Raw genomic sequence first — 72,089 nt, 5'->3', positions numbered from 1 at the left:
ATGCAACCACCAGATTTACCATCACAGATTTCATCTTGTAATATTGGCACATTAATTGGTGGAAGAGCAGCCATGCTATTGCGGTATCCAAACACACAGTACATGCCCCACGGATTGCTGAATTCCTTTCCAATATTGTCCATCTTGCCAGTGGCTATGTCACAGCGTAATATCTTGTTTGCTATCTTCCATTTTAGCTCCACCCCAAGATAAATCCAACGCCCACTCTCTAAACCAAGTGGTTGCACAAACCACCTCTCGCAAAACTTTGCCTGCCATGCATTGCGTAGCTTCATTGAGTGGGAAAATTGGAATGCCTCATCACCCATCCCTACAATATCCTTCCATCCTTTCTGGTGCTTGAGCTCCCAATAGTGATCACCAATTGTCACAAGCTGGTGCATTGCCAAACCATTCTTATCAATGGTTATGCACATGAGCATACCATTGTTATAGACATCAATGGTGTGGCGTTCCCATTCCTCAAAGTTGGACTCTTGTACCTTCGAGGGCATCTTAGTGCTTCCTGTTACACCTCTAGTAACATCAAACCATAGTAAATCCTCCTGACAGTCCCAATATAGGACACCACTTGCATAGACCACCTTATTGGATCTTACTTGTTTGATGTTTTTATTAATGAATGTATCTGACATGACCCATCGACCAGTGTCCGAGGAGAATGTGACAAAGCAAAACTTGGTTAATGTATCATTGGAGGATGCAAATAGTTGTGCCTGGACTATCATGAACTTCTGTTTGGCTGGAGGGTCATCTAATGGATCAAACACAAGTCCTACAACTCCAACTCTAACTCCATTATTGACTAGATGTTGAGGTGCTCCTAGGATTGGTTGGGCTTGCTGTGTTGCTGGATTAGCGATAAAGAAGATCGGTGGTGGAGTGAGAGGTCCTTTATGGAGTGGAGTGTAGCAAATGCAGAGAAGGCCATTAGATGAGGCAAGGAGATGGAAATGGCCTTTATCAATGGGGCAACCAAGGAAATCAAGTCCCGATGAGGGAATACCAACTATATTAGGTGTTGATGAAATCACATCAAGGCAGTACCTAGAAGATTCTTCATCAGGGCGACCGATGTGGATAAGTGCAGGGCATGATGGGCAGAGTGTTGCCTGTATAGAAGCAAACTTGGTGTTGGCTGTGAGCTGTGTGCGATAATACTTAGACATGGTCTTTAAACTTGTGACCAACTTGAAAGGTAGGCGTGGAAAGATATTGCAGCATATGACCTCTTCTGGTATGTCTTCGTTGACCATCAATCTTGATGCTTTCATAGCCATGCTGAGAATAATAATATTAGTTAGTTTCATAACAATTTCAATTAGCTGGAAACCAAAGTGCATTTGTTGTTTCTTGCTAGCTTGAATCCAGAATCCAACATAGTTATAATATTTACAATCAATTGTACTTTCTACCTTATGTAGCCAAAAATAGTACATTTGATAAGTTATTCTACAACTGCCCAATGTTTGTTTCAGACTTTCAGTAAGAATAAAATATGTCACTCAATGAATATGACTAGACTGTTATCCAAAAGCCTATCACCAATCCTATTTCCGAACTTGCTCTTGACTAAATTCGTTGCTAAAAAAATGATCTTTCCAATAGTTCTTTAATACAATTGTACAATTGCAATTAACAAGTACATATTTGGTATAATCCTACCATAACTTCTCATATACAAGCTACAACAACAAGTTACAAAACAAAAAAAAAATTAGGGAATACCTTGTTGTTGCTTGCTAACCTGGATCGATCCCCTGTCAAGGGTATCACCACGAGATCGATCCCCACTAATTGTGTTTTACCAGGCTCCCTTCCTTGCAAACTTGTGATGTCACAAATCGCGTCTACTTTCCTTGCTGAATTACAATTCTCTTACCAAATTTGGTTGGCCGTTGTGCGCCGCTACGCCACCCACCTATTGTTGCCAGCAGATATACTTCCACTGCCCTGCTGTTTCCTAGATCCCTCCTTGTGAAGTCGCGCCACTTCAACTCGCACTTTTGTTTCTTGAAGATTCACCCTTGTTATTGCCAGATCCAACGGGTCGCCGAGTGTCGGTTGTAGTACCGCTGCCGTGGAGATGTGGATCTACCCTAGACACTCTACGCCTCCCTATCTCCCTCCCTTGTGGAGTCGCGTTATCGCAACTCTCGCCTGAGTTCCTCGCCGAGTTGTCGTCACGAGATCTTGCCGGCAACAGAGGGCAAGCCGCCTAGCGCCGCCACTCAAATCACTTGACCCAAACCCTAGTGCTTAGTCTCCTTCGTCGTCAGTTATGATTGCTCATTTAGTTAGTCACGGAGTCAGGTGCCTTGCAAATGTATTGAATGGGGTTTCTTGGGCCAAATCTTTATGGTGTGTTGTGGCCCACCTGGCCCATCCTTATATTCATGAGTGGGTTTGTGAAATATTATTGGCGAGTAATGGATTTGGAGCACATACGTGCTGAATTAGAGCGCTGCGTATCTGGGAAAGAGATTGTAATAAAAATTTTAAACCTAGAGTAGAAAGAGCAGAACAAAGTTTTCATATTTCTTTGGTGATGGTGGTCAGCACGCAATAAGATAAATGCAGGTGACAAGATGGCCACAGAAGCCGAGATAAGCAGTTTTGTAACCTTCTACCTGATGAAGTTTGTGGAGCTGGCTAATGAGAACATCACAAGGAGGGGTACGACAAGCTCTACATGGCAGCCTCCGCCTACAGACTACTACAAGATCAATGTGGATGCCTTTTTTTTGTATCATTAGAACAGGGGGGAGGGGGGCTGGGTTTCGTTGCTCGTGAATCTGATGGTAATTTTCTGGAGGGAGGAGAAGGAAACATTCCAAGAGCTTCTAATGCTCTGCAAGCAGAGACTCTGGGTGTTCTTAGAAGCCTATGATGAGTTGCTGAGTTAGAAATGACGAGAATTATATTGGAATGATGTTGCCCTTGTGGAAAAGGCCATCACGTCAATTAAACTTGACCGACCCAAATGGTTGCTTATTTAGATAGATATGGGAATTCATAATCTCTCATTTTGTACATTGTGCTGTCACTTGAGCTAGGATAGGAGGGTGGATGAATGTCTTTAGGTAGTGAACATGCGAGCATTGAAGGATTAAATATTTAACGCAGTGAAAAGTCTAAATCTGCATAGCGTGGCATGTATTATGCCTAGCTCTCCTAACCGGTTTACTACGGTGTGTAATATTGTACCCGCGGCTTCACCAAACATCTCTCAGTGCCATGACTGGTTTAAGCATGTCCTTGCCAGTCACAGTATCCTCTGATGAACACTTGAATAAGATTGATACCTTTACACATGAGTCTAGGTCATGGAAGTTCCCCTTTGAATGCACAATATGAAATCATTTAAAAACAAAGTTGGCCAAGACAAGGTTTGATACACCACAAAGTCATGAACACCGAAGCACTATCATTGATAGCATGTCCATATTTTAGGGCATTTGTCTAGACTCAGGTCATCCTGGTCTATATAAATATTATTCTCAATTATTGGTTAGTATTTAACTACCAAAACAATAAAATACACCACCATTATGTGGTCTCTCCTCTATTGTAGTTAAGCATATTCAGAATGCAATAAATCTGATAGTTGAAAGTAGGGAAAATTCCTTGTAAGGCTCTGAAACAAATGAAGGTCCCTTCTATGGCCCTGGAAAACTGAAACACCCTTTTGTGACCTTTTAATTTTTGTTCCCTTCTATGGCCCTACCATTATCTCTCTAGTTAAGTCCCAGTTAAGTGGCTGAGAAAAGACCAAAATACCCCTGGCGCACCAGCATGTCATTCACAGTACACCACTCAGCCCTCTCCATCTCTCACTGACGAGTGGGGTCCTCTCGTCATCTTGTTCCTTCATTCTCCCTGCACGACACGACTGCACAAGTAGGGGATCGAACTGGGGCTTGGACAGGGTCGCTGGCGAGACGCTGCGCCATGCTCGCCACCCGCGACCCCGCCTGCCACCGCCCGCAGCAGCGCCGCCCGCCGCCATCTGCAGCACCGCCCCGCCGCCTAGCTCGATGCCCGCGGCCTCATCCCGCCACCGGCCCGCCCGCTGCAGCCACGCTCGCCGCCCCAGCGCGCCTCCACCGCCCGCAGCCCCGCCCATCGCCACCATCCGCCCTCTGCCGCACCCCTGGGGAGGGCCTCCTCCGCGCGCTTCCGCCTGGGGGACGGTGTCCTCCACACGCCGCCGCCTAGGGAGATGGCGCCGCCGCCTTGGGGGAGATGGGGGAGACGGGCACAGGAGAGCGATGGGCCAAGGGGTAGTTCAGTCCAAAAAATGTTGCTGCTCACCTCAAACCTCAAACCCTAACAGATTGGGCTAACAAATTCAACGGTAGGGCCATAGAAGGGAACAAAAATTAAAAGAAGGCCATAAAAGGGCGTTTCAGTTTTCCAGGGCCATAGAAGGAACCTTCATTTGTTTCAGGGCCTTAGAGGGAATTTTCTCTTGAAAGTAGCCAAGCAATTTTTATTCTTACATACTCTAGAATCGCAATGGTACATAATGGAAAGCATCACATATGTTCCCATCAAAAGGAAAATACATTATTCCAGAAATCTCCAAATCCATTTGCAACCAATAGAAACATATAAGAAGTAACATAAACTATTCTTATTTATTATCTTCATTTGCACATATGCAACCACGGGATTTACCATTACAAATTCCGTCTTGTAATATTGGCACATTAATTGGTGGAAGAGCAGCCATGCTATTGCGGTATCCAAACACACGGTACACGCCCCACGGATTTCCCAATTCCTTTCCAATATTATGCACCTTGCCAGTGGCTATGTCATAGCATAATATCTTGCTTGCTATCATCCATTTCGGCTGCACCCCAAGATAAATCCAACGCCCACTCTCTAAACCAAGTGGTTGCACAACCCACCTCTCGCAGAACTTTGCCTGCCACCCATTGCGTAGCTTCATTGAGTGGCAGAATTGGAATGCCTCACCACTCATCTCTACAATATCCTTCCATCCTTTTTGGTGCTTGAGCTCCCAATAGTGATCACCAATTGTCACAAGCTGGTGCATTGCCAAACCATTCTTATCAATGGTTGTGCACATGAGCATACCATTGTTAGAGACATCAATGGTGTGGCATTCCCATCCCACAAAGTTGAACTGTTGTACCTTCCAAGGCATCTTAGTGCTTCCCATTACACCTCTAGTAACATCAAACCATAGTAAATCCTCGTGGATGTCCCAATATATGACACCACTTGCATAGACCACCTTACTGGGTCTCAGTTGTTTGATATTTTTATTATCAAATGTATCTGACATGACCCATCGACCAGTGTCTGAGGAGAATGTGACAAAGCAAAACTTGGTCAATGTGTCATTTGAGGATGCAAATGGTTGTGCCTGGACTATCATGAACTTCTGTTTGGCTATAGGAACATCTAATGGATCAAACACAAGTCCTACAACTCCTTTCTTGACTAGATGTTGAGGTGCTCCTGGGATTGGTTGGGCTTGTTGTGTTGCTGGATTTGCAATAAAGACAATAGATGGTGGAGTGAGAGGGCCTATATGTAATGAAGTGTAGCAGACGCACAGAAGGCCATTAGATGAGGCAAGGAGATGGAAACAACCTTTATCAATGGGGCAACCAAGGAAATCAAGTCCCGATGAGGGAACACCAACTATATTAGGTGTTGATGAAATCACATCAAGGCAGTACCTAGAAGATTCTTCATTAGAGCGACCGATATGGATAAGTGCAGGGCATGATGGGCAGAGTGTCGCTTGTATAGAGGCAAACTTGGTGTTGCCTGTGAGCTGTGTGTGATAATACTTAGACATGGTCTTCAAACTTGTGACCAACTTGAAAGGTAGGCGTGGAATGATATTGCAGCATATGACCTCTTCTGGTATGTCTTCGTTGACCATCAATCTTGATGCTTTCATAGCCGTGCTGAGAATAATAACATTAGTTAGTTTCATAAGAATTTCAATTAGTAGGAAACCAAAGTGCATGTGTTGTTTCTTGCTAGCTTGAATCCAGAATCCAAGATAGTTATTATGTACTTTCTACCTTATGTAACCAAAAATAGTACATTTGATAAGTTATTCTATAACTGCCCAATGTTTGTTTCAGACTTTCAGTAAGAATAAAATATGTCACTCAATGAATATGACTAGACAGTTATCCAAAAGCCTATCACCAATCCTATTTCTAAAATTGCTCTTGACCAAATTCGTTGCTAAAAAATGATCTTTCCAATAGTTCTTTAATACAATAGTACAATTGCACTTAACAAGTACATATTTGATACAATCCTACCATAGCCTCCCATATAGAAGCTAGAATAACAAGTTACAAAACAAAAGGTTAGAGAATACCTTGTTGTTGCTTGCTAGCTTGGATCGATCCCCTATCAAGGGTGTCACCATGAAATCGATCCTCACTGTCTGCGTTTACCACGCTCCCTTCCTTGAAGAGTTTGTGATGTCACAAACCGTGTCTATTTTCCTTGATGAATTACAATCATCTTACCAAATTCGGTTGGCCGTTGTGCACCACCACGCCGTCCACCTGTCGTCGCCAGCAGATATACCTCCACCGCCCTGCTCTTTCCTAGCACCCTCCTTGTGAACTCATGCCACTTCAACTCGCACTTTTGTTTCTTGAAGATTCACCATCGCTGTTGCCAGATCCAGCCGGTCGCCGAGTGTTGGTTGTTGCAACACCGCTATGGTGATGTGGATCTACTCTAGCCACCCTGCGCCTCCCTATCTCTCTTGCGGATTCATGTTGTCGCAACTCTCGCCTGAGTTCCTCGCCAAGTCGCCATCACAAGATCTTGCTGGCAACAGAGGGTAAGCTGCCTAGCGCCGCCACTCAAATCGCTTTACGAAACCCTAGTGCTTAGTCTCCCTCATTGTCAGTTATGATTGCTGGTTTGGTTAGTCACGGAGTCAGGTGCCTTGCAAATGTATCGAATGGGGTTCTTGGGCCAGACTTATGGTGTGTTATGGCCCACTTGGCCCATCCTTAGATTCATGAGTGGGTTTGTGAAATATTATTGTTTTCCCATGATGTGAATGAGAAATGTAGCTATGACAGTTATAAATGAGCATAGATAGTTTTTATTATACACCATAGCATAACCTAGTATCAACATTCTTATTAAGAATGATCGTGTGTACAGTCAACAACATTGAAATGTATCTTTGTTATAGAAATGTGCTTTTAGCTTTAAATTTCATAGATAATGAAATGTTTTGTTTCATTTATAGGGGTGACGACATGAAAGGGAGGCCCAGGCTGCCTATGTTAGACGCAGTCCATAGGTGTGCAAAATTTACCATGTAAATAGAAAAATTTGCCTCAATATTTTTCACCCTTTAAATTTTTTAATGGCTTTGGTTTCATTAGGATGGCCTTTTATTTCAGTGATCTACCTCAAAATTTTGTCATTGTGATTTTTTTGTGATGGGATGTGATCTAATCATCAAGACCTTTCCAATGTTCTTCCTAATATAATTAAAAAATGTAAGTGTTGAATAATAAGAGGAAAAATACTAACGATGGATGAAACACTACAGCCGGTGTACTTTCCCAATCCTAGATTTTCTTATGGTTCAACCAAGAAATATTTAAGTGATGCAACATTTTTTTTTCACTACGACAGGTTCGTTTCCAACTATTTTCTTTCTTCACCATTTATTTTACCAACTCACAACCTTTTCTTACTCAACATTTCTATTGTCTAGTCCCAGCTTTTCATGGTTCAGCGCAACCCCATCTTTTTGTATAAAAAGTTAATTCCATGTATGTTCCTTTTTCAACAAATTTTCAAACTCAATATTTTTGTTCTGCAATATCTTCAAAATTTTACTACCACTATTATTTGAGTAATGCAACATATATTTTTCACTATAGAAGATTCATTCCAACTATTTTATTTCCTTTCTTCATCAGTTTTGCTTGCCGTCTCGCGACATTTCTTTACTTTTTTAGATTAAAGGACAACCCAGTCTTGAACATTCACAAATGAATGTCTACTACCACAAAGAAATACATTTGGCTACAAAACCAGAAGCTTACATGAGTACTTAGACTCCAAACCTCCAATCCAGAAACACAAAAGACAAGAAAGGAAGACATAAAAAAACAAAAGACTAAGCTTTGAACTTCTTCTAGATCCTTCAATCTTGCTTTGGTCCTCATGTCTATAAGAATCGCTCATCAATTGTCTTCTTAGAAACTCTTGATGTAAGAATCGTCAACATTCCTATGTCTTCCGGTCACCTTGAGATCTAGAAACCGTACTGAGTCGATCTCTACCACGACAACAGATCAGCCACTGCCAGTGCTTGAAGTCGACTATGGTGTCGCAAATAAGGACTCTAAGAAGACACCTCAAGAGGAGAGCAACATTTGATGCTGCCGTCGCCTGAACCAGTGAGTCGGTTCTTTGGTTTTCACCTGGATCTGTCTCTGCAGGTTGAGGTTTTTGCTGGGATGGGCTCCAGATGACGCCCCCAACAGGGAGAACGACGCCCTCGGACATCGTCGCCATCGCCGCCAGCAGGAATGTCGGCAAGGCTTTCGCCTAGAGAATCTCATCCACTGCACGCACACAATCGGCCACCATTATGGCCCGCGACGTGGCCATACCGCCTCCGGACGCCGCTGCAGACCGCGCCGTCCCCCGCCTTCACACGCACTAGACGTCGCCGCAGGGACACCTGGGCTGCGAAAAGCCGCCCATCCTGCCACGCCAGCGCCAGCACCGGTGCCACCACGTCCACCTCCGCTTCGTGCACCCCAGGGCCTAGTCGCCCACGCGCACGCAAGCCACCATGCCCGCGCATAGGACCCGCTCAACGCCGGCCCGCGCGAGGGAGCAGCCTGCCGGTGCACTTGCCAACGGATCCAAGCATGGGGACACCAGATCCACGCTTGCCGGCTCCGGATCCGTGCTCGCCGGCGCCGGATCTGGCCACCATGCCGCGCCGCCATGACCCCTCAAAATACCACCGCGCACAGGCGTTGGAGGGCCTCAACGGCCGATTTGCCCCGCCGTCGCCTTCCTTGCCGGCCGCCGGACTTCCGGGGGCCCGCTCGGGCGACGGCGTGGGAGGAGGGAGGCGGGGGCGGCGGGGGCTGGGAATGGTAGTAGGTGAGGGCCCTCTCGATCGCCTAGCAGGGGCGACGCGACGCCTAGCGGGGGCAAGGGGAAGGATACTTAACATTTCGATAGTAAGGTCCTAGCTTTTTGTGTTTCAGCCAAACTTTTTTCTTTCTAATAAAAGTTGATTTTAAGTATTTTCCATTTTTGACAATTTGGCTTATTGAACTTGCTAACCATATATATTCTAATAAAAGTTAATATGGCCTTTTATTTCAATGATCTACCTCAAATTATGGTCTCAACCCAAAAAATTAGATTGCCACCTCCTCCTGCTCAACTCAATCACCAGATATATTAGGGGTGCGGATATATTAGGGGTGCGGTGCAAATAGGTGCTCCTAAGGATATCCACAGTCTCTCTTTTTAGTTCAAAAGTTTGTACTAATTTTCTAAAGTGGGAGCACATTTTGAAAAACTAGTAATACAAATTTTTGAACTAAAGTGTCACACCCGGTTTTATGGACAAAACAGAATACATATCTATATGTATGCTAGGATCAAATTTCATACATATAGAGACATTATAAGTGAATAATTAGTAATAGTATCACAAAAAAGAGAAAATAAAATAACTAAAAGACTATCAGAGTTATATAGCTTATCTTGGAAACGAAGGCTTTAAACTTCACAGGCAGTCGACTGGGTGTTGCGTACGCCTAGAACTCAGCAACATCTTCAGTAGACTTCACCACAACTTTCTCCTTCTGTGCAGCAGTAAGCAAGGGTGAGTACACTTATGGTTGGTATTCAGCAAGGCCACAAGAAATAACCAAAAAATGATTTAATTTCATCTTTAAGTAAAATTAATCATGCAAGGGTCCAAACCGCTCTTAATCGTGAGCACGGCTGATAAATCAGTTTTACACTCTGCAGAGGTTGTACACTTTCACCACAATTCGCGTAAAAGTTCCAAAGAACTTTAAACCCAACCACGCATGTGCTGATCAGGCATAATACCACACTTCCGAGGTGTGATTGCATAGGGACGCTATGAGGCCTTTACAAAGATTCCCTAACATGTGACAACCCACTAAGATTTCAAGTCAAAGCGGTCATAACCCTCGCTAATGAGGCGGTACCTTAGCCAAGGACCATAAACAAAATCAAAGCCTCAAGAGGACCGAGCTATACCCCGTTGATGCATCCCCTCTTGCCCTTTCGGTAAGACTGTCACAAGCTAGAGTTTCTAATTAATTAGCCAAGACCAGAACCATATAATATTGTGGTTGTACTATTTTTTTGGGTGGTTCTCCATGTTCCAATTAACTCATCATAATAGTATTGTAATAAGCAAAGATAGAAGGATGGTTAGGCTCACTTGTCTTGCTCCAACCAAAAAGTTACTCGTACTGCTCTTCAGCTTTTGCTCACTTGGCACTCTTGATCTTCAATCTTGGAAGAACGATCCTTCTACTCAAAGCAATCATCGGGCAACCATACAAACCAAACAAAAAGATACAACTAAGAACAATACACTAAAATAAAAGAAAAGCTTTAAAAGAGCATACTAATGGATAAGGCTCGTTGCTATGGTTAGCAGAGCGCAAGAAACACGAAAAACGGAGCTAGGATGTGGAAACTATGGGATAAATGGTGAGTTAGGGATTTAGTCGCGATTAACCAAAGGGTTAAGGACTTGCAGAAAAGATTTGTAAGACACAACAAAGTGTGCTCACAGAGGATAACAAAGTGATAAGGCTACTGCACACGTTTTGAGGATCACGTGAGCGCAAGAATTGATGAAAACGGTGCTAAAACGAAGAAGTTATGACTAAAACATGGTTCTAGGGGCTTATTTGTAATAGTTTTGAACGAACAGGGACTCTAGGTGAAGAAACCGAAGACTAAAACATAATTAAACCTTAATCGAAGGGGCTAGCAGCCTAAACTACAACACAGGGACGGCGGGTTCTATTTTACAAAAGCAAAGAGGCTAAAACAGAAAAGAAAAGGGCTAGTTCGTAATTAGTTTTGAACTGCGGTGGACTGCGGGTTGATTCGCACTAAACCAAGGGGCTCTTGTGCAAAGTAGCCTGGGCTGACCGGTATGGGTTGGGTTGACCTCGGGTCAGATCTAATCGGGACCCTCGGATCCAGATCGGACGGCTCTGATCTGTTTGGGTGGAGCGGCGGCGGCGCTGGTGATGGACGGTGGCGGCGCTCGGCGGCGAGTGGTGGAGGGCTCGCCGGCACATCGCGAAAACGCAATTCTGGCCGCGGTTTCGATTCGAGTCCGGGAGATAGAGGGCAATGCGGCGAACCTATCTAGGTGCTCGGGAAGGCGAGTTAGGGGCCGGGACGGGTCGCGCAATGGCAAGCGGCGGAGCGGGTCGCCAGAGCTTGCTCCGACGAGCGAATCCGCTTAGGACAAAGGAAGGTAGAGAGGGGAAAGGGTATGGCGAGGTCGCTCACCACCAAGCGAAGCTCCGGGGACGCGCGGACGTCGAGGAATGGCGGCGGAGCGGCGGTTCGACGGCGGCACCAAGCTCCAAGGAAGACGACGGCTATGGGGGCTAGGGTTCGCGAGGTGCAGAGGCGGCGGCAGCTTGGATGACGGGTAAAGGGGGTCGCGGGTCCCTTTTATAGGGTGTAGGGGCTGACCTAGGCGTGCGGGCCAAGGGGCGCGGGCGCCGGTGCGGCCGGGGTCGAGCTCAGGCTCGAACCAAAGCTTGGCACCGCGAGGAAGGCAGATCTGATGGGCGGGCCCTGCCTGTCGGCGAGAGAGGGGAGAGGCAGAGCGGGTTGGCGCGCGAGCTGGGCCGGCCTGTCGGGCCGAGCGGCTGGGTTGCAGGGGAAAAAGAAGAAAGAAGGGAGAGAAGAGAGGGGTTTTGGGCTGGGCTATATTGAGGGATAGAGAGAGAGAAAGGTTTTGCATTTTCTTTTGAAATAGATCCAAATAAGTTCAATTCAAATTTAAATTCAAGAGAATTTAAACTCGAGTTGAACAACAAACAATAAAATAATGCAATGCGGCATGAATGCAAAACAAACCGAACATCCTTATTTAATTTAGAAAAACAACTAATTTATTTTCTTTTATACTAATTTTCCTGTGAAGAAAATAAATATTGGAAAAAATTTTAAAATTATGAGAAAATTATTGCTTTATTTTTAATTTTAATCACATTCTGAAATTTAAAAATTTCAGAATGTGACATAAAGAGCAGCAATGAATACCCCAAGGGGCACACATTTGCACCTCTAGGACATATATTGCTGCCTACAACCCTATCACCCGGGCCCTGGATCCCCTCCTGGTGCCTGACGGGATGTACGGCAATTTCTTCTTCCTCTCCTCTGGAGGTCCTGGATCTTGTAAATGCACGCCGCCATCTTCTGTTCAAACCACAACGGGACCGGCATATTCTTGCCTTGTCGGAGCCGGGAATGGTATAGCCTCTGCCATTGAAAAAAGGTACTCTGATATGCTAGCTACTGTGCGAATGGGTCCACCTACTGGCCACACAACGGAAAGTCCTACATGCTGGCGCTGAACACCACGAAGCTCCAACTATGTCCGGCATCGCGCAGTTGAAGGGGCAAGACAACACCTGTATGATTGGGAAAACCTTTGATGGGAAGCTCTATATCGTTTCTATAACTGAATTCACATTGTTTGCTTGGTCCCGAAGAGAAAATTCTAAAAGTGTGGAGGAGTGGGTGCGTGACAGTGTGATCCCGTTCGATGCAGAGGTTCTTCAGGCTACCAATGGCTCATAGGACGATCACTGTGCGCTTAAAGTGTTGGATAATCTGGATGGCACTGTGACCTATTGACTTTTGAGATCACAGGTTACTTCTGCCTCCAAACAAGGAAGCTGGAGAAGCTCTTTAGGCCTCGTTCGGTTGCGTGAGGAACGGTTCCCGGGCAGGATTGAGTAGATCCTGCCGGTTCACTCAATCCTTCCCTGGATAGGAACCATTCCTTGCCTCTGGATAGGAACCATTCCGTGCCTGTTTTAAATCATTCGGTTGGACAGGATCTAATACAGGTAGCTGTTTCATTGAGTATATAACACATATAGGCTTCCATCCATCCATCCATCATACAGGCTTTCATCCATCAGTAAATACCATAGTAAACAAGAAAAATGCAGTAACTACTAGTACTGAAGCAATTCATAAGTATAGAGCTCTTCACACTTAAATTACAAGAAGATATTATCTGAAACTTACACAACAGAGATAGATCACTCAATCAAGGAGCTAGACAGAGAGATCTCTAAAGGAGGAAGAGGAGCAAGAGAAATGTATATAGCGCATGAGCAAACTCTCAAACATCTCAAACTTAGGTCTTGAAGCTTGCATGCCATCCACTGTCTCAAACTTAGGTCTCAACCTGCATGAACAAACCAAAACCATGCAGAATATATTAATGTAGAGCAGATGACTCATCATATTATAATAATCTAGAGCAAATGTGTCCAACCTCCATGAATATGCAGTGAAATCAAGTAAAGTAATAGGTGAAGTAGTGAACATATAAAAAAACTCTCTTAGATCAACCTCAATAAATATGCAGATGAAGTACATATTTTGGAACTAAATTAACAGCACTTGAAGTACATAACAAGGCATCACTAGAATCAACTCATGCTTAAGAAAACAAAAGAAAATTTGCACCAGAACTACGTAATCCCCCACCAAAATTGCTTACAAGTTCAGTTTGCAACCGGAGTCAAATCTGCAGTGGAAGTAAAAGGCAACAGTACACCACATCATTCACACAATAAACGGTAATTTCTGGCCAATCCAGCTATGAGTTAACAAAATACTGTTGCATAATCGAATAAGGTGTAAACTGAATGTCCATTACCTCGGCTTCTGAAGAAACCATTGGTTCAGAAGTTCAGCACAAAACACAAAAAACCAAAGCAAGCATAGAGAGGCATACCAGCCCAGCCCAGCTGCGCCCGTTGCCTGTTGCCCTCCCCTCTCCGCGTCGATTCGGATTGGGTCCGGAGGGTGGGAGGTGGGGATTGAATCCGGGCCGGAATGGGGAACAAGCAGGCCGAACCGGGCCCGTTTTCAATCTGGGCCGCCCAAAACGAACGATGCTTCCAGCTCGGACCAGGTTGCAAACCGGGCTACTTCGTTCCGGACGGAACAGGGGCCGTTCCGGGCCGAAACAAACAAGGCCTTATGGACCAGCAAGACCGCAGGTTACCCTCCAATGGATGCTAGCTGCTATTTATGGAGCAGCATAACTGAGTTTAAAGAAGCATTCCTAACTGAGCTGGTGCATATTTGTAAGAAAAAAGTACCAATTGCCCTACAGGGTGATTTTAATACAACCAGGAACCCTAGCAAAAAGAACAACGGCAGATTTATAATGATCGATGGCCATTCCTATTTAATGCAATCATATCCTAGCTTAGTTTTTTTTTGAAGCATATCCTAGCTGAGTTGGTTAGGGGGCTCAGTAGCACCTCCTCAAGTCCTGGGTTCGACTTCTCGTGGGAGCGAATTTCGAGTTGGGGTTAAAAAAATCCCCTCGCCGGTCCCGTGTGCCAAAGCACTGGTAAAGAAGCGGCCTAGGTCGGCCTGAGGACTATGTATGGCCCAGGTAGGTAGTCTCACGGGTAACGCCTTCCAGTGTCAGGACGGGACCGGGGTTCGGGGGTTTTCTCGGCCTGTGTGAGGTCTTCTTCTTAAATGTAATGCCACGGGGCAGCTTGCCCCCCGCAGGTCGAGTTTTTTTTTATGGAGTATGGCTTAAACCTAAGGAATTTAGAGATGTCAGCCGCAAGTATACCGAGGCTTGCAAACACCAACATCTGAATAATTACTACCTCCGTTCTAAATTGTATTTCGTTTGACTTTTTTAACCTTAAATTTGATCACTCGTCTTAATCAAAAAAATTTGTGCAAACATTGTCAAATTTAAGTCATTCTTGAAGATCCTGTATTGCTAAAGCAACCCATAGCAAAAGAAAGTGATATTTTGCACAAATTTTTGAATAAGACGAGTAGTCAAATTTGGAGTCAAAAAAGTATATCATATAATATGTTAACAGCATATATTCTAGTCATGTGGAGTCCAAAAAATTTGGATGTTCCATTTTATGATTTTTTATGATTTTTCATATATTTAGCCAAAATAAATATAAAAGAAAAAGAGAAAAAACACTTAGGAAAACCAGCTAAGGAGGAAACGCGCAAGATTTTGCGAGTTGAAGGAGTCCAAACGGATGGTTTTGTAGTTTAGGGAGAAAACACGGACTCATCTTGTAATTTAGCAAGGTAAAAAAGATTTTTTCTAAAAATAACACAAATGGGCTTACGACAGAAACAGAAAATAAAGGAAAACAGCCCACACACAAAGCATCCTAGTTTGGGGGCAATTTGAAAGCAGTACTCGTCCAACGCTAACCGAACGAGCCCAAACCCGTTTCAATAAGCCCATTCCTTGCAGCCCCTCTGAATAACTATATTCCGGAAGATGAATAACTATGCATCGCACGATCCACATACGGCCCACAATTCTCCCTTGCTACTTGCTAGTATCCATCAATGGCCCAATGCACGAGTAGCAGCCCGGCACCCGTAGCGTACAAACTGCACGTGGATACAACAAGGGGAGGTGGGAGCTGGGTTTTCTTGTTTTTATTTTAATCTGACGTGTTGAATTATTATTTCTTTTGCTAAACTGCTCCAAGATAGTACATTCGAAACACAAACTAGTCAACATTTTAAACTACACAGTCAACATTTTGAAAACTTAGTTCAACAATTCTACTAAATTAATTCAACATTTTGTAGAGAAATGTTGAATCAGTATATATAAATTGTTGAACATATATATTCAAATTGTTGAAATAGGTCATTACAAGTATTGATTTTTCGAAATAATATTGAAAAAATAGAATATATTCATATTAGATCTTATTTTGTTGCATAAATTCTAAATAATTTTATGGTCCAATCAGATTTTTAAAAAATATTTACGGTTTGAAAGAAAATTAAAGGCAAAGTTTTAGATTGAATGGAATCCATCCGACTTCCGTTTCCACCACAACCAGGCAATCAGCCATATTTGGACACCTGTCCACCTCCAACGCACGACAAATTGTATGGGCAAGGTCTTCTCCCACCTGATTGCATTTTATTCTTTTATTTTTATTTTAGTTGGCACCAATCTCAAAAAATAAAAAATATATCAGGTGTAAACCAATTTCTCTGTACAAACTATAAAAACTTTAATCTAGACCGCCGGATCAACATCCAAAGGTACGAGAGAATTGGGTAATTTTACATTTAACTGTCCGCCTTTGGATTGAGTAATCACATTTTTTTTCAAATTTCTCCTCTCACCTCGTGCGCCCTTCCTCTTGGATGTTGAACCGATAACCGGATTAAAGTTTGCATGGTTTGCACGAATAGATTGGTCTGCACTCTAATTAGACAACGTATATTATGCAAACCATCTTCGTATGCAAACTATGAAAACTATAATCTGGACCACCGGATCAAGATCGAAGATGTATTAGAAGGGAGGCAATTTTATAATTAACCGCCCGTCCTTGGATTAGGTAATCATATTTTTGCAAATCTCCCCTCCCACTCTCCGCGTCCCTTTTACATTTTCATCCGATAGTCAAGATTAGAGTTTTCATAATTTACATATGAAAATGGTTTGCATACAATACATCCCCGTCTGACTAAATCTCTCCCGCAAGATATAGGTTTTCCCTGCGCCCCCCGCGATGGGGGGTTTTTACATTTTTACCATTATAACGAATTGCACTCATCAGATTATCACTATTACGATGCCACCTACATCTATACCATAAGAGAGAAGTTTGACTTACAAATTTACCACATTTGAGGATGTGGCAGCCACGAGACCGGTCCACGCTGGCGCTGAGTCAGCAGACACCGACGCCGTTCGGCCCCGTTACTGCACGCTGGGCCCGGTTGACGCCGCCGCCGCTAACCCTATCCGGCCGAATCGATCCCCGCCTCTCCTCCCACTTCCTTCCGCCGCATTCTTCTTCTTCCTCCTCTTGCCGCGCTGCTCCTTCTGGCCTGCTCGACCACCCCTTCCTCCCCACGCTCTACACTCACTTCGAGACCGACAAGTTCTACTGCCTCGTCATGGAGTACTGCAGCGGCGGCAACCTCCACTCGCTCCGCCAGAAGCAGCCCGGCAAGCACTTCTCTGAGCCCGCCGCCAGGTTCTACGTCGCCGAGGTGCTGCTCGCCATGGAGTACCTGCACATGCTGGGGATCGTGTACAGGGACCTCAAGCCGGAGAACGTGCTGGTCCGGGACGACGGCCACATCATGCTCTCCGACTTCGACCTCTCGCTGCGCTGGAGCGTGTGCCCGACGCTGGTCAAGTCGTCGTCGGTGCACTCCACGGGGAGCGGCGGCGGCGGCAGCGGGAGCGGAGGCGGCGGCAGGGGCGGGGCGGACGCCACGGACGGCGAGGTCCTCACCGGTCACCGCCAACCAGGGGTGCATCCAGCCGTCGTCCTTCTTCCCGCGCATCCTGCCGCGGCGCAGCCGGAAGCTGTCCCGGAGCGAGCTGGGGCTCGGCGGGCCGCCGGCGGTGGAGTTCAACGCGGAGCCGAAGGACGCGCGGTCCATGTCCTTCGTCGGCACGCACGAGTACCTGGCGCCGGAGATCATCCGCGGCGAGGGCCACGGCAGCGCCGTCGACTGGTGGACGCTCGGCATCTTCCTCTACGAGCTGCTGCACGGCTGCACGCCCTTCAAGGGCGCCGGCAACCGCGCCACGCTCTGCAACGTCATCGAGCAGCCGCTCCGGTTCCCCTCCGACGCTGCCGGCAGCGGGCCGCCCACCAGCTCAGTCGCCAAAGACCTCATCCGCGTCCTGCTCGTCAAGGAGCCCCAAAAGCGGATCGCCTTCACCAGGGGCGCCACTGAGATCAAGCAGCACCCCTTCTTCGACGGCGTCAACTGGGCGCTCGTGAGGAGCATGACACCGCCGTCGGTGCCGGAGCCGGTGGACTTCCGGCAGTACGGAGCCGGCAAGGAGAAGGAGCCGGCCGAGGCGGCGGCGTCGGCCGAGGCAGCGCCGCCCGGTCACACCGCAAAGTCGAACTCCAGCGACTCTTACACGGATTTTGAGTACTTCTAGCCTAGGACGTACTGATGGTCGACATGCATATTCTGATGACTTCTGTACAAGGTTAGATTATCTTGATTGATCGAGGGATCTTATAATGGTAGTGAATGCTGACAAAGTGCAATTGAGTACCACATGTCTTGCGCGCAGTAACGGGTCCGAACGGCGTCGGTGTCTGCTGACTCAGCGCCAGCGTGGACCGGTCTCGTGGCTGCCACATCCTCAAATGTGGTAAATTTGTAAGTCAAACTTCTCTCTTATGGTATAGATGTAGGTGGCATCGTAATAGTGATAATCTGATGAGTGCAATTCGTTATAATGGTAAAAATGTAAAAACCCCCCGCGATGGCCTCCGCGGAATCACCGCGGTGGCGGCGGCGGCTCCCGCCGGCGATACCACTCGAACCCGTTCGTACCACCATAATCGACCTCGGCGACGACCTCATCCTCGAGATCTTCCTCCGTCTCCCGTCCCTGCCGAGCCTCGTCCGCGCCGCGCTCGCCTGCCGCGCTTTCCTCGCCGCCGTCCTCTCCGCCCCGGCCTTCCGCCGCCGCTTCCGCCAGCTCCACCCGCCCCCTCTCCTCGGGTTCTTCTTCGTCCCCAACCGCGGCGAAGCGTCCCCGTTCGTGCCCGTCCACCGCCGCTCCGACCCGGACCTCGCTGCCGCCGTCCGCGGCGCCGACGTCTTCCTCACGCGCCTCCCCTGCCACGAGGACGCCTCCCAGGTGTGGGAGCTCTTGATGTGCCAAGGCGGCTACATCCTCCTGGTCAACTCGAGCACCAGGCAGATCGCCGCCTACAACCCCCTCACCCGGGCTCTGGATATCCTTCCGCCGCCCGACGAGATCTCCAACGCTTTCCGTGGCAACTTCATCAGGCTCGACTTCCTCATCCTCTCCTCCGAGGAGGCCGATGGATCTTTCCGCGTGCTCGGCTTATACTACGGGAAATCGGAGGTGCGCGCCGCCGTCTTCTCTTTCAACACCATGGACTGGAGCATCCTCACCCTGTCAGAGCCTGCAATTGCACAGCCGTCGAGAAAGAACTGTACTAGGCTTCAATCGGGTACGCTGTTGAATGGATCCGTGTACTGGCCACACAAGAAAAAGGCTTACATGCTGGTGCTCGACGGCGCTGCAATTTTCCTACATGGATCTGCCGGCGCACTTGAAGGGACAAGGGGACACTTACATGATTGGGGAAACCAAGGATGGAAAACTCTGTATTGTCTCCGTAACTGAATTCACATTGTTCGTTTGGTTCCAGAGGGCAAACGCTGACGGTGTGGAGGAGTGGATGCTTGACAGTGTGATCTCGTTGGAGGCCCAGGTTCTTGAGGCTACCAAGGGCTCACGGGATGATCGGTATGCTCTCAAAGTGTGGGATATTCTGGACGGCATTGTGTACTTGTCAACTTTGGAGATATTCAGAGATTCTAGGTCACCTTCTTGGTTCCTATCCTTCTGCCTGGAAACAAGGAAGCTGGAGAAGCTCTTTCGCAAGACTATTGACAATGACGGCTTTCCGTACATCATGGCATGGCCTCCTTCTCTGGTACGCAACAATTTGAGCCCCTGACTTTGGGGGTACCATGTGTGGAACTTGGTATTGGTATGATCACACAGGAGGAAGATGGAAATAGAAATGATAAACCTTATTTTACTATCCTTTTATCATTAACGCTGTTTTGATTATTTATATTTATATCAACACACTCTTGTTTGAATTCTAGAGTAATATCAGTACAACCAGATGCTTTTGTAAACTGGCAGGTCTATGGTGTATCTTAGTTAAAGCACATCAGTGCTGTAATTTGTTTCGCATATTAAAACTGTAATAACATGTTTGTCCAATGTAGCATAGTGGCCCTTGAGTTGCTTTTGATTTTGTGACAAATGGAACCAAATGAGGTATAACATTTTTTTGAAAGAACTCCAGGAGGATTTCATTGAACATCAATTTTGAGCCAAGTAACTTCAGCCATCGTCCTTACCACTTTATTCTTCTTCTTTTTTGAAATCTAACACTAAAATCCAGTCAGTGGGATAGAAACAAAAACTGTAATTCTGCAAGGTAATGCTTCCACACGTCACTGCAATTTTTCTAGCTGGAACCCTGTATGCTTTAGCAACTTATAATCAGATTTATAGTGCCCATGGTTCTCAGTTAACACTATCCAAACACTGTTAAGAGTAAGATGGCTTTATCTTGAAACTAGTACCTTGCATATAGATCGGCCGTTCAGAAAGATTTTCTGCTAAACTGAAATGCTGCAATCCACTTTCCCAGCATATATTTTCTGCACAAGAACTTCTGTGTACACTATATGCTCTTCAAAATGGGCTCAATGTAGCTTACACAAACTTGATCGTGATTTTGTTCTTACTTCTACATTTTGGATTTGAAGAACAACATAAAACTGTCATGTGGGAACCTGTGGCAAAACAGTGTTTGTTACCAGTAACCAGTATGAAGTTTTATTTCGATCCTATTCAAGTCTGCAACCTGCAAGATATTTGTAAAATTCTTTAGATGAATCTATAATTGATACCTGAATCATTTTGTGGTATCTATATAGTACTTACCAGTTTCTAGAATTATAGGTTTAGTAGCAGTGTAGCACTGGTTAAAAGTTTCTAATTTTCCCTATATCAATCTATGGAAGCACCATTTGTTGCTATTGGAAAAATCCCCTCTTTCTTTTCTTATAGTGAATAAGATGATCTAACCCACATTAGCAACAGCGCTTGATGTCCCTGAATGGCAATTCATGGTAATGAAAAGTGGTTTATTTGTATTTTAACATTGACAAAGTTTTTGCAACTCATCATTTTCCTTTGGTATAAAAATAACTTAGGTTTGTTGGGTGCACAGTGCACTACAGTCCCACTGAGAAGGCATCCAAAATTGTCATTATGACCATGAAAATAACAAGTTGCATCTCCTTGCCATTTCCTTTTTATCAGTCATCCCTCATCAACAGAGACCCCTTTATTAGTCGACCACAGAAAATCTGGTGTTTAACTGGTATTTTTGGCTTTCAAGGTGTGAGCAGTTTACCATTATTTCCCAGGGCATTTGTACATGGATTTGACATCCATTGGCCATGGCACCACACCTTTGCCGTTAGTTTGGTGGAGCCCCTGTGCCTTCTGCTGGACATCATGATCTTGCAAGATCGGCAGGCCACCACATTCTGAAGTGCAAACCACAATTCTTCTTTCCTAACATTGGAAACAGATGTGTATTCTTTTACCCTCACAAACATTAGAAAGAACACGACACAGCGCACGTACTGTGGTTTCTCATGTATCCAGCAGGTTTCCTCCCAGAATCTGGCCAGTTCCCCTGTTCTCCGGTTACCCTTCGTCTCCAGTTTTTCGGTCTCCCAATCTGATTGCTTCATCTGTTGTCTGAACCGCCAAAGAGTAAGGGCGTGCCTTGGTCTTCTCCATCGAATGCAGCAACATCCCGTCCAGTGGGTAGTGTGGGCGACAGCACAAGGTGATGTGGATGACGCCATCGACTGCACCGTGCTATGCCACCAACAGCCGTCGACAACAGAGGAGAACAGAGCACCGACCAAACTTGCATGTATATCCACATGTATTAGTGGTGCAAACGTTGCAGGAAATTCCTGTAAATCATTTTGGTGTATGTGATACCCTCCCCGATAATCTTGACTTAGCAAAACATAAAAATATTCAGTTTCGATTGATTCTGTAACAAAACTTTAGCTACTGCTTAATATTTCAATTGACAAATAAATAAATATGGAAAAATCCCATATCGTCAGCAACTGTTCTGTACTCATTTGCAACAGCTTTCGTCGCTACACATATGTGGGTGGGTGTAAACAGCATATTTTACAAACCTTGTTTTTAAAATATGTTCCCAACCATAGCAGGCAAAAAAACTGTGATGTTGTGCACGGGCCGGGTGTGTTGGATAGGCTCTAATAAGATGGGCTAGCCTCATAAACGTCATAAGCTAGTTGGTCCAAAGCAGGTCACCAGTTAGAGTTTGTGTGCTTGTGGCCCTAAATTACTTCTTCTACAAAAGGGAACATATCAGGTGCAAATCAACCTCTCCGTGTAAACTATGGAAACTTCAATTTGGGTCATCAGATCAACATCCAAGGGGAGGGGCGCAGAGAGGTGGGAGGGGGGATTTGCAAAAGTATGATTACCCAATCCAAGGGCGGGTCCAGATTGTAAAACTATTCAATTCCCCATACCCCTTGGATGTTGATCCAATGACTCAGATTGAAGTTTCCATAGTTTGCAAGAAGATATTGGTTTGCACCTGATATGTTCCCTCTACAAAAAGTCTAAATTGATTTTTTCGATAAGGGAAACTTTATTTAATTCAATTTTTTTACATTGAGTTGATACAGAAAACTTTAAAAATTCTAAATTATGGCTCTTTTTATTTGGAGGATCATATTTTTCTAGAAAAAGTATAAATTACTTCTTGAAATATGACCAAAGTTTGGATAACCAATAATTCATTTACTGTTCAATTCAGTCTAATAAATATTTGTCCAATTTACCCCATTAAGAAAATTTACTCTCACAAATATCGGTCCAACTTACTTATAGACATAGTTGTGGCATTAAATTAATCTGAAAAATAGTTTAAGGGGTTATTCAAGATTTAACCATATTCAATAGGAGTAATTTGGAATTTTTATATTTTTCCGTAAGAGATAAAAAAGAACACAAGTGCGAGTACTACCCCTCATTCTGTATGGGACCTAAGTTTGTCGTTTGATTCCGGCCTCTCATCACACGGATGGCCGGGGTGGTCTCCTGATTCAAGTTCGATTGACGGCCATCTTTTTCTTCAGAAAAAGAAAACTGAAAGGCAGTCAAACCACTAACTAAACCAGCTACGTTCAATCTGTAGCTCACCATGCATTGAATCAGGATGATGAGCGGCCTTCGCTCGTCAGCGCAGACAGATCATGCATGAAGCCACAACTTTCTCCCTGCTTTGCATCGTCATTTCGTTTTGGAACAAACAATCAAGGATCGCATCGTCATGTGACGGCATAGATGCTTCCAGGAAAGTTACTCCATCCACTTAATCGACCGATGTCCTCCACTACTGCCCTTTTGTTTCAATATAGTTTGTGTCTCATTGGAGTAAAAAGCCAAGGAATGTTCTCTGCGAGCTCCTCTCCTAGCTCCTTGGGGTAAAAGTTTCTATTCCAAAAGCTCTGAAACACTTGCATTTGTTTTAGTCAGCAGTGCTAAGCTAGGTTGATTAGCATTTCTTTGGTCAAAAAGTAGCATTACAATTCTATATAAGGACGACAAAGGAAGGATCGTTGTAGCCACAGAGACTGCATGCACCAGGCATAGTGCACGGCCTAAGTTTTTTTAATTAATACAATACAAATTGTTCGGAAAAAAGAAGAAGAAGAAAAAGGATGGATCATTGTAGCCAGTGATTTAAAGGTTTTAAGGCACTGAGGCCGGTGAAGCATCGAGACAGCAGGCAATCAAGTTCGACTAGCCCTGTGCACTTTGGCATATGCTGAGCCAAATCACACGCGCTTAACTTGATCTAGTAAAATTCGGCCGCACTCCTGCATTAACCAAACACAATGCATATAATGATCCACAGCACGAGCCTGTTTGATCTTGATTAGGAAATGCACCGATCGACTTAGCAGATACTACTGCATCTAATATGAGATATGCATTACGTTGGCACATCATTAGTTGCTTATAGACTTCGGATGTCTTGTGTCTTGGAGACAACTCTGAATAATTTCTTTTTCTGAGCATCACAATAATATTTATTTTTTCAAAAATAAAAATAGTAACCAAATGAGCTCCGGATAGCGAGGCAATCTTTTGTCGTTGGTTTCCAGTCTCTGATGGCAGCAGGCAAGAAGTCCTTTCGCCAACACCAACGACTTCTCCTCGTACAATCAAAATGTCAAATCACTTGATCACTGGTGCCTTACATTAACAGTCGTCGAAGTTTCCCAACTCCACTTTGCTCTACCGCACCTCCCAGTGCGTTCAATCAACCATCTGCTGTGAGGTTTCAGTTTCAGGGTTGATTTCAGCCTCACAAGGATGGCTGAGGAGGTATTCCTGAATAATGTTTGATTGACGGACATCGTTTTCTTCAGAAACAGGACCAAAAGGCAGACACACAACAATGTTCAACAGGATGAACGGCCTCCGATGGTCAAGGGCTCAAGGCAGAAGACACTAATGTGTGATCCAAGTTCTCCATGGGTTCCAGATTCCGTCCTCTCGTAGGCTAAGAGTACGTCCACATGCATGCATGACCACAGATCATATATGCAACGACCTTTTCCCTTCACTTGCACAGTTTTTTTTTTCCGAAACCACTAGTACAAAAATTAATCTAGTAACCACGGATTTTGTCCACACAAGGGTCTACGCATATGCAACTTTATTTTACATTGAGAAGGCCACAGCATATATGCTTCCAGGAAAGTTACTGCATCACTTGCAGTCCCTTTTTGTTTCACAACACATTTTGTGTCTCATTCTTGTACAGGACAGAGGAATGTTCACTGCTAGCTTCTCCTCTTTGGGTTGAAGTTCCAACTTCCAAGTCAAAAAGCTCTGAAACAGAAGCTAACATGGGCTACTATTTCAAGAACAACACTTGCATTTGTTTTAGTCAGCATGATAGCATCATAGTCACAAAGTTCCCGGATCGATCGGGACAAGGAACGGGATTGAGGGTCGAGGGTCGATACTTTATAGAATTATGGTACGAAAGGGGTAACCCGTTCGAATGAGAATCCCAAATCTGGTATGTGACTCCGTTGTTTATGGGTCGATGAGACCCTGGAACGGTGCTTGGGGTCGAGGGTACTTCGAGTCTCCAAAATCAAAAAGAAAGAAAACAAATATACAAATCCAACACAGGCCACGCATCAGTTGGATGAAAAGCCCATCAGTGATAAAAAAAAGCCCATCAAACCAACCTAAACCTTATCCACTCCTCTTGTCCTCCACTCCACCCGCCGCCTCCGCTCCCCCAGCCTCTGCCGCTCGGCCGGCCACCCACGCCTGCTCCTCCGCTGCCCAAGCCGCCGCCGCCTGCTCGCCCCTGCCTCCTCTGCCTCCTCCTGTCCTCCACCCGCCTCCTCTGCCCCGGCCGCCGCCTGCTCGCCCCTGCCTCCTCTGCCTCCTCCTATCCTCCACCTGCCTCCTCTGCCCCGGCCGCCGCCGCTCGCCCGCCCACCCGCGCCTCCTCCGCTACCCAGGCCGCCTCTGCCTGCTCGCCATGGGCTGACTTCCCTACCCATCCTGCCTCCTCCGCCATCGCCACGGGCTGACTTCCCCACCGCCGCCGCAGCCGACGTGCGAGCCTCCGCCGTCGTCGCCCGACTCCCCAACTCGTCCCATGATGAACCTCTGCGGCAATGGGATGGCGACCCATCATGAATCAGGACATCGAACCCGGTCGTCCCCGAACCCGGTCGTCCCCGACCCTCGATTCGGGACGTCGTTCCGGGGTCACGGATCGAGGCCTCGACCCCGAATTCTGTGACTATGGATAGGATAATAAGTTAGCATTTCTTGTATCTGGCTAGATATTTTAGTTATAGAAGGAGAACAAAAGAAGGATCAGTAGAAAAGGAGGTAATAAATAAAATGTATGTATCCTTGTAGCCCGTGATTTAAAAGTCACATTAGCTATATGGTGAACCATGCACAGGGACAAAAGGCCAATCGAGTTCAAACTAGCCTTGTGTACTTGAGTGCATGCTATACTAAATCATACACATGATTAGTACAATTTGGCATGCAGCACTCTTGCATTAATAAAATACTCCCTCCATTCCAAAATATAATTCTTTTGACTTTTTTGACCACAAGTTTGACCACTCATTTTATTTAAAAAATTTATGCAAAATATCATTTCTGTTGTTGTGGATTGCTTTATTAATAAAAGTTCTTCAAGAATGATTTAAATTTGACTATGTTTGCACAAATTTTTTGAATAAGATGAGTGATCAAACTTGGAATAAAAAAAAGTCAAACGAATTATAATTTGGAACGGAGGGAGGGAGTACAATTATTGTAATGCTCCGCAGCTTCAGCTTGTTGGATCTTGATTAGGACAAAGCACCAAGTTAGCTGATATTTACATCATGAATACACTGGACGTCTTGTACTCTTGTCATGGAGACAAGTTCAACCAGGATGAGCTATAGCTGAGGCAATCCTTTGTTTAGTTGGCTCCGAGCCTCTCATGGCTATAGGGAGAAGTCCTTCATCAATAACAACCACTCATCATAAATAGCATCAATTGATCATTTCTCACTCCTTATGCGTAGTCTCTTCACTCTACACTACGGGATACAGGCAAACTTGACACGGCAACAAAACTGATAGCAAAGACCTGTTTGCCGAGTGTTTTTAGTCGGGCACTCAGCAAAGTCTTTGCCGAGTGCTAAGTCGGCTCTCGGCAAAAACGAAAAGAAGGGGGATGGCCAAGTGACGGTGATGGAGGCTTTGCGAGTGCCCGATGGATTGCTCTTGGCAAAGCTCCAGGCACTCGGCAAACAGCCGGTTTCCGATAGTGCTACTATGCTCTACTGCCAGTGCGATGAATCAACCAGCAGCGTGGTCAATCTTTCCATAATCACTCTCGATCAAGAAGTTCAAACCAAATTTCCTTTGTCGTAGGCTTCTCAACAAGTTATCCTATTACTAGCACATAGCTTAGATCTGTTCGACCATCTATCCGATCTTATCTAATCCAATCGACTCCTGTCAAGAAACCACATCCAGACACCTTTATTACATTCTTCATCAAGAGCTGATCCTGCCATTCGACGATCACTTGGCATGTATCATATATATGAGAGATGGTTGCATACTCTTAGCTTTATTTCCTCTGAAAATAGGATGACTGTAACGGTTTATCTCACCCAATCCATAGCCACAAGTCCATGAGCTGGTATGCCAAGTGTGACATTTTTTTCAGATAAAGGAAAAGGTTCTTGACCTCACACCCACAAAGCGTGGATGTATACAGTCAAAGTGTGAAGTGTATATGCCCAATGGTGGCAACCACAAAACAAAATGGACATAGACATATAGTGCAGCAAGTGAACACTACTTGTGATATTCTATCGTCTTCCTTTTGTTTGAACAGTAGATACGGAGCCAGAGAAAAGAGGGGGAAAAGAGGCTGCTGAAAGGTTTATGACTTTTAAGAAATGATTAACATATTGTCTATTAGTACTCTAATTTTTGTGAAAAAAGGTACAAGCTGGGATGCATCAGTAACAGTAACTATATATCTCCTCTAGTCAATTCTATTATTACTTGGTTTTTCGGACTCAACACAGGATCTGGTGCACATTTTTGCTAATTATTTATAAACAATGGTACCAAGTTAAAATAAAACTAGTTGTATTGCCATGAAGATTGTTTCTAACAAAATATACTAATATAAATTTGAAATAGGAATACCAAAAGTTACAATGTTTCCTCTAAACATTTTTATTTTGAAATATACTATAAAAATCATGTTTCAATTAACCATGGCTAAAAATCTAGTCAACTCCTAATAATTTACCAATCTGAAATGTTCGATGCCTTGGCATGAGGGAAATAGAAGAATTTTTTGGGTTACCCATGTCCTTGCTCATATCTTTTGCCCCCGCCCCGCGCCCCTCCCCTCCCCCGGCCCCTTTGTGGTCATCACATCCCTGGTCCCTCTACTGCTCAATCACATTCTTTGCGGCCATGTCCTCCTTTGTGGTTGACGATACTGGTTCAATCACCTAAAAATTAAAATAGCCTCATACGAAGATCAAATGAAAATCAAGCCAAGCCAACAGAGTGCAACCTTCATTTAATAATTTTTCCAAGACACGCATAAAGCAGTAAGAAACAAAGTGATTTTTGAAGAAGGAGAAGTCGCACAAAACAAGTTGTTCTGCTTGTATGAAATCACAACTTTTAATGAGCGGAGGTAGTATGTTAACATTTGGGTCCCAGTTCCCTGAATTTTATTCAAATGTTGGACCAAATTTTTTCTTCATATATTCCCATCATCTTTTGTTGTACAATGGGACCCAACTTTGCACTAGCCTGATTATTTACTATCTGAATAAGCGAGCCAGATATTGCACTCTCTGAGTGGGTGTTTCTTTAGCGGAAAAGATAATCTTCTTTCTGGGCCAACCATTGTCCCACTAATCACTCATCAGGTTCTCTGCTTCAAAAAGATCTAATTTAATATGACACGCGACCACGTTGCTCATTAGTTCATATGACGGTATAGTCTGGATAGAATAGTATAATATAAATAGTGTTACCGATGAGAATATTTATATGAGCATCGATTACACAAATAATATTTGCTAGTGATTCCTTGCACATTGGTGTAAATGTGCTTAGTGTCATCAAGTGTATTTAATAATGTACCCCCTCAGTCCTGATACGAGGTATCCAACTTTTCCGAATTTGTCCCAAAATACAAGTTATTCCATGTATATTTGGACTGAGGTCATTTAGTTATCCACTAAATTTTCTTATTCCAACGAGTTAACAACATGAAAAGATGCCTTTTTTGCGCTAACCATCCCTTTTAATAGGTGCCTGAAGCAAATTACATGCAAAGTTTCAAACTCTGCATTACCCAATCAGCCCCATGGGAAATCCACCAGCTAACGACCAAACCAGGAATTCATGAGGGTTGTGTTAGTCTTTTGCTTACCTTTTTAATCATCTTATTTCCTTGCACAGAACCAAAATTTTGTGATTTGAAGGGAGTAAGTTATATGAATGATGGCTAACAATCCCTCCTAGTTTTATAAGACACACACATATCAAGATTCAAATTTTGCAATCTTTAAACAAAAAAATGCACATCAAGATTCAAATTTTGCAATCTTTAAACGAAAAAATGCACTGCTGCAAAAAAGCATTAACCACGACCTTTAAAAATGACCTCGGAGACGGGCAGCAATTACAATCGCCTCGGTTAATGCCTCGGATTAACCGAGGCGGTCACTTTTTATTAACTGAGGCGGTTAAAAAAAGCGCCATGCAAAATCGATTTACGGAGGCGGGCATTATAAGATAACCGCCTCAAAAAATAGTCTATTTTCAGAGGTGGTTGTCTTAAGTTGTCCGCCTCCTTAAATCGACCGCCACGCATATAAGGAGCACTTAGTTTCTATCCACTCACCCTCTCCCTCCCTCTCCACTCCAGCGGTGGCGGGCGCGGGTGAGCTCGAGCGTGCGGGAGCGTGAGGTGTCTCGAGAAGCGGCGGCGGTGCAGGCGGGCGCAAGGTGCAGTGAAGGCGGTGGTGCACGGGTGCGGGGTCAGCGGCGACGCGAGGCGGCTCACAGGGTCTAGCTGTCCCGGATCAGTGGTGACTCGACCTCGCGCAGGCAAGGCTCCATCCTCACCTCTCTCCTCTATCAGATCCTTCCCTTACCCTTTCTCCCTCGCAGATTCGGTGTTAATGGCGGTGGTGGAGGCCGGATCCGGCGTCATGGGCATGAACTCCGGCGGCACTCCTCCCCACACCCCTTTGCTCGCAGATTCGGTGGCCGGACGCCGAATCTGACAGCGGGCTGCTGGATCCCGAGCGGGGGTGGCCGGATCCCGAGCGGGTGGACGTCGACTCTGACGACGGGCAGCCGGATTTCAACGGCGAGCAGCTGCGGCTACGACAGCGGTTTTCCTTTTTTGTTTTTTATTCAATTTACGAAGGCAGGCAGGGAAGCCATCTCAGTTAAGGCCACGATTAACCGTGACCTTTGGTCCGAGGCAGTTGCAAAAACCGCCTCGGTTAATGCTTTTTGCCCGCCTCGGTAAAGATTTTTGTAGTAGTGTTGACTATTATTTTTTATTTTTATAATGTAAAATTTATATGATTGGATTCGTAATCAAATATACTTTACTATGATTATAAGTATATAACCATAAGTGATGTATTATATGATAAATGAATGATCAAAGTGTTATTTGGAAGATGGTGCCATGTTATACTATGTGTTGCCGCAAAATTCGACATGATGAATCTTGCGGAGCACAACACGCTAAGGTCTGGGAGCTCTGCTTATCTCCAATGCAGGTCCTGCTCCTTTAGGTTCAGAACATGCCTGTCAATTTGATCTACAATTGATAAGGGTTAATAAATTAATCAATAAATAACAAGGAACCTATCGGCTGGTTTTCCGAATAGTTTGTCACACCCCGTCCTCCAAAGCCGCACTGCCACTACTATAAAAACTGATCCACCTCGACTTTTGAAAACCACCTCGGTGGCGGGCATAATTTTTAACCACCACGGTTAATGCCTCTGATTAACTGAGGCGGTCATTTTTTATTAACCGAGACAGTTACAAAAAACGCCTCGCAAAATATATTAACCGAGGCGGTCACTATTAATGTGCCCGCCACGGTTAATATATATTAACCGAGGCAGTCATCCTAACAGAACTACCCCGTTTAATTGTTAACCGAGGCGGGCATTGTAACCCAACCGCCTCGGTAAATCAGGTCCAGCCCGCTAGCACAAAAAGTCCAGTTGAGAGCACACCTATTTATACAGGACTTTAGGGTTTCCCTCTGCCTTGTCCCTCTCTCCACCACTCAGGTGGTGCCCCTCTCTCCCTTCTCCCTCTCTCCACCGCACGGTGGCACCCCTCTCCCTCTCCCTCTCCACCGCATGGTGGCATGCCAACAAACCTCGGTCTCGGCGGCGCCGCGAGGCTGAATGCGGCGGTAGCGCGGGGCTGGATCCGGCGGTTCAAGGCGGCCATGGATGGGGAGGACGGTGGCGAGCTCGGTGCCATGTTCCCCTCGTCAGCGCGGTGTTGACGGTCCTTAAGTCCTAAAATCAACCGTCAACTCCTACAGTATTTCTCTATATTTTATCACCAAACTTTGATATTGGGCTTCCGACTAACCAAATTCCACGAGTTTTGGTGAATTGTCATCTGCAGGCGCCCATATCTGCAAAACAAGGAAAACACAAGTGAACACACACTGAAATGCACAGAAGATCATCATCTAGATGTGTCACTTACATGGAGGGCCTACAAATCAGAGGAAACGGGGCGCCAAGGAAGATGCACCCCAGAATCTTGGCAAGGGCCCACATGCTAGACTCTTGGAGGAAGAAGGCCCCGGGGGAGGGCCACCTGGGGTCGGCCGACCCCAGGGTTCGGCCGAACCTGGCCAGCATCTCGGCCAGTTGCATTTCGACGTGGCGTGCCCACTACTCTACCTAATTATCTTCCATAGCTGCATTTGGCAGGAACCGACCTCTAGGACTATAAAAGGGGCCTCTCTCCCCCACTCACAACACACACCATTTCTCATGTGAAGGTGAAAAGTAGAGAAGCTCCACCACTTGTATCCTTAGCCTAGGGAGTGTGTGGGGAAGGAGTAGAAGAGCTGGACTTGTCGGCATCTCTTCGGCTTTGTACCTCGACGGATATGGTACATTTGGAGTACGTGTCCGGGTTCCTATTAAGTTATCCTCCTGTTCTCATTCGTTTGCAGGTTCATCATCCGCTCTAGTAGCAGATACTCTAGAAGAGGGCCCCTGATAAAGACAGGATAACCCTGCGCAACTCTAGAGTAGTAGTCGACGGCACAGATGTGGTGTCTGGGTTTTAGATTACCTTTGTTTGCTCCGAGCTCCACGGTGTTACTGGGGTAGACGGCAGGTGGTGACAGCCCTGTCCGTCCACTACGGAGACAGTCTGCGTGGTTAGTGCACTCCCCGACGTTCGGACTCGGCAGTAGAGCTAGTAGCCGGAGGTCCTTGGTAGACTAAAGGTCAGACCGGTGCCTGAAGTAAACAAGTGAAAGCACAAGTTTATTTTGCCTTGAACCCATCCTTAGATCAAAACCGCACTGCCCTAAGGTCTCTCTATCTCTTATCTTTCTCAGGGTAACCTAGTTAGAAGACAGTTACACACCCATTCCTCATGGAAAATACGATACCCTGAATACTCCCGGGTGAAGTGCTACAACGGTATTTCCATGCGCTTGCGGACTTCTCTGTAAGAGTTAGGAAATACCAACACGCGGCCTCCCTTCGCGCAGCTCCCGCGGCCGGTGGTGGTGGCGCGGCGGATCGGCGTGGAGGTGCCCAAATACGGTGGCGGCGATGGGACGCGGTGGCGGCGGGATCCGGCGGGGGCGAGGCAAGGCCGACAACCTCCACATCAACGCAAACGGCAGGGCGAGCATACCGGGCAAGGTGAGGCCGGCGGATTCGGCGGTGGTGCGTTGATGGGCTTGGCGGGACCAAGATGGGCTCGACGAGCCTCACCTTTTTTAAATTTTTTATTTGATTAACTGAGACGGGCTTATCCAACCGCCTTGGAAATGGTCACATTTACCGTGACCTTCTCTCCGAGGCGGTTGAGTTTGTCTGCCTCGATAAATCGTTTCTAGCCACCTCGGAAAAGTTTATTGTAGTAGTGTGCCCAACCCTTCCGAGGGGCTGGCTCACATACATATAGCACCCTGCTTACACTTTCATCCTCGCTTTGTGTAAAAGGGTCAACCCGAAGGTGCTATGGCTGGAGGACAAAGGCTTATAAGTTGTCTCCACCGTTACTCAACCAGAAAGGTGGTACTAAATATGTGCACGCAGCACTCATGGGCAACTACTAGGCCACATCCAAATTGGGTCGGGTGTCACATACACCCCCTCAAAGGACCCGACGTTCTCATCGGTCCAACTCCGACCATGTGTCAAGTGCCGGCACCATATGCCATGCCGTGTGTCCTATCTGGACCCACATGCGCTATGCGCCATATACCCGCACACTGACCCGTATCCAGGAACGTCCTCTCTTAGCGCACGATCGTACGTCCAGTGCCGGCACCATATGCCATGCCGTGTGTCCCATCCGGGCCCACATGTGCCATGCGCCATATGCCCGCACACTGACCCGTACGTGCAACCACGAGAGTTGGCTCTTGTACCACTTGTCACACCCCGTCCTCCAAAGCCGCACCGTCCAGCGCTTCCGAGGGGTTGGCTCGCATACACATAGCACCCTGCTTACACTTTCGTCCTCGCTTCATGTAAAAGGGTCAACCTGAAGGTGCTATGGCTGGAGGAGAAAGGCATATAAGTTGGCTCCACACTTGCTCAACTAGCAAGGTGGTACTAAACATGTGCACGCGACGCTCATGGGCCACTACTGGGCGACATCCAAATTGGGCCGGGTGTCACATAGTTCCCTAAAATTGATACCGGCCATGCAGTCTAATACGTTAGTAGAGTTATCGGCTATAAAGCCAATTCTCGTATGACAGCCTGAGTTAAGAACAAGTTTAATCATAAAGAAACACATCTAACTTATTAAACTCAACTTTCCATTACCATTAGTCGGATCGGACATAACCAAGACAACGCTAACAGCCAGGGCGATAAATTAAATCTAACTTGCTGATGAATCTAATTACGAGAGAACTTATCCTCAATTCACAACTACGATCGGCTAAAGTAGCCGATTGACAACTCGAGTCATAACGAATCAAACCGAACCAATAAGCCTAGTTTAATCATGTTACTCAAAGATTGGATCTAACCGAGAAAGTCTGAGATAGCAAGATCAAACTGCACGAATCGGCCGATAAGATTGGCTATGACAAGGTATAAGATTTGATCAAAGAGTTATAAAGAACGAAGATCACTAGGTCCATCGGCTTTAAAGATCATGCATCGAAGTATTAGACAATGGCCGATAGATTGCTAATGAATGTTGGATAAATTGTGAAATCTAATAACTACTCATAAAAGATCGGACCTAACTGAGACAGTCTTACGAGCAGTTAAATCTTACGAGCAGTTAAAAGAAATCGATAACTGGTATATAAACTAGATGAAACTATAGCGATACGGCGGTAATTAAAGTCTGCCAAATTTGATAAAGATGATACTTACAAGCAAACCGGAGGTCGGACCTAACTGATGCAGCCCTGCTCACCGAAGAATACGCCGAGTTCTACTCTACTCCTAGGGTTTGACATGAAGCTGAAAAAGAAGTTGTATTGATGTGTTGATGGTCCTTTACAAAACTCTAAGGTATGCTATTTATAACTTGACGCTAAACTCTTAACTCAACACGACTTTAGCAGACTTGACCGAAAAGAAATAACTAAATCTATTATATTTACAAGATACTTTCCAAAAGAATCGGACTCCTGGATCGTCTGATGACATCATCCCCATGTTGGAGTCTTGACCTGTCACTAGACCACCTTTGACCAACCCTTGACCAAGCTTTGACTGTACCAGCACCAGCTTTGACCAGGCCTCCAAGCAACTCGGGCCGAACGGGCCATCGGCCTTTCTGGAAAATTCCCCACCGGCTCAATTCTTCTCGCCAAAATTATAATTGCAGAATTTTGGCGTCAACACTATGTCTTATAAAAATGGAAGGAGGGAGTAGTCACCAAGCTACCATGTTTTGTCATTTTGCAAAATGGTATATGTGCACGTTAAGACCAGAGACTACAAAGAAATCTTCAAACACAATAGATAGTAGTAAATCATTCACTCCTACCTCACAATGCAAACCGACCACTATTGCATTTTCACCAAATGAAGGATGGCATTAGCTGTAGAACCACACGTGGCAAGGACACGTTGGCAGCATCTCGAGGAGTCATGGGGCGCCATGGCAACGATGGTAATTTGAGGGAAGGAGGCTAGCAGGGACTAGGGAGGAGATAAAGGCATGTTTGGTTGCCAACCATACTTTGCCACACTTAAGGTTAGGCAAGTGTGGCTAAGAATTTGGCCACAACACTTTTTCTTGCCTAAGAGAATCTTGCCATACTTTTAGTTTCTATGACATGTGGAGCCTCAAAGAATATTGCCTAAGCTTGGTTACCAACCAAACATCTACCAATTTGGTCAAACTTGGCTAAGGTTAGGTGTGGCAAAATATGCCTAGAAACCAAACACCCCCTAAGTCTTGCCATGTACGCCAGATGACACTGAAACCTAGGGTTTGAGTCATTTAGATGGGTTCAACTTGTCTGCTTGGCAAGCATTTAAATCCAATGATGATAGACCCAGAGTTCGCTTGTAGGGGCTACATTCTTCTTTCTCCAGTGCCTCATCCTTTTTTACTATTTTCTTTTGCCTCCTTTCTTGCCCTCTTCTCCACCTCCTATTCTAATGGAGTTCCTGAGGCAGTACGGGGCCTAGAGCCCCCAAACCCTATTGTCATGCCCGATTTTGAAAGAATAAATCGAACAATAAATCATATGTGCGCTAGGATCAAAATTACACACATATGACGACATAAGTGAATAACAGTAGCAATATCACAAAGTACCGTAACTATTTATTACAAACCAAACCGAAACTCATGAATATAAAATAAATAAGTGTTTCAGTTTGCATTTATTCTAGCAGTGGATCATCCAAACTCCACAGGTAGCTGACTGGGGGAACATACGCGTAGAAATCCTAAATATCCTCGGGGAAGTCCTCAAACTGGTCTGTTCTAAGCAGAGTGGATTTAGCAAGTATGAGTACACTTATGGTCGGTACTCAGCATATATAAGAAAATAAATGACATGAAAAGCTTAAACAAGGAAAAATGGTTGGCTGAATAAAGCGGTAAGCATTTTAAATAACAGCTGGATATTAACAACCTATTTACCGAACATGTATGAAACCATCCCATATTTATGAAAAAAAGTTGATATCTGACTAATAAATCAAGCTTGGAACATTAATAGCTGAAATAAAGTAATGATTTTAATTAAGTACACATGTGAGGGTCTGAGTCGCTCTTAACCGTGAGCACGACTGATAGATCAGTTTTCATTTTGTAGAGGTTGCACACTTTACCCACAAGCCGTGTCTTCCTTGATGCCCGGGTTTGCAAGGCCCTAAAACACTTCCGAGGTGAGTGTCAGGGATTCACTATGAGGCCTTTACAAAGACTCTCTAACAAGAAGTAGCCCGCTAAGGTTTTAGCCACTAGGCGAGTGTACCTCCCCTAAGGCGTGACAAAAACCAAACAAATGCATACATCCTTGGCAGGTAGCGTACCCCACTTGAACCTAGTCCCCCCTCTTGAACCTTTCGGTAAGCTACTAACAAGCTAGAGAAAATCTAATTAATCAACCAAGACTAGAGTCATATAGTTCTTGTGGTTGCGCTGTTTTCCCGGGTGGTTCTCCATGGTTTATTTTAATTATTTTCATCACTTCATCAAATTGTTCCAAAAGATATAGCATCATGTCCCAAGTATTGTTTTCATCAATCATCCATAACCATTATTTAGCAACTAAGCAAGCTATCCAAAAAAATTTATAAATATAACCCGGCTATTCAAGGACATATGAACAATAAGGATATAGATACCCATCAATTTAATGCATGCAAGCGTAAAATAAATGTTATTAAGACCAAATATGATCAAGGAATATACTTGCCTTCCTCAGTCACTTGCTACTGCTTAGACTCTTCAAATTCCTGCTCTTGGAAGTTCTCAAATGGCTCCTTGTCTACTCATCACAAATCAAGCCAAAACACAAGTACATACAAGCAAATAATAGATGTAAAATTAAAACAGTACACCAATCACTGAAAAATAGAGATAAAAGGCTTAAAAACTAGTTCTACATGTTACAATGATCAAAATGGTACTATGAACGCTTAAAACAGATTTAAAACACTTAAGATATGCTAAAAACAGCTCTGAAGGGACTTATTTGCGATAAAGGTTATGAAAAAGGGCTAAACAGAAAGAAACCGGGGTCTAAAACATAATTTTCTTTAAAAACTGAAGGTCTAACACGCTAAAACACTAAACTTGGATGGTGGGTTTTATTTTGTAAAAGACTAGGGGGGTTTTATGAAAAAAGGACTAAACTTGAATTATTTTTGAATAAGAATGGATGGCAGGTTGATTTTCGCAACTAGAAGGGCATTTTTGCAAAAATACCAAGGTTGACCGGTGGATCTGGGGTTTGACTGGGTTTAGATCTGTTATGTGCCGTTAGATTGGCCCGGGGCTAGCTGGCGGCAGCGGGGCGCGTTGGTGCGGCGGCGCTGCTCGTCCGGCGGCAGAGGCTCACCGATGTATTGCCAATCCGGCGCTATGGTGCACGGCAAAACGTGCAGTTTGGGAGAAAAGACAGAGGGCAGTGTGGGGGAAGGTCCCTGGAGGGTTTGTAGGTGGCGGCCGGCATCGGCGGTGGCCGGCGATGAGAGGGAGCGGCGGTGGGTTTCCGGTGAGTGTGAGGGTGGAGGGTTTGGAGCATGGATTTGAGGGGGAAAAGGGTCGGCGAGCGTCCTAGGCTCACCAGGAAACTGAAAGCGGTGTTGTTGTAGGCGGAGAAGGCCTGGAGTAGTGGGTCATTGGCGGCGCGATGGGCTCGAGCGAGGCGGCGGCTGTGGGCTCGTGCGCGAGCAGAACGGGAGGAAAAAGCGGCAGTAGGGCGTGTGGGGTCTGCAGGCGCGGTAGAAAAGGGCTGGGGTAATAGCCGAGTCGGGCTGGGTGTCCGCCTGGGTCCGTGCCAGGACGGATCCGAGCCGAGCTCGTCTTGAGGAAGAAGGGGAAGCTGACGGGTGGGCCCCACCCGTCAGTGGAAGAAGGGAAGGGAGGGGTGAGCGAGCCGGCTTGGGTCGGAAGGGAAAAAGAAAGGTTGGGGGCTGGGCCGGGAAAGAAGAAAGGGAAAGTGAATCGGGCCGGCGAGGAGGCGAAGAAGAGAGGCTGGCCGACGGCCCAAGGAGGAGAAGAAAAGGAGAAAGAAAGGGGAAAGGGAGAATGAGTTTTTTTTTCTTTGTTTAGAAAATGAAAGAAAACCGTAAAAATAGAATTAAACTCGGAAAAATTCAAAAAAAAATCTGGGAGGCTCATGAACTTGAACACAAACATACAAAAATAAAATATGCACCAGTATGAATGTAACAATTCAAATTGGAGCCTATGTTGAGTTTTAAATATTGCAAAATTAGTGTTTTTTGGAACCTGAAAATTATGAAATTAAGCTAGACACTTCCAAAGTGAATTTTAGGGTGTTACAAACCTACCCCTAAATGTTATGTGATCACAATGCATATCAGGAGATAGGTCCACGTGGCAATTGAGGACGTGGCAAAGGTATTGCATCAGATCAGCAAACCCTAATTGGTCGCATCACACATGCTTGAAGCAAAATTGACGCTTTTTCACTCCTAAGGGAACAACTGTGGTGATGACGCAATCTCAGAAAGCTAGCTGCAATAATATTATTTCAATCAGGACACCTTTTGTGTCCAAATCATGAATAGGAAAGGAAATAAAGAAGCATGCTTGCTCAATTAATCAGAGCCTTACACATGTGCAACCAGAATACATCACTAGTGTACACACTTCCCCAAAAAAATGGCATCTCTTCTTTGACCCGGACCAATCGATCGTAGGAGCTGAAGATAAGAGATCAAGTTAACGACGATTGCCACCACCAAAATTGTAGCTGCCAAAGGAGGGCCAATAGAATTGCAACTTGATATCTAGCTTTCATTGTGACGTCGATCCTTATCTCCATCGATGTGTGCAAACTGATAGTGCTGGCAGCAGCAGTGCGCGCTTAGGGGGATGAAAGATCAAGATGTTTTCATCATGGTGGATGATCTGTGGACCCCCATGGGCATATTTACATGCCCACCAAACTAAAGGTGCAAGGCTCCTCCAAAAGTCTCCATGATTTCCATGGGGCAAAATTAGGGCTACCTGTTACATCAGTCAAGCATTGACGATCCGTCGACGGAGTAATAGTGTTCATGATTGTATGATGCAATGGTGTTAGAGTTCTTCCATTTTATTTGGAGTTGCAATGCAGGATTTTCACGTGGACCGTATTGAACGTTAAAAGTAATAGAGACGCTTAGCCACACGCAATTGCGTGGGCCAACTTTTGCCTTTTAAAAAAGAATGGGAAGAAAAGGAGGGGGAGGGGGGTTGCTGTTACAACATTGGGGTGTAGAAGATACTCCTTGCATTCCAACAGATTTGAAAACCCATATTTCTTATTACTGATATTCCATATTAATCCTGTCAAATTCCTGCCTTGAATATGCCCATAGACTGTGCTTACAATATGAATGAACCCATCTTTAGATTTCGGTACTTTCAGACGACACTCCATTATCTTCAATAATAGTTGTATTGAAAGGATCGAGGCCCAAGAAGAGGGGGTTGAATTGGGACTTTTTCAAAGTTCTAGAAGGTCCTTAACCTAGATTAGTATTGCCCAATCTACAAATTTGAAACCTAATGACTAGAGCACACTAGCAAATGATCCTTAGGTAGGAAAACACACTAACATGCTCATTTTGCCTAGGGAAGACCACACTAGCAACAAGTCCTAAATAAAGATTCACAGTACCATGCAAATTGTCCTAGTCAAACTACAAGTAAACAAGAGCAAGAGCAAGAACACAAGAATTTAATTGCTTGAAGTAAATGCAAAGGACACGAGACAACCGGATTTGTTTCCGTGGTATCGAGGAGTTGGTGCTCCCCCTAATCCATGTTGGAGCACCCACACAAGGGTATCTCTCCCTTGCTTCACCAAGGAGCAAGTGATCACTAAGAATGCTCCTTCTCCATCTCCGGAACAGCGAGCTTCACACCGTGTACAAACTTCTCTTTTTGGGGCTCCCACAAACTCCAAGAGCTCACCAAGAACCTTCTGATCACCAAGACCGTTTAGGTGCCGTCAAACACCAAGAGTAACAAGCTCCTAAGCCTTCACTTGACCTACACTCAGTTGGCCCTAGCTCAAGCACACTTGCTACACTTGCAAAGGTTGAATTCTTCAAGTGTTGAACACTATCAAGCTCTAGATCATCACTCTTTTGCTCAATGCACTCTCTCTTCTTCTCAAGGGTGGCCTCAGGTATTCAATGCATCAAAGGCAGTTCAAATGAGCCAGGGGGTGCCCTTATATAGAGTGGAGAGGGTCACATAGCCATTGGAAGTCCACTGCAGAAAAATCGTGACCATCGGAAGAACCGACGGATTAGAAGTGAAGGGCATCGGTTCAACCGGTCTCTCTGTGTCCAAATAGTAGCCGTTGGGAGTTCTGACACAGTATCCAGGCTTGCGTTATTGCACCGGTACATGCTCCGAAGAGGCATCGGTTCAACCGATGCTGAAGTGGTTCACTGATCAACTCAAACAAGCTCTCTGGAACATAGTACATCAAATGCACCGATGGTAGTTTTTGAAGCGTCAGATCAACCGGTGCTGAAGGCGAGTTGAGGTCCACCAAACATGCTCTCTGGAACAAAGTACATCTAATACACCGGTGCTTTGCTTGGGACCATCGGTTCAACCGGTGATATAGAGTGACTTGACTTGATTTCAGCTTGCATCTAGAGGAGATAGGCCGACAGGGGCGTCGGAACTTCCGCCAAGCGTCGGATGCACCGATGCTAAGGCATCAGTTAAACCGGTGCTGCAGTTTTTCTTGATTTTCAGCTGAATTGACTTGGAGTTGAATGTTACTTTAATTGTTTCTTCTTCCAAGTATTTTGTTGACTTCTTTTGACTATCTTGAGCTATTTTTGAGCGAGTGTGCTAGATCTCTAAGGCCAACTCAATTTTGGTCAAGCTACTAACTCACGAACCCCTCTTAATAGTACGGTCAAGAACTAGAAACTATAAAACCTAGCTAAATCAAGTGTCCTTCATCTCCTTTGTGACACTTGAGACTAGAAAGGTCCTTAATTTTTGAAATTTAGTCCTTCGCACGCATGATTGTTTTGAATTGAGGGGTCTCCTTTCACATTTCATATGGGACTAATCCAATCATTGATTTTTCCTTCAAAACACACGTTAGTCGCATACGGTTGTCATTAATCATCGAAACTTACCATTAGCATCTATCGGCCTAGATGCGCTTCAATCTCCCCCTTTTTGGTGATTGATGACAATACAAAGTAGATAAACAAAGATATGAAATTGAAAGCGATAAACAGGCATGCATTACTGAAATAAAACACATGTAGAGACATGTCAACACAGAGCATACACAATATCCAAATAACATGTCCATACATAAAATCCATGAAGATCCAAAACACGCCACAAACCACCAAAGCTCCCCCTATCTCTACTCCCCCTATCTATCTCCCCCTTTGGCAACAAAGCACCAAAAAGAAAGGTGATCTAGTCCTGGGCTGGAGAAGGCGGAGTCTACATGCTGGGTCCAGTGGAGAACTGCGTGGCTGAGTCTTCGGCGTCGTCGTCTGTCCAGTCTTCGTCAGCTGAAGAGGACTTCTACGTGACCGGAGTCGTCAGAGCAGCAGAAGTAGCCGGAGTGGAAGTAGCAGCTGGCTCGGTGATGACCGTGGAGTCCGTCGGAGGGGCAGACATTACGGGAGTCGTGTTTGGCTGAGTGGGGCGAACAGCGGAGGGACGGAGCACCTCAGGCTGTGAGGGTGACTCAAAGGTGAGCGACTGAGCTGATGGGTGCTGAAGCTGATGCAGACCCTACTGCTGCCTAAGGAACTCTGCACGCTGCTCGGCTGTCCAGACACTCGGCTGAGGAGCAAGAGTAGGAGAAGGAGTTGGGCTGGCAAACACCCCGGTCTGAAGAAGAGGTGACATCGGGAAAGACGCCAAGGGTGTTTGTACAAAGCCTTCAGCAGGTGGAGCAGGAGCAGTGGGGTCGAACTGGAGCTGCTGGGGTGTAGGGAGCTGAGGTTCAGGCAGACCAGTGTGACGATAGAGCTGACCGAAGCATCCCTTGAAGAATGTGAACATCTACTGCTGAATCTGGGACTGCTGCTGGAGCTGGATCCTCATGGCCTCCTGCTGCTGGTGTATCCCTTCAAGCACAAGTGTCTGGGCCTCCCGCTGGTGAGCCTGCTCGGCTTGCATGCTTTGCTGAGCTGCAGCAAATCGATCCTGCTGATCAGTGAGCTTCTGAAGAATAGCAGCGAGTGAATCAGGCTGAGTGACCTGAGCTGCTGAAACAGGAGGAGCAGGGGCTCTGGCTGCACCGGAAGATCCTGCCTCATCATCGTGAGCACCTTGGGGGATGGTAATAGTGGGAATGTAATCCTCGTCATCCTCCGAGTCCTCTGAGTCTGTGGCCAGGTAGTGCGGGATCTGTGCCTCTGCTGCTGCAAGTGAAGCATCCTCAGCTGCCGTGGGATCATCTGCAACTCTGTCCTCAGCCAAGGCACACTCATCCAGAACCTGTTGTGCTCTGCGCTGGCCTCTCGGGCCGCGACGTCCGTCACAAGGAGTAGTAGGTGAGTAACCTGTGAAATACGTCCTCGACTGTGCCAACGTATCCATATGGGCATTCTGTCCAAGCTGGGCAAGAATCTAGTAGATCCAGTGAGCAAAGGGGTGGTGACGGTGAACTATCATCCCATCCATGATCATGTCCTCTAGCTCGCAGATGAAGAAGTCGACAAGGTCAAAGTCTCGACCTGTCATGATGTACAATAGTAGCCACTGCTGCAGAGCTGTGATCCCCTCATTGTAGCCTATCCTGAATAGCAGACTCTTCCTCAGAGCAAGATGGACAGTGTGTGCCACAGGAGTCAGCCTGTCCGGAGTCCTAGGAGTGCCAGGCAGGAAGGGCTGCTGAAAGAGAACGCTGACCTCCTCATCAGATGGGAAGTGAGCCTCGTGAGGACGACGAGGAGGCACCATGTTGCCATAAGCCTGATAGTGCAAGAAATGTGGCTCCTCGGCAATGTGAACTCCAAGGAGAGTGGCCAATCTCGCATGAGTCAACCGATAGTGCCTCTCCTGAAATATGAAATCGATGAACTGGCTGTCCTCCTCGACAAATAGGGTGGCGTAGAAAACACAAAACCACTCTCTGATGTATCTAGACCTCTCACTGAGCAGAGCTGGCAGTCCATCAAATCGAACGGGAGTACTAGAACTCCTTTGGCTGCCACACGAAGAGCGACCCAGTGGACCATCTTGTGCTCACTAATCTTATTATCCATCTGGCAGTAGGCGTGGTAAAACATCTCCTGGAGTAGAGTGTGAAACCTGCGATCTACTCCAACATCCCTCTGCTCAGGAAACTAATACTCCGGGGTGACATATCTCAATCTCTTCACTTGGGGCCCTGGTATCCCCCTGAGATCCAACAACTCAACCTTGGGAAGCTCCTCTCCACTGTCCTGACCGCCTGCCTCGGTGCCACTGTCGGTGTGCTGCTGCTGGGCATGGCCCGCTCCCTGCTGAGTACCACCACCTCAAGTCCGTGGTCCAGAGCGGGACTAAGGTGAGGTCTGAGCTGTCTCTGGCTGACGCGTACGCCCTGAGCGACGTAACCGCTGCTGTGGCTCCCCGTAAGCCTGAGGATCCCTGATCCGAAGCGAACCCTGTCTGTCCGCTGCATCTGCAACTACCTGAGCTCGCTCTCTCTCATGATCCTCACGATTGCGCTTCTTCCTCTACTGTACCACTTGCTTGCCCTTACCCTTCTTGTCACCTGCCATCTGTCAAAGAGAGTCGGTGGGAGATAGTAGAATTTAGACAGGGAATTATGCATATACAAGATATCCACTAAAGGTAAGATTGTCCTTAAGAAAAGCATGGATTTGATTTGAGCCTATGACATGAATTCTAGTGGATAACTACCAACATATCACACTGAAAGGGATTTTGTAGTGTCAAGCATGAGTGTGATTTGTGCAAGGCAAGTTATATATGTGAACATGTGTGTAACTGATGTGAAAAACAGAGACACGACACATGTCGAGGAGGTTAAGTTCATACCCTGACAGATCAAGCGAGGAAGAATCGACGAAAACGACACAAATTGTCTTAGAGACAATCTGTCGAACACCTTGAGCGCAGATGAGCACAAGGCGGGAGAGGCATGGTGAGCTTGGTTCCTTGCACGTGTGGAGATCAAGAGGAAGATGGAGGTGCACAGCGTGTGGAGGAGGCGTGGTGGCTCGGCTAGCGGCTGTGGACGGCGGCTCGTGGGTGGCTGTGTGGAGCGCGGGCACGAGGAAAGCAAGGTGCAGCGCGGCGCGAGGCGAGTGTGTGGCGGCGGAGCAGAGCTTTGGCGGCAGCAGAATAGCGGCGTGTGGGCAGCGGCGCAGTGGAGCACAGGCGAGGGGTGCGGCGGCGTTTTGGATGCGGGAGCGGCGGTTCGCGTGGAGAAGAAAGAGCCGGGAGACTGACGCGCGGGGCCCGCGGGCGGGATAAGTGAAACAGGACGAGCGGGCCCGCCAACCCTAAAGCATCGGAAGGACCGAAGGTATCTTCTCAAGGGTGGCCTCAGGTATTCAATGCGTCAAAGACAGTTCAAATGAGCCAGGGGGTGCCCTTATATAGAGTGGAGAGGGTCACATAGCCGTTGAAAGTCCACTGCAGAAAAATCGTGATCATCGGAAGAATCGACGGATTAGAAGTTGAGGGCGTCGGTTCAACCGGTCTCTCTGTGTCCAAATAGTAGCCGTTGGGGGTTCTGACACAGTATCTAGGCTTGTGTCATTGCACCGGTGCATGCTCCGAAGAGGCATCGGTTCAACCGGTGCTGAAGAGGTTCACTGATCAACTCAGACAAGCTCTCTGGAACATAGTACATCGAATGCACCGATGGTAGTTTTTGAAGCGTCGGATCAACCGGTGCTGAAGGCGAGTTGAGGTCCACCAAACATGCTCTCTAGAACAAAGTACATCTAATACACTAGTGCTTTGCTTGGGACCATCGGTTCAACTGGTGATATAGAGTGAATTGACTTAATTTCAGCTTGCATCCAGAGGAGATAGGCCGACAGGGGCATCGGAACTTCCGCCAAGCGTCGGACGCACCGATGCTAAGGCATCGGTTAAACCGATATTGCAGTTTTTCTTGATTTTCAGCTGAATTGACTTGGAGTTGAATGTTACTTCTATTGTTTCTTCTTCCAAGTGTTTTGTTGACTTCTTTTGACTATCTTGAGCTGTTTTTGAGCGAGTGTGCTAGATCTCTAAGGCCAACTCAATTTTGGTCAAGCTACTAACTCACGAACCCCTCTTAATAGTACGGTCAAGAACTAGAAACTATAAAATCTAGCTAAATCAAGTGTCCTTCGTCTCCTTGTGACACTTGAGACTAGAAAGGTCCTTAATTTTTGAAATTTAGTCCTTCGCACGCATGATTGTTTTGAATTGAGGGGTCTCCTTTCATATTTCATATGGGACTAACCCAATTATTGATTTTTCCTTCAAAACACTCGTTAGTCTCATACGGTTGTCATTAATCACCGAAACTTACCATTAGCATCTATCGACCTAGATGCGCTTCATGTATGTATAAATAACGGAAGCAATCAAACAAATCGATAGATCTCGATTAGTGTTTGGACGAGAAATGCAGCAAGCTTTCCCTAATAAAAAAATAGCCCTACATCTGATCCCAAGTCGTTTTTCCCTTTTTGTTTCTGAAGGAATGCCCTGAGTCGTCCCTGAGAATGATATAGCAAACTGAGAACTATTGAATTTATGCTTTTATGGCACGTGCATGCATATACTCTTGTGCTGCATCAATTGAATTCGATGTACTAGTTGCACTGCACATCTCAATACAAGTGATGAATTTACATGTATTATCTATCTATATAACCTGCTTTGATGCAAATATCATTTGGTCACTTTTCAAAGATAGGCCATAAAAATTTTTGGGTGTGAAAACACGGGCGATTTCCCCCCCTTTTTTTCATACCCAACCATTTGATTTAGCTCTTGTTCTTAATTAGCTATTAAATACAACATAGGTGCTCAAAGTTTTAGCTAGTAAATATCAACTAGGAGCTTACATTTGGCCCACCTTTGTGGAAAGCAATGAGAAACAGGTTCATTATCTCTCATTTAACAAAAATATCATGGTTCAATCATTTTTGCACTATATATGCAGGACACTTTCTATTTCATTAGCTTCCCCTACAACTTTTTTGTGGGACAGTGCCGAGTACAACTTTACCTCAAACTAAGCGAACTTTTCGTCCCTAGCTAATAGTACGTTTATAAACTGATCATGGGCTGCTCATTTGCCCATAAAACTGACTGTGGGCATTACAAAAGATTGGATGCATTCTCTGCCTCCCATTCTGGGATGCTTATTTTCTGTTACAGATTAAATTAACACCATCAGTAAGGTTATCGAGCTAGCCTTCTTTTCCTCTTTACAAGGGACTAAGGGAATGAGGCCAGCCTTTAATTAGGTCAATATATTGTCTTCGCGTGATAGACACTGAAAGCTCCAAAATGTTTGCGAAAGAAAAGTGAAAGAGAAAAGGACTAATAATTAATACGTAAAGAAGATAAAGAGTGCCATGTTCACATCACAAGGATAAAAGAAAATAAAGAGTGCTTATATCCTATTTAGTGCGCACAAGATCGTGGTCCGGGGAAACATGGTAGCAGTGAAAGTGACCATTCACAGAGATCTTGTAAGCAAAAGTTCTTTACAGGAAATAAATTAAATCTGGGATCCTGTTGCGGTTTTGGTAAATAAACCTAGTTACTGTAAATAAACTACAGCGTGTTCGCAAAAGAACAAAGGTGTGGACTCTACCGACAGAAAGTTCCTTTTCCTGTGACCATTTGATTAGCTATGCGTGTTCATCGCTAGCTAAACCAGAATATTCGCTCCCCATCAGTGTCATAAGAATCTTCTGACGAAGCATCTGTTGCTGGAAACTCTGGAATGATCATCATTTAATAAGCTGGTTAATTTTCTTTTGTTTGAAGGAAGATTCTTTTAGTCATGATGACTCGCCAAACTACTATAGTGAACCTATACCGGCATAGTATAGTATTCATTATTCAACTGAATAAAAAGGAGGAAATAAAAGATTTGAGGCCTTGGGCGTGGAATCGGTCTCAACCATACAAACACTTGGACGGTGTATGTTAGTCTATACATATGTAGCCTTTTGACTGCTTGTATTGATCAACGATTCCGTAATCATAATGGCAACATTTTCCCAGGGAGTTATAGTTTTCCTTTAAAGTGTCGTTCTACAGTTTTGTCAGACATCCTGAAGTGATTCCTTTTGTTTTTTTTTGTTTTTTTGCATTTTCTTCATTATCACAGCATGCAACCAATCGGCAGATAAAATAGAGAAAAAGATAAATAAAAAGACACTTGATAAACAGTCAGTGTCATCGTGTACATCACGTATAGCCTTTCACTAAGTCATCACAATTTTTTTTGGCGAAGATGACCTCCACCTCCAAATGCTTGGCTTGTATTCCTCTTTTTGCAACAATCTCTCTAGCTACAACCTCAGCCAATAGTTTTCTGTTAACAATGCCTGAATAAGAGCTGAAATATTTTTTTTTTTAAAATATCTTTATCGCATTGCCATATAACCCAACACTGAGCAGCCACCGGACCAAAATCCTTTTCATTTTTCTCGCACATGCTATGTTGATATGTTAATTGTGTAACCATGCATATTATCATCGACCCTACCGATAAGCAAGCAAACCTGGAAAACAAAACCACAATTATTTAATAATCAAAGGAAATTTTGAAGACATATTCTTTTTGGCCTATATTTACTATGTTTGAGTTGGGAGAAGTCCAAACTTGCTTCACATTCTTAACGGACTCTTCATGATCACCAGCCAAACCTTGTTGAAGGATTAATGATAACATTATACGCACAACCAAATACTCCCTTTGTTTCAAATTATAAATTATTTTAACTTTTTTAATTTGGATACATAGTTTTTACTATGTATAAGCCAATGTATACTTAGGTTTATAGCAAGAATAATGTACCTAGAAAATAAAAAAGAATCTATCATTTGGGACGGAGGGATGCTGACATCAAATTTGAAGCAGCTTGGTATAAAAAAAATTGTGCTGTATATAATACATGACTAATTGGTGGTGATATATAATAATTTAATCAATTTACAAAATACAATCCTAGATATTGACCACATTTGGACAAGACGAAACATGATAGAAAAGAATAATTAAGGCACGTGCAACATAAAAAGAACTAATGATGAAATTAAATGAAGGTGCATGGATAGGTACATGGTCAATCAAGCCCTTGTTCGCCCAATTGTGGCATATGTGAAGGACGCGTCTACAAACAACTTACATTATTATCATGATGTTATGCATGCAAAGGAGATGAAATTTCAGTGGTCCAGACCACATCTAGCTACCAGCTTTCCTAAAGAGAGCCATTTGAAACCACTCTTTGCTACCGCGAGTCCCATTTGTCATCAACGGCTTTAGTTTGCCGCCAATAATAATGTTAGGAGCCAGACACACGGGTCTCCAGATGTTCATCAGAGGCTACCGTGACTACTGGGGAAATGGATTATTTGAACATTGCTGGGACTTTAAGCTGAAACTTCTCCCACAACTACTGTTTCACAATGTGTGGCTAAAATTAACGTATAATGGTTTTTGTAAACATGTTTCATTTGATAAATAAACAAGTGTTTTGCCGCCACTTAGCTTCATTTGATCAGAGGAAACTTTTATATATAAAAAATAATTTTCAAAAAATAATGGTGAAATAAAAATGTTTAAAGTAGACAGATTTCACGACTTCGATATTTAGAACATGAGGGAGCTGACGATTTCATTTACAAGTCATTATTGTTTGTATTGGATTTTATTTAGGAGCACAGAGTCCTTAGTATGTTAAGTATGCCTATGAGAGCTATGACTATAGTGTGCCATCATTGAGTTGATTAGAAACGCAAAACAGTATACACAAGCAAAGAAAAGCAGGGGCGGGGGAAAGCTATCTTTATGTCCACTAACTGCATCTATATATGGTAGGAAAGGAAAATATTATTGATTTATTGAAAGAAACAGGCATTTCCAAACTATCCATGCTTGCCGACATATGGATCTAATGTAGTTGAATTACGTTTACCAGTACAGTACAGACACTCATAAGTACCACCTGACACTTTAATTCAATACAGCTGAAAAGAAATGAGGTTTTGTAAGCTGTAGATGAATTTCAAGATTGGCTGCAGATTTTCTTGAAGTACACATAACGATCACAGTTATGAATCATGATACGTATTATGTAGTACTTCATCTATTAAAAGATGACATAGTTAAGTTTGACTTGGCACGGTCTCAAAAACAAGTTTTTCACTATTGGTTTATCTTATACTATAATGTTTGTAGCAACAAAATCATAACCATAAGAAAATTAATGTTGAGTTTGAATAAAATGATATTATTTATTTTCATATAACAACAAAATTATATCATGTGAGGTTAATTGCTAATTGATGATTTTATATGTTGGGCTCTTAGAATGCATGGGCGCACGCGTATAAAATGAAATGCTGGAAGTATCCCATCAAGTTTTAGAAAAACTCAGTTCATGAAATTTATAATTAAACTCAGTGAATATGTATCAATCATTTTTCATCTTGTACCATGTGTAGCGAGAAAAAACAGGAATTATTATTTTTACATTTGCAGGATATTGCTCAGTAGTATAATGGCAACTAAATTAAGTAAAGATGTCTCCAAAATCCTGCGGTTGTAAGATCTCATGTGATTTTGCTGTTGTCTCTTATCCCTCCCTAGAGATCGAGTGCGAAGCTGGCTGGAGAGATCCATGGGCCCCTCACAACAAATTGTATGTACCGTACAACCTTGCACTAACCCATGTATTATAGACTAAATTAAAGGTGCACAACAAAGCTGCTGCCTTCTGGATTGGTCATGATTGTCTCTATTAATATTGAACAATATTTATAAACCTTAACTATTCATGGCCAGGAACCTTTCCACCAGAATTAAGCTAGTGAACAAGATCTTAGCATATAATTCCCTGACTTGTTCTCTGTTGCATATGTAATTGGAGAGCACTTGTACACAATGACATAACAGGTGACCAAGGCATGCGTGCCACCTCGTGCCTATATAAAGCCCCCCACAGCCTGCCTATCATTGCAAGAGTTTCAGCCAACACAGGAAACTCCTCCTCAGAGCTCTCCCTGCCTTCTGCAGGGGCCAAGGGTTAAAGAGGAAGAGAAGTACCAAACAGTTTGTGTTGGAACTTTGAAAGCTCTTGCCCAGCATCTCATTTTAAGGTCCACTTATCACAATGGCAGCTGGTTTATCTCTGCAGCATCCCTGGGCATTCGCCTTCGGCCTTCTAGGTAAAATTACGTGTCCTTTTCACAAAACAAGAGCTGCATATCGCACATATATTCATCCTTTCAATTCTGTCCTACTCGTTTGCACTTTCCAAATTGCTATAACTGTGTTTTAGGAAACATCTTATCATTTCGTATTAGTTGCTAGTGCATGATATAGTACATCGAAGTTACTTAGTGGGAGTTGCACTTCGGTGGTGTCATTGAATCAATTGTATGTGTAGTCGAGCTTGCGCTACCTTTCAAACCTTTTCCAAAAATGAGATGTTTCTTGGGGTCATAAACTTATCATAGTCACTTAATTAGTGGCACCACATTAAGCATAGATCACTAAATTTTATCACCTTTGTCACGCTTGATTGATGCTTTTGTTAGCTTACACATTTCTTCTTCTTTTTTTAAAACTCATTTCTTATCATATACATGTCTAGCTAGCATAGGTCCTTTCGAAGCATGCATCTATCCTGCCTCTAAGTGAGCTAGACTACTTATAGGCCTTTTCGGTGATGTCACTGCTGCTACTGGGTAGCAACGTTGATGTGTCATAGTGCACTAGAGCTCGTCTAGCAGAAAAAAACAAAAATAAAGCCTCGTCAATCTTTGCTCTCAAAAGGAGGCAATTTAGACCCAAGATGTAACGTGTCACCTCATCACATCTTATCCCAGCTTTGGGCTGTTTTCCCAACTTTTGCAAACGTCTGATTCGTGGCGTCTTTTTGTGTATTGCAGGCAACATCATCTCCTTCACGACCTTCCTGGCCCCAATGTAAGTGACTCACTAAATTCTCACCTCTTATGTTCACTGAACATTGCTATTCATTTGAAACAGATATTTAAAATTAAATTAAATGTATTTGCATTCTTTGAATTTGTATAATCAGCCCGACATTCTACCGCATCTACAAGAGCAAGTCCACCGAGGGTTTCCAGTCGGTTCCCTATGTGGTGGCGCTGTTCAGCGCGATGCTGTGGATCTTCTACGCGGTGATCAAGTCCAACGAGTTCCTCCTCATCACCATCAATGCAGCCGGCATCGTTATTGAGAGTATCTACATAGTCATGTACTTCGTCTACGCTGACAAGAAAGCTAAGTGGTTCACTGCAAAGATCATGCTTGGCCTCAATGTCGGCTTCTTCGGGGCCATCCTCCTCTTTACCCTGCTCCTCTTCAAGGGCGACAAGCGCATCGTCACGCTCGGCTGGATCTGCGTCGCCTTCTCCGTTAGCGTCTTTGTCGCGCCGCTCAGCATCATCGTGAGTTAATTATTTTGTGTACCCTTAGCTATACTTTTGACACTGCCCTGTTGTGCCATGGTGATGACCTACTAGCTAGCTCGTGCTAATGGCCATTGCGCATGCGTTTTTGCTCGTGAAGAAGCGCGTGATTCAGACGAGGAGCGTGGAGTACATGCCCTTCTCCCTCTCGCTCTCGCTCACCCTCAGCGCCATCGTCTGGTTCCTCTACGGCCTCCTCATCAAGGACAAATATGTCGCGGTAACCAGTTGCTACTCACATACGCAATCTGTTTGGACTTTCTTTATTTAGTCATTGAATTTTGTGAGTTGACGATGAATCTTACTGATGATACTGACCGACTAAACAAAAATTATGATATATCCGCAGCTTCCAAACGTCCTTGGGTTCACCTTCGGCATTGTCCAGATGGGGCTCTACATGTTCTACATGAACAAGACACCTTCGGTCCTGGAGGGTAAGGTGGCTGGGAAGCTGCCGGCTGGAGCAGAGGAGCACGTCGTCAACCTGCACCCTGTCACAGAGATGGCGGTGCCCAGGAGCTGCAAGGCCGAAGCGATGAGCCACCACAGCCCAGCCGTCAACATGGTCTAGACGCCCGGATGCATGTCGAGGCAACTCCAAGCACACAAGCTGCTAACTAGGGCCTATTACCTCACGAGCCAATATGCACGCCATACACCCTTTAATCCTTTAATTTGTTCTATGATGCAAAAATTGCAGCTATAGTTACATACTTTCATGTACCCTCAAAGAATAATAATCCATAAGAATTCTATCTCTAAGAAGGTCGCAGTGTACCTTTTCTAATTTTCTTTTGGAGTAACGACCCATGAGTGCATAAACGTCCTTGCACAACACTACTACAAAGGCCTTTTGAAAACCCCTCAAGGCAGGCAGAAAAAAAAACCGCTTCTGTTAATGCCCAGCATTAACCGAGGCGGTCATTTTTTATTAACCGAGGCGGTTAAAGAAACCGCCTCACAAAATTGATTAACCGAGGCGGTCACCATTAAGATAACTGTCTCTGTTAATACCCCTATTTTCAGAGGCGGACGCATTATGAAGAACCGCCTCGGTTAATAGCATGAGCCCAATAGAACCCCATACGGGCCTGAGGCGGACTGTCCGCCCTTGGTGGCCGGACTATCCGCAAGATCGGATGTCCGAACACTGCAGAGGTTCAGATGTCCGATCTCGCGGACAGTCCGCCCCCTAAGGGCAGACGGTCCGCCGTATATCAATCGAGACACTATATAAGGCCCAGCTTATAACCCTAACCCTCCCTCCACTCTCTCCCGACCCTCACTTCCTCCCTCTCGCGACGGTGGCCCTTTCTCTCTCCCTCTTGCGCGGTGTGGCCGCGACGGTGGCTCCTCTACTCAGTCGCCATCCTCTGCAATGGCGTCATCATCCACCACCTCCAGGTCCGGCGAGGAGCGATGCAGGCGAATCCAGGCAGCGGCGCAGAGAGGCGGCGGATCCGGGTGGTCAGGAGGAGCACCGGCAGTGTGGGCTCCGCCGGCCGGCCGTCGCGCGCGGGAGCGGAATGGGCTCGCCTCGACGGCTGCGGCGAGGTCGGGCTCAACGGCGGCAGCCGGATCCATCTCCCTCCAGCCGCCTCGCATGTTCTCCCCTTCCTGCTCTGCCCCGGCCAGCTGCACCGCCCTGCCGGCCAGATACGCGCTGCTCGGGGTGGCCGTGCGGCGGCGCAACGAGGCGGAGGCACGACCCGCGGCGGCGGTGCGAGCGGCGGGACGTGGCGGCGGCGGCCAATGGGCTCGGCAGGCCTGTGATGGGCTTGGCTAGCTTTTTCTTTTTTCCTTTTTGTTTTTTCTATTCGATTAACGGAGGCGGGCAGCAAACCACCTTAGAAAATGGTCTATTTACTGTGACGTTTACTGAGAGGTGGGTGGGGTTGACCGCCCCTGTTAATGGTTTTTGACCACCTCAGAAAATATTTTTTGTAGTAGTGCAAATTGAAATTTGGACTCGAAACCAGATGGAGAGCATGATAGTTTATATTTTGTGCAAACTAGTTGAAATCATCGTAGGTTAAGATTTTAGGTTGGCCTAATTCACCGCTTCCCACTCTTAGGCTACAAGCACCAATTTCATTCATAGGTTTCACCCGGAGCGAATCATCGATGGAACACATGTGGAGGGGCATGAATCTGACGGTAACAGTCACTACTACAAAAATGATTTGTAGGAACGTCTCCAATTTTTTTAGGAGCAAATCAAAATTTGACCTGTTGCTACAAATGGAGCAGAATTACTGTAGCAACTGACCCGCCCCTAAAAATGCATTTTTAGGGGCGGGTGAGGGGGTGACCCGCCCCTAAAAATACCATTTGTAGGGGCGGGTCACCCCCTCACCCACCCCTATAAATGATTTTCAATTTTATTCCAGAATTTTACTTAATTCAAAAAAATAGCACGGCGGGCGGTCCGGCCTTAGCGGGTGGACCGTCCACTTGTTCGGATGTCCGAACTTCACTGCAGAAGCTTCTGCAGTGAAGTTCGGACATCCGAACCCACGGACAGTCTGCCACCTAGGGTCGGACCGCCCGCGGTGCTATTTTTTGAATTAAATAAATTTCTAGGATAAAATTGAAAATCATTTGTAGGGGTGGCCCGTCCCTTAAAATAGCATTTTTAGGGGCCCTCACCTACCCCTACAAATAAATTTTCAAATTTATTTCAGAAATCCGTATAATCCATAAAAAATATTTGTAGAGGCGGATGGGGGCCTCACCCACCCCTACAAATATTTTTCCAATTTATTCTAAAAAATTGTTTAATTTAAAATAAATAGCAAACAATCTTGAAAAATTGTAGAATAAGACTATTCTGACGGGGTGAGGTGGGGCGGGGTTTGAGTTTTGCCCCAAATTTCAGTTCTTGACGTTTGATTTTTCACTCGATTTTCGATGCATAGTTGATCTTTTTGCGATCTTCTTCTTGTATCTGTTAGGTCTAGTGGTTGTGCATCTATGGTTAAAGTTTCATTTAGATCCGTCAAATATTGAGAGGGTAATTTGGAGTTGAAGTTTCCGACATTCTCATTCTTTCTCCCTGTTTTCTTCTCTGTTCGTGTTCTTTCCGGGGGACATCGGCATGCAGTAGATGCGTGCGAGGGGCACAGGGGCGGCGGAGCTCGGCGGCCTCCGGCGGTGCGGAGCGTGGTGGAGCTCGGCGCGGGGCGTGTCGGAGCGGCGCAGAGCATGGCTGCCTCCGGCGGTGCCTCCTGCGGCAGCCGGCAGGGTGCGGACGTGGCGCAGCGCAGCGGGCACAACGGCGGGAGCTCGGCGCAGCACTGAGACGATGACGGCTCAGTGCGGGCCGCTGCGACGGAAGTGCTGCGCATGGCTCGCAGCTGCTTCCATACTTTTTTTTGTTTTTTATTCGATGTGTAGGGGTGGCTGATCCCGTGATCCGCCCCTAAAAATCTATTTCTAGAGGCGGGTGAGAGCATGACCCGTCCTTAGAAATAGATTTTCAGGGGCGGGTATGTTACCCGCCCCTACAAATGTCATTTTTAGCTACGAAAAGCACCAAGGGGCCTAGCGTCCGTTGCTAAAAATCCTATTTTGACCGCCCCTACAAATGGTTTGTGTAGTAGTGAGTACAAATAGCATGAAATGGGTCACGGAAAACAAGGTGTGTAGTGAAAGAAAATATTTGGAATTATGATATAGCACTCCTGCAATAATCAAACACAATATGTATATAATGCTCCATAGCCTGAGCATTGCTGGATCTTGATTAGGACATGCAAGATATTAGTACATGCTTTAATTTGCGACATGCATTATGTTCGCACATCATGGGGTCTTAGACTAGACTTTGGATGTCATGTCATGGAGATAACTTTGAATAGTTTCTTGTTCTGAGCATCGCAATTTGTTTCTTCAAAGAAAGAAAAAATAACCAGGACGTACGAGCTCCTGAAAGCTGAGCCAATGTTTTGATTTGTTTGTTCCTAGCCTATATGATGGCTATGGAGAAGGCCATTCACTTATAGTACATAATCCTCTGCTGATGCACTGCAGATCACTTTATCATTGTAATAAGCTTAGTAGTATTATCATCTATATGTCTACTTTGCTTAGTTCCTCATCTTGATGTGGTGGCCTGGATCAACCACCTGCATGAGCGCAGTTCTTCTTTTAGTTTGATCCGTCTGTAATCAATCTTGATCACAAAGTTTTTACTACCATCTCTCTGGGCTCTCCTAGGCTTCTCATCCAATAATCCTATTCCTAGCACATGGCTTAGATCCAACCATCTATCGGGACCAATCCAAATCCATTCTACCAGCACCTTTAGTTTTTTCATCGCGAGTTGATCCCTCCTTTCAATCACTTGGGATGGCATATGGTCGCACACTCTAAGCTTTGCTAATAAAGCATTTTATTTCTCTTTCGAATATCGGATGACCATGACTAATTAACTCGGCCATTTTTGACCAATGCTCCATGATCTAGTGTGAAATGTATATGCCTGAAGGTGGCAACCACACTACAGAATGGACATGGACATGTAACGCAGCAAGTAACTACCACTTCTTGTGATCTTCCATCCTTTCCTTTTTGCTTGAACGGTAGACGTGAAGCGAGAGGAAAGAGAGGAAAGGCGGTTGCTGAAAGGAACTGCTTCCCAAATGATTAAATTTTGTCTAGTATCGCCTACCATGCAAAAGGCGCCTGCTAGTTTAGGTGAGCTCAATTTGATGAAAGTTCAAGCTTAATTTATAAGCTGCATCACCAAATGATTAGCTAGTATCCCCCAGGGTCTTACTCTGATCCCCATCACGGAATTAATTGTCTCCAATGAATATAAAAGATCGAATCAAGTTTTAATAAAGTTTTTGTGAAAATATCTACTAAAAGTTATCCCTGCCTGTGCTTAACAAGAACCAGCTGGTAGGTATACGCTCCGTATTATCCCCGACTACTACAGAACAGGCCTTTGGTCTGGCACATTTGTCCCGGCCCCAAGGGACAAATGGAGGCTTTTGTCCCGGGTCCAACGGCTAACCGGGCTGACGGGGGGTGTAGTGCAGGGGCCTTTGGTCCTGATTGGAGCCACCAACTGGGACCAAAGGGCACTTATTTGTCCCCGTTGGTGGCTCCAACCGGGACCGAATGCCCCTCGGCCTATTGGTCCTGGTTGGAGCCACCAGCCGAGACAAATGAGTACCCATTGGTCCCGTTTGGTGGCTGCAACCGGGACAAAACTCGCTCACCCCCTTATCCCCTTCCCCCTCCCCTCGCCCGAGCCATTCAGCTGACTTGTTCTTGCGATTCTTGGCTTGGGTTGGGGGAGTTCTTGCTCATTTCCTCAACGATTTGTGAAGATTCTTGATTCCCCATCCATCCAACAGCTCTGAAGGTTAGAAGCTTATTCTTCTTGTCTTTTATTGCTTGTATAGCTCATTTCCTGCTTTAAAAATAGAGAAATGTGAGGTTTTTAGATTGGAAAAATGTTGGAGTTTTTTTTATTTATACACTATTTGAGCTGAAATGTGGTACTTAAGGTTTGCATATGTAGATGTGATTATTTATTTTAGTTGATCTAAATGAGTATAGAGAGTTGATGTGATGAGTATAGTATATATATTTTTTAGAATGAGATGAGTATGTATAAATGACCAAATGTGAATCTAAATGTGAAATGTTAAATTGAATAATCATTGATAGGTAAAAAAGATGTTTACTTGATATTTATTTTGTAATTCGAATGAATTATTGAAATGAGTATAGTAGTAATTTTTTGTATTACAAATGAATTATTTTGATATTCTAGTAATGTATTTATCCATGCTCACATTAATGAAACCATATAGAAGCTAAGAAAATATTTATTTCGGAACAAGCATACGTCGTTAACCTCGACCCAGCGGTGATGGTACTGTCATTTGGGGTTTACATGATATCTGCGACACGGTGCGGTATAAAGACATTGCCGATCGGCTCGCTGCATCACCAGCACTTGCGGTTGATGCGGACGCAACACTTGGCGCAAGCCGCGTTGATATCCCTGCGCCAAGTGCTGCGTCCGCATCAACCGCAAGTGCTGGTGATGTGGCGAGTCGATCGGGTACGCTCTTATACCGACCGCACCATGTCGCTGATATCATGTTGACCCCAAATGGCAGTGTCATTACCGCCGGTTCAAGGTTAACGACATATACATGTTCCAAAATAAAGATTTTTTTCTTCTAGATGGTTTTTGGATATTGAGCCTGAAACAAAGTGTGTGAACCATGATTGTATCCCATGGCACCGGCTTGGGATGAAGAGTGTTGCCTCAAACTAAAGAGTGTTAAAATAATTAGGGATTAGAAATAGTGATTGTGAATTGTCAACTTCAATGTGAGTATGAGTATATTTTTCATTGTAGTTCTATGAATTTATTCAGGTTTTACATTTATTTGATTATTATAGTGAGTATGGCTTTGCAACATGATGCATTGGAGTGTTGTGCGTCTGCTCGGGCATCGGTACGCAATAATCTGAAGTGCATCGGACATTTCCTTGAGTTCTGCCCCGAGGAGCGTCTTGGGCTTGTTAGTAGTCGTATTCGTCGTTGGATTAAGAAAGTAGTTCACATCTTCGCACTTTCAAAATTAGATCGCAAATTTCAATGTGAGTTTGATGTTGTGTTGCATGGTACGGATGATGATCGTGAGTTTATGGCTCGATATAATGCAATGCGCGAAGCGTCGGGGCTGGCAGAATTTGACCGTAACGTGTCGAGACTTCGCAAGGCGATTCGCAAGGCATTGGTCAATAGGTCCCGTGAGTAGGTTGTATTAGCATGTATCTTATCCTATATTTTAATTTGTACTGTTTAATTTATCATGTTGTGTAATGGATTATGTAGATCATTTAATTATGGTGTATGGTGAATATATTATGCAAATTATGTGGTGGATATTTCAGATCTTTTAATTATTGATGTTTTTATAATTTTGAAAATTTATTCATTTGGTCACATTTAATTTATTCGATATGTACGTGTAATGAAATCTATCCATTTGAACTATGCATATGATAAATTTAATAGTGAAATTAGTTCTATTTTTTGGAAACAATGCAGATGGATTGGTAATGGACGTACAATGCAGACCGATGTTCGAACGAGTTCATTAAGGCCATGCATTATTTTTTGGCCGTGGCCATGGCAAACAAGTAGAATGGTTTCACGTGCTGCCGGTGCCTCATTTGCCTGAATAACAAGGATTATTCCTCTTCAAGAACCCTTCACAGCCACATTTTTCCAAACGGTTTCATGCCCAAGTACAATTCTTGGACCAAGCACAGAGAAAAAGGGGTTATCATGGTAGACAATGAAGAAGAAGATTGTGACGACCACTATCCCGGACATGCTGAATTCGGTGCCTTCGATGACGATACTGCCATGGAAGAGCCTGAAGCAGATGAAGTAGAAGATGATCCCGATGATGATCAGGGGCAGGCATTGCCCAATGTGCGGGCATATTGTGAGAGTGAAAAGGAGAGGATGAAGTTTCAGAAGATGTTAGAGGACCACCGTAAGTTGTTATACCCAGACTACGATGATGGATTGAAGAAGCTTGGCACCACCCTGGAGTTGCTGCAATGGATTAAAAAAAATGCTTCCTAAGGACAATAAATTGCTTACCATAACGTACGAAGCCAAACAACTTGTTAGCCCTCTAGGATTGGAGGTACAGAAGATACATACATGCCCCAACGACTGCATCCTCTACTGAGGTGAGTACAAGAATTTGGATGCATGCCCTGTATGCGGTGCATTACGTTACAAGATCAGAAAAGATGATCCTGGGGATGTCGAGGGGGAGCATCCCCGGAAGAGAGTTCTTACCAAGGTCATATGGTACTCGCCTATAATACCATATTTGAAGCGTCTGTTTAGAAATAAAGAGAATGCTAAGTTGATGTGATGGCACAAAAAGAAATACGAGCAAAACTCAATGTTGAGACACCCAGCTGATGGGTCCTAGTGGAGAAAAATAGATAGAACCTACAAAGACTTTGAATTGGATGCAAGAAACATAAGGTTCGGTTTGATTACGGATGACATGAATCCTCCTCGGTGAGTTGAGCAGTGGCCATAGCATTTGGCCTGTGACTCTATGCATGTACAATCTTCCACCATGGCTTTGCATGAAGCAAAAGTTCATTATGATGCTGGTGCTTATCCCGGGCCCAAAGCAGTCTGGAAATGATATTGATGTGTACCTAAGACCATTGGTCAAAGAACTCTTACTACTATGGCGCGATGAAAGTGTACGGATGTGGGATGAATACAAACAGCAAAACTTCAACCTACGAGCATTGTTGTTCGTAACGATCAATGGTTGGCCTGCTCTTAGTAACCTATCAGGATATTCAAACAAAGGATATAGTGCCTGCACACACTGTTTAGATGATACTGATAGTATATGGTTGACACACTGCAAGAAGGTTGTATAAATGGGTCATCGTCGATTTCTTCCCATCAGACATCCAGTACGAAAGAAAGGCATGCATTTCAAAGGACAAGTGGACCACCAAACAAAACCGATGCACCGTAGTGGTAAGAACATCTTTGACATGATAAAAGATCTAAAGGTAGTTTTTGGAATGGGACCAGGTAGCCAACCTGTTCCGAGTGAAAACGGAATGGCGCCCATGTGGAAGAAGTCTATATTTTGGGAGCTACCATATTGGGAAGCCTTAGATGTTCGTCATGCAATTGACATGATGCGCCTCATGAACAATTTTTGCGTCAATCTGATAGGATTCTTGGGAGTTTACAGAAAGACAAAAGATACACTAGAAGCACGTCAGGAATTGCAACGTATGGAAGAATGAGATGCCCTTCATCTAGAAAACCAAGACAATGGACGACACTACTTAAGTCCTGCTAGCTATACTATTAGTAAAGAAGAGAAGGAATGCATGTTCGAATGCTTTAGTAGTATCAAGGTCCCATCCTGATACTCGTCCAATATAAAAGGAATCCTGAATTTGCCAGAGAAGAAATTCACAAATCTAAAGTCTCATGACTACCACGTGCTTACAACTAAACTTCTTCCACTTGTGTTGCGGGGGATTCTACCTGAGAACATCTGATTAACCATAGTGAAGATATGTGCCCTCCTTAATGCAATTTCTCAGAAGGTAATTGACCCAGACAAACTAATAAAGCTGCAAAACGATATGGTACAATGCCTTGTTAGCTTTGAGTTGATATTTCCACCATCGTTCTTCAACATTATGACATATCTTCTAGTGCACATTGTGAAAGAAATTGATATCCTCGGACTTGTATTCCTACACAACATGTTCCCCTTCGAGAGGTTCATAGGGGTACTAAAGAAATGTGTTCGTAATCGTGCTCATCTAGAAGGAAGCATCGCCAATGCCTATGGAATACAGGAGGTCATTGACTTTTGTGTTGACTTTATTGATGATCCTCAACCGATTGGGGTCCTTGAATCATGGTACGAAGGGAGACTAGGTGGACAGGGCAGACTAGGAAAGAAATCCCATATCTTCACAGATGATATCTCATTCAAGAAAGCGCATTACACGGTTCTTCAACAATCAACCTTAGTGGATCCGTATATCAAGGAACATAAGAAGATTCTGCTCTCTGAATTCCTATAAAAGTTTGAGGCCTGGATTACATGTCAGCACATGGATAATTTCGCTAGCTAGTTGCGGAAGTATCTAATGCACAACATGGATATAAGTGAACAGCTGTACTTGTTGGCTACAAAACCATCATGGAATATCTTAACGTACCAAGGGTACAAGATAAATGGGAACACATTTTACACAATAGCCCAAGATATAAAGAGCACCAACCAAAATAGTAGTGTTCATATGGATGACACGGACAACAATGGAAAAAGGAGACATATTACGGCTACATTGAAGAGATATGGGAACTAAATTACGGCCCCAATTTTAAGTTGCCTCTATTTTGGTGCCAATGGGTGAAGCTGACTGGAGGAGGGGTAACAAAAGATTATTACGGGATGACAATAGTTTATCTCAACAATCTTGGATACAGAGATGAGCCATTCGTCCTAGCCCAGGATGTCGCTCAGGTTTTCTACGTTAAGAACATGTCCAGCAAGCCAAAGGAGGGGATAAACAAGCAAACGGATGAGCCAAAGCGACACATAGTTCTTTCAGAGAAAACAAACATCGTTGGAGTCGAGGACAAGACGGACGTATTAGAGGATTGTAATAACTTTGTTCACATCCCACCTTTCGCAGTCAATACTGATCCATGCATCTTGTTAGCCAATGAAGATTCTCCATACTTGAGCCGTGATCATAATCAAAGGACATTTGTGAAGAAAAAGTCTGTTACCGTACCAATAGCTGCAGATCTATAATGTATTAGAATCATTATGTATTATGTGATAAACATGTAATGGGAAATTTGAATATTTTCATTATATATGTACTTTATCATTGTCCCTTATGTTTTTTTGTTGTGTATATCAAATCACTTGATTATGTATTTTTTATTTCATCAAATTATAGGGAATATGTATTTTTTTAGGTTGAAATTTAATTATTAGATAAGTTTTTGTTGTTATTACTCACACAGTTAATACACACACTATCTCTCTCACTTACACACACACACTCACACTCAGTCACAAACACACACACTCATTAGATCCATAAAAGGCATATTTTTTATGTAAAACTCAGTTTTTAACATTAAGGTGGTAAGAAAACTCATTTCCTATCGAAAAGTAATAATTTGTAATATTTCATTTAGCCACTGCATATTTGCATGGTCAAAATATAAAATGTAATATGTACCAAGTTATATATTTCACAGATCAAATCAGTTGAATAAAAATGAAACATTTTTGTTGTGTATATCAAATCTAAATAAAGCCAAAAAATTTATTTGGCATTTTTTGGACCCATAAATTATTTTTTACGCAATTAACATAATTAACAACCCATTTATAAAAGAGAAACCAGAAAACACACAAAAAAGTGCGGGAAAATCGAAAACAAGCCTTATCTGTCCCGGGTGGTAGATCCACCTAGGACTAAATTTGAGCCGCGTGCAGAGGCAATTTCGTGGCCCGCTAAAACCTCTTTTGGTCCCGGGTCCAGCCACTACCCAGGACCAAAGGCTCTTTAGTCCCGGGTCGTGGTGTCACCCGGGACAAAAGGGGGCACCTTTGGTCCCGAGTGACTCCACCACCCGGGACTAAAGACCCTTTGGTCCGGGGTGGAGGTTGGACCCGGACAAAAGGCCCCTCGCCTATATAACACCCCCCTTCTCCCCCTTCCTCTGCTCCAACACTTGGGCAGTTTCTGGATCTTGATCTTCGCCACCTCCTCCCCATCATCGTCCTCGTTCACTGAGCGTCACCATCGACCATGCCCCCCCTCCATGTCTTTGAGCGTCGCAGTGGACCGTGCGCCTCCTCCCTCGAGCAATGCCGTGCCCTTGCCTGTGCACCTCGCCACGCGACGCCGTCCTCCTCCCCGAGCGCTCCGCTGCCTCCTCCCCGTATGTGCTCCATCACTCTCATCATTCCCCACCACCATTTTCGTCCACCATGCCAGCAGGTCGCACATGTGCGCGTGCGGCTCCTCCCCCAAGTGCCACGCCATCCCCGTGTGGCCGGTCGGCGCCCTCTCACCGGCCCATGCACCGCCGCCTCTCCATGCAACCAACGCCCCCGATGCTGCGCCCTCCTCCACAGGTGACTCCCCAACCCGTCGCGCACCTTCCCAAGCTCCGCTGCCGCTCCATCACCGTTGGCCTCGAGAGGTTTACAAATTTGCAGGGACTTAAGTGACAATTTTATCTAGAAATTAGTGTTTTTATGCGACTTTAGTGACAAGAAAATTTGTATATTTCATGTATATTTCTTGAATATTGTGACTTTAGTGACTAGGAAAATTTTATACTTACTTTAATGATTAGAAACATTTTTTGAAATTTGTAGTGGCTATTTTGATTAGAGAAATATGTGGAAAACTGCATTGTGACTTTTGTGACTAGATGATCCTCTAGAAAATTTCATTGTAAAATTTATTAGTGCATCATTTTATTTATTATTTTTAATTTAGGTGAAATTCAGACATAAATAAGGGTGTAATTTTTGTGTAAATTAGGATGTAAATTAGATAGATTAATTAGGGCATCATTTTATGTATATCACTAGAAAACTTTCATTTACGTAGTCCTCGTCGGCACCTCCGCCTTCGCCCCAGGTTCATGTATATGTATAATCAGGATGTAATTAAAGAGATGTATAAAATATTATTTTTTTGTATATATTTGTGACTACATTAAATTGATGGATGTTTCATGTATTCAATTGAATTTGAAAACAATTTTGTTTTTCTTAATTGTCTTATTTGTATTCAATTGTTAGTTAACTTGGGCCCGCGACATGATCAAGAAGATGATCAATTTATGATGGATATCTGTCAGACCTAGGACCCCAGGATATCCTATGTGGTACAGTCCTATACATGATGTAGAGTAGGGCATATTCTGTATCTATATGTTATGTAACTACTCGGATCATTCTTGTACTTGTCAGTTCAGATAGAAACCACCCGAGTAGTACTCGGGAAGGGCTCTAGGCGTCGCACTAACCTAGGGTTTCCATGTAACCCTGCTCTCCCGGCCTATATATGGGCGGGCAGGGACTCCTCCATTCATCTCGACGCATATTGCTACACCCAAGGCAATACAAACCACATAGGACGTAGGGTCTTACGCAACGTCTGTGGCCCGAACCTGCCTAACCCTTGTATTGCTTGCACCATCGTGTTCCTGATCTCGATGATCCCCTACGCAACTAATTACTCCTTGAGGGTATCCCCAGGTGTACGTGACGGTAAAACAACGATAGCTGCCGCCGACTGTGGGGCAGGTCTCCGATGATCCTCCGGTGAATTTGATGGCATCTCCCAACCGCGACAACGCCCTCAAAAAGGGCACAACCTTCACCTTTGGGTCATGGACCTGCATCGCAGACATATTGGGTGGCTTCACCAACCACCTCAACGATCAAAGGAGTGTGGAACCCAATTCCACCTATCACCATCCTCTAAACAATGCGGCAGCCTCAGCAACCGGCGTAGAAGACCCTCCTGAAGATATCCAGGAGGAAGAAAATTTTGACCTAATCAATAGGTACTGGACTGATCCCGAGAAGACATCCTCCTCTCAAGGATATAACCCAGATCCTCTCGGGGCTGAGGATTAGCTCTCAAGAAAGATCGCCAAGTGCATCAAGTTGGCCCAGGTAAGTCGAGAACGTAGTGACATCTCCTACATCGTGAGCCCTGCGTACGGCCAACCCCAACCAGAACACGTCATAGACTACCTGGATCGAGTCAACAACTCTCTCCTAGAGTGCGTCAATACTGCTCAAAACATACTAGGGAAAAACAGCACCCCAAGCGCCGAAAAACCTCGAATAACGAGGCTACACCATCCTCGATCAGATGATCTCATCGGCCAAGTCGATTGAGTAGATAATCCTCTGCTAGAAGGCATTAATCTAGCGGAGAAAACCTTGAATGCCAAGGAACACGACACTCCTAAGGCAAAATTCAACAAAGATTTTGATGACTTGATGAGTGGGCTCAATAACACCGACCCACTCAATTCCGAACCAATTCGGATCTACCCTGAATTCCTGGATCCAAGCAATGACCGGGAATTCATCAACTACGCAAATAGTCTGGATAACCAAGACGAATTCGATGACCTTGATGACTGGTCAGATGACGTCGACCTATTCATGGAAGGACTACTCAATCCACACATGATCGACGAACTCTAGCAAAAAATCAAAGGCCAAAAAGATGCGGGATAACTCCAAATCTGGCCTACTCAATGAGCAGGCACCCGAGGATTGCATCCCGCGACCTGCTAACCAGCGCGATAATCGCGCAACTACTCCAAATCCGAAGAAGTTGGATGACATGGCTCTTCAGGTTAGGATGGGACTCCCTCCCCCGGAGCCATCCTACTGCGCCCCGAACTTTCCTTTCGGGGTACAAAGCCTAGTGTAACACCCGGTTTATAAAAGAACATAAACCGAGCAATCATATACGTGCCAGGATCAAGTCACACGTATATACAACAGAATGAACAGTATATCACAGCACATATCACGAAAACAATATAATAAAGCGAATACGAATGTTATTTATTACATTAATGACAAAATGTCTGACACAGCGGAAGCGAAGTACAAAATATGATAAAAACTCTCTAAAGCTGAGCAGGGCGCCACAGGGACATCGACTGGGAGATGAATGCCTAGAAGTCCTTGTAGTCCTGGTAGCGCTGAGCGAACTCCCTCGCATCGGCAGGAACTGAGCAGCAGTAGAGTATCCCCAAAAGGACAAGAGGAAAAAAAAGTAGAGAAGGCAAGTGTGAGTACACAACTTGTACTCAACAAGGATAACACAAACTATGAGGCTCTAGGTTGGCTGTCCGACTGCATTAGCTTTTAAGTCTTGGCAAAATTTTATTAAAGCTATTTACTACAAGTTGATGAATTACCATAAACCCAGTTACATAATAATTAATCAAAATTAATCATGTTACTACTGAGAACCAAACCAAACCAAGCCACCCGGGGAAACCTGCCTCATCAAAGGAAGATAACCCCACTAATCAAAAGGAGGATCTGGGCCGCTCATGACCATGAGCATGACTAGTATACCAGTTTTACACTCTGCAGAGGTCGCACATCTTTACCCACAAGTCGTGAGCTACGCTAGTTGTTCATCACACTTCCTTAGGTGATATGAATAGTAAACTCACTACGAGGCCGTTACAAAGAATCTCGTTGGTAAGGCGTAACCGCGAAGAGTTGGATCGGCGATGATGGGGTCCACCTCACGGGGGTACAAGCACAGGTGCGCAAACCAAGCACAAACCAAGCCGGAGGAGCAGGGACCATTGAAGCTTACCACCCTTTGCCCCGCAGGTAAGTTACTCCAAACCAAAAAGACCTAATTAGTAAGCCAAGACCGTCCCATTCCAGTCTTGTGGTAGCGCTGCTGTCCCAGGTTGTCACTCTTTGAACCGGTCCTTATGGTGAGTGGCCAACCAAGCACTAAGCACCGTGCTGGCCCCCTAAACCATTTTTCTAACAAAACCAATTTTAACGAGACGTGAGCCACTCAAGCCAACACAGAGGGCCACTCTCAGAATTAAGTTGCATTTACCATTAATCAAATTAATTAAAAAGGACCAAGTGTGTTATAGCGCAGCACCTAGCACAACTAACCAAAATGCAACCCAAAGGATATATATAAAGGATATAAAGTGGCTAGGAAAGTCCTTATAGGCATACATTATTAAAATGCAGTATGAAATTGTAATTAAAGGTGATAGGTGGTGTTCATGTTATACTTGCCTTCCTCGTACTGCTGCTGGTGCTGCTCAAACTGGTCGGAAGATGGCTGCTCCGGGTACTGGTACTGGGGCTCCTAAGATGGATCAACGTCTACTCACGAACACATGGCCAAAAACAATATACAACATAAACATACATGCAAACAATAGCAAAAACTAAGAAACAGTACAACACTACATAAAAACAGCACACTAAACTAGTCTAAAACTATTCTACAAGTTACAACGATCGCGTGGATATAAAGAACGCCTAAAACGGAGCTAAAACGCAAAATCTAGGCCCAAAACAAGTTCCAGGGACCTATTTGTAAGAAAACTGGAGTTCCATGGGGTTTTCTACAAAAACCGAGGACTAAAACATAATTAAAGGTTAGATCCAGGGGCTAACGTGCAAAATAACCTTAACTGGACTGCGGGTTCCAATCTGAGAAAAGTCAGGGGCCTAAGTGTTAAAACCAGGACCTAACTGGAATTAGTTATGAACTAAAAAGGATGGCGGGTTAATAAGCAAAGAGTCCAGGGACTCTTTAACAAAAGTGACAGGCCGAACCGGTATCTAAGGTTCTGGGCCACTGGATCTGGATCTAACGGTTCAGATCTAATGGCCTCGGGATCTAATCGGGCGCGTAGGCTTTAGATCGGACGGCTGGGACGTCTTGTGGCCGACAGCGGCGGCGGGACGCACGGAGCGTGGCGGCGCGCGGCTGCGGAGTCGCCGGAGTTCACCTATCCGGTGCTCCGAGGGTCGGTTTGAGCCGGGAATGGGCCGTGGAGCATGCCCGTGGCACTCGTAACCCACTGGAGGTGGTTACGCGGGGCTGTAGGGTGCGTAGCATGGCGCACGGCGATGAGGGCGGATCGGGGCGGCGGGTTTCGCCGGCGTGTGCGCGCGCGGCTGCTGGGGCGCGCTACAGGCTACGCTAGTAGGTCGAAAAGGGAGAGCGGGCGGAGGAGGTCCATACCGAGGCTCGAATCGAGCTGCGCTGGTGTGTAGGGGCGTCAATGTCGACGGCGGGCGGCGGCGCAGGAACGGAGGCGGGGAAGAAGCGATGTGGTGGTGCTCGGAGCCTGCTGATCCGCCCAATTGATCTGTACGGGTCCTGCGGAGGTTCCAAGGGGGATCAGAGAGGTCCGGGATCGCCGGAGGCGAGAAATCGGGGTGGCGAGCCGAGATACCCGCGGCGACGTCCGACACGATTCCGGCCGCTGCAGGTGCCGTGGTCGAGGATGGTGGCCGCGAGGTTGATCCTGGTGCTCAGGCGGAGCTCCTGCGGGGGTTTTCCGGGGCTGAGACGAGGCCGGATTGCTGGACCGCGGCGGCGCAGAGCTATGGCACGGCGGGCGGCGCTAGGGATTACAGTGGCGGCTGTGGGAAAAGGAGATGGGGCGCAGGAGTCGCGGTGTGCGTTCAAAGGGGGCGCCGGGGGTCTCGGCGTGCGGGTCGTTGAAGGCGCGGGCGAGATTCCCGGTGAGACGTTCGGCGGACGCTGTGCGCTGGAGAAGGAAAGGGAGGCAGGAGGGCGATGACAAGTGGGGCCGCTCGTTCAGCCTCCGCGAGGTGTCAACGCGGCGTGCGGGAGCGTGCTGGGTGACGCGGGCGAGCGGGCCGCGCGGCTGAGGCAGCGGGTAAGATGGGCCGCGTGAGCGGGAGAAGGGAAAAGAGGGAGCTGGTCCTAGCGCGGGTGAGGAGGGGAGCTGGGCCCGCGTGGGGTTCAGCTAGGCCAGGCAGGTTGGGCCTAGCACGGGATTTGGGTTGGGTTTCCAGGGAAGGTTGGGCTGGGCCTGGGTTGAGTTTTGGGCTGGGCTCTCTTCTAATTCTTTCTCCTTTCTATTTCTATTTCTAACCACTCAAACTATTTGAATTCAAATTCAAATTTGAATTCAAACCCTAGCACTCAAACCAATAAAAGAGATGCTCCATCATGAATGTAACAAACATTTTTAACCCTGTGATAAATTTTAATTACTTATAGAACAAAAATTTAGATTAAATGCAAGTCTAACACAATAAACCTTAGAAATTTAAATAAAGCCAATTAAATTTATTAATAAATGTTGGAATTTAAATTAGGGTGTTACAAACCCTACCCGTTAAAGAAAACTCGTCACCGAGATTTAGCTGGGCTGGCTAGCAAAGAGATCTGGATATGTCTTCTTCAGCTCATCTTCTCGTTCCCATGTAGCCTCAGCTTCACTGTGGTGACTCCACAGAACTCTGCAAATCTTGATGCGCTTGTTCCGAGTAACCCTCTCTGATGTCTCCAGAATCTTCACCGGATGCTCAATGTAAGTCAGATCTTCCTGCACATCTAACCCATCCAGTGGTGCCTGCTCCTCAGGTACTCGCAGACACTTCTTCAGCTGAGAAATATGGAAGACATCATGAACTCCTGAGAGGCTGGTGGGCAACTCCAGGCGATAAGCAACTTCGCCTTTCCTCTCTAGCACCTTGAATGAACCAACATACCGAGGTGCTAACTTCCCCTTGACATTAAACCTGCGGATTCCTCTCATCGGAGACACCTTCAGGTATACATGATCACCAACACTGAAAGTCACGTCTCTCCGTTTGCCATCTGCATAGCTCTTCTGCCTACTCTGTGCAATCCTCAGATTCTCTCACACAGCCTGAACCATCTACTCTGCATCTTCTATGATATCAGGGCCAAAGAGCTGCTTCTTACCAATCTGATCTCAATAGAGAGGAGTCCTGCACTTTCTGCCATACAATGCCTCGAAGGGGGACTTCTTCAGACTGGCCTGATAGCTGTTGTTATATGAGAACTTAGCATACGACAGACACTTATCCCAACTAGTACCATACTAAATAGCACAAGCTCTCAGCATATCCTCCAACACTTGGTTGGTTCTCTCCGTCTGCCCATCTGTCTGAGGATGATAAGCGGTACTGAAGCGCAGCTTCGTATCCAACAAATCATGGAGCTGCTCCCAGAACTGTGAAGTGAACTGAGACCCTCTGTCTGATATAATCTTCTTGGGCACACCATGCAAGCAGACAATCCGAGAGATGTACAACTCTGCAAGTCTAGCACTGGAGTAAGTAGTGTTCACTGGAATGAAGTGGGCAACCTTCGTCAGACGATCCACTACTACCCATATGGAGTTGTACTCTTTCTGAGTACGAGGCAATCCAACAATGAAGTCCATAGTGATTTCCTCCCATTTCCACTCTGGAATCTTCAAAGGCTGTAACAGACCCGCTGGTCTCTGATGCTCAGCCTTGACACGCTGACAGGTGTCACAAATAGCCACGTACTCTGCCACTAAACGCTTCATCCCATACCACCAGAAACATTCCTTGAGATCATAATACATCTTCGTGCTGTCCGGATGAATAGAATAAGCTGTATCATGAGCCTCACTCAGAATCAACTTCCTGAGATCCTTCACATCTGGCACACAGATCCTGTTCTTGTACCACAAGGTAACCTGATCATCCTCTCTGAAATGAGGAGCCTTGCCCTTCTTGAGCAACTCACGGATCTCCTGCAGCTTCTCATTTTCCTTCTGATGCTGCCTGATCTCTGCCTCTAGAGTGGGTACTGCCTCGAATGCTGCACTCGAAGTATGATGCAAGAAGCCCAGACTCAACTGCTCGAACTCCTCGCATAACTCTGGAGGCATTTGGAAAGCCACGGCCATGTTGACATAGCTTCTTCTGCTCAAAGCATCTGCTACAACATTGGCCTTGTCCGGACGATAGTGAATCTCCAGGTCATAGTCCTTGACCAACTCTAACCATCTTCTCTGCCGCATGTTCAGCTCATTCTGCATGAAAATGTACTTGAGGCTCTTGTGATCAGTGTAGATATCACACTGCTGCCCATACAAGTAATGCCTCCAAATCTTCAGAGCATGCACAACTGCGGCTAACTCAAGATCATGAGTGGGATAGTTCAGCTCATGCCGACTTAACTACCGTGAAGCATAAGCAATCACTCTACCCTCCTGCATCAGGACACACCCAAGACCATCCTTCGAAGCATCACAATACACCGTGAACCTCTTGCTCTGGTCTGGCAGAGTAAGGACTGGCGCCATAGTCAACCTCTTCTTCAGCTCATCGAAGGCCATCTGACGCTCATCAGTCCATATAAATGCCGCATTCTTCTCTAGCAAAGAAGTCAAAGGCTTCGCGATCTTGGAGAAATTCTCAATGAACCTCCGATAATATCTTGCTAAGCCCAAGAATGACCGGACTTCCTTCACCGTCTGCGGTGTCTCCCACTCGAGCACATCCTTCACCTTACTCGGATCAACTGCAATACCTCCCTTGGAGATGATATGACCGAGGAATGGAACCACGTCAATCCAGAACTCGCACTTGCTGAACTTAGCATACAACTGATGCTCCCTCAATCTCTGCAACACGAGCCTCAGATGCTCTTCATGCTCTTCCTCTGTCTTGAAGAAGATAAGAATATCATCAATGAAGATCACCACGAAGACATCCAGATAATCCATGAAAACCATGTTCATCAAGTGCATGAAGAAAGCCGGGGCATTAGTCAAGCCGAAGGACATGACAGTGTACTCATACAGCCCGTACTTGCAAGTGAATGCCGTCTTCGGAATATCCCCAGGACGGATCCTCAGCTGAAAATAACCCGAACGCAGATCAATCTTCGAGAATATACGAGCACCTCGAAGCAGATCGAAGAGATCCTCAATACGGGGCAGTGGATGCTTGTTCTTGATGGTAATTGCATTCAGCTCTCGATAATCGACACACATCCTCTTCGAGCCATACTTCTTATCTACTAGCAACAATGGAAAAACCCAAGGAGAGAAGCTACGACGGATATAGCCCTTGGCTAGCAACTCATCAATAGTCTTCTTGACTTCCTCGTGCTCTATAGGTGCCATGCGGTAGGGCCGCTTTGCAATAGGAGCTGTGCCAGGCAAGAGATCAATAGAAAACTCGAT

The 72,089-nt window shown here is 45.2% G+C and overlaps 2 protein-coding genes and 1 pseudogene across 3 annotated transcripts; all 3 read left to right on the top strand.

Annotated features, from left to right (window-relative positions):
• Positions 1-16,915: 16,915 nt before the first annotated feature.
• Positions 16,916-18,327, top strand: LOC120699448 (annotated as a pseudogene).
• Positions 18,328-18,618: 291 nt separating this feature from the next.
• LOC120699449 lies at positions 18,619-20,155 on the top strand. Its single transcript, XM_039983448.1, has one exon. It carries the CDS (start codon positions 18,638-18,640, stop codon positions 19,532-19,534), a length of 897 nt encoding a protein of 298 aa, XP_039839382.1. The 5' UTR covers positions 18,619-18,637; the 3' UTR covers positions 19,535-20,155.
• A 30,068-nt stretch (positions 20,156-50,223) lies between these two features.
• LOC120699447 (bidirectional sugar transporter SWEET13-like) lies at positions 50,224-52,511 on the top strand. 2 transcript variants are annotated; one of them, XM_039983447.1, is made up of 6 exons: positions 50,224-50,449; positions 51,176-51,212; positions 51,328-51,700; positions 51,822-51,941; positions 52,071-52,303; positions 52,369-52,489. In XM_039983447.1, the coding sequence occupies exons 1-5, from the start codon at positions 50,395-50,397 to the stop codon at positions 52,293-52,295; spliced, it is 810 nt and encodes a 269-aa protein (XP_039839381.1). In that variant the 5' UTR covers positions 50,224-50,394; the 3' UTR covers positions 52,296-52,303; positions 52,369-52,489. The 2 variants fall into 2 exon arrangements, with proteins under 2 accessions (XP_039839381.1, XP_039839380.1); XM_039983446.1 differs by having other exon boundaries at positions 52,071-52,511.
• Positions 52,512-72,089: the final 19,578 nt, after the last annotated feature.

The sequence above is a fragment of the Panicum virgatum genome, chromosome 3K (genome assembly GCF_016808335.1).
Source record: "Panicum virgatum strain AP13 chromosome 3K, P.virgatum_v5, whole genome shotgun sequence".
NCBI lineage: Eukaryota > Viridiplantae > Streptophyta > Magnoliopsida > Poales > Poaceae > Panicum > Panicum virgatum.
Note: the sequence above shows the minus strand (reverse complement) of the source record. Positions and strands in the feature narration are given on the sequence as shown.

What these genes read in the sequence shown, in the direction of transcription:
- LOC120699449 (XM_039983448.1), top strand. Translation starts at nt 18,638, where the DNA reads ATGGCCTCCGCGGAATCACCGCGGTGGCGGCGGCGGCTCCCGCCGGCG.
- LOC120699447 (XM_039983446.1), top strand. Translation starts at nt 50,395, where the DNA reads ATGGCAGCTGGTTTATCTCTGCAGCATCCCTGGGCATTCGCCTTCGGC. An exon ending in ACGACCTTCCTGGCCCCAAT is followed by an intron (nt 51,213 to 51,327) that starts GTAAGTGACTCA and finishes TTGTATAATCAG; the next exon opens with CCCGACATTCTACCGCATCT. An exon ending in TCAAGGACAAATATGTCGCG is followed by an intron (nt 51,942 to 52,070) that starts GTAACCAGTTGC and finishes ATATATCCGCAG; the next exon opens with CTTCCAAACGTCCTTGGGTT.